Raw genomic sequence first — 72,089 nt, 5'->3', positions numbered from 1 at the left:
ACAAGCGGGACTCCGTACAAACTGGCCCTTCAGGCGGATTCACATCTACGCAACACTGAGAGCCAGTTGATCATAGCCAAAACCAGAAGTTGAGAGGTCAGGTATTGAAACCAAGATCAAGATTGGTCTACTGCGAAGACAACAGTCAACAAATGGGGACGAACAAAACTACTTTTGAGGTCACCATATTATGATAGATGTCAGGAAGGAGACAGGTCTCAGTGGCTCAGGTGCCAAATGGCATCCGCGCTATCTGGAGGACGGTGCAAACCAAAAGAAGCCCTTAAGAAGGCGGAGGACAGATCAAAGCCTTCCACGTCAAAGCCAAAAAAAGCGAGAAGCAGCGGAAATCAGTCCACAAGACGGAAATGCTCGCAACAGATTAAGCCCGAGCCCAAGATAGGGGAAATCTCGGGACGATCAGGTGTGAAGGCCGGAGTCAAGAGACTAGCCGTTAGTTACTCTACTTCGGGAAAAACTATTCGACTGGCCATACTACCCAAGGTATTTCCATAGTGAATACTCACTCGTGAGGAGGAAATAACTGAGGAATCAAGATGTGTGACGGATGGTATAAGGAGCTCTTGTTCACTGAAATACCTTTTTTGATCAGGTCTTATACTGGTAGACCGCGCAAAGGAGGATACGGCCGTTAGGCTGTCAGGATGGAAGGAAACGGAATTGAGGATGATATACTAGGAGCACACATGATGAACACATTCAAAACATGGATCTCCACACGTGGTTATAAAGAGGTTTTAGAAGCAAGGGGGAGGGCAAAGGCAAACTCCTCTCAATCGAGGTAATTGATCGAACCCTGGACACAACTGAAGGGCGTAATTACCTCATCAATTACAGATTTCGTAGCATATCTGTGCACGTGCAGAGGAAGGATACTTGGAAGGGTACATCACAAAATAGATGCCAATCGTGTGATTAAAAAGCCAAATTAATATTTCCTATGTGAATGTTCCACCTATTAATGCATCAGACATTTAATTCTTAGTGTTGATGTAATGCGTGTCGACGACAATGGACTACTACGGTCTGAGTGTTCAGAGGTAGTGTTTCTCCCCGCCGCATACATACAAACACAAAGTTCGGGAAATTGATGATTTAGTGGAAGGTTTCGTCCGGGGCAAAATACACTGCATTATATTTTATAGTTGCTACGGAAGACCATGTTGGACAATAAATGAGTTCCTCACAAACCTAGACAATTTAGCAATGTAGCTTTAGATACGATACGACCAAGTGGGGTAGTAAAAGCAGAGTTCGTTGGTTATTTGAAATCTTTCCGCCTCAGGAAACAGGGATTGCGAATTAGGATGAGTCAAACACGTATCGTAAAGCCAGTATAGGTTGACGAAGCTTTAACCAGCTATTCTTTTTCTATTGTGCCCCTGGTTATAGTGTACTTATTAACTTTAGTATCACAAGCTAGCCTATAACCGTTAAGAATTGTTCTCACAGGTGCCTTGACCCACTTTGCACAAGTGCCGGACACTATTCCAGAACGTGTATAGGGGTTTCAACACACTTCACACAGAACCTGCAGACAGTGTTCGTAGATCTCCCTAGTTTGCCAAGGCCTATCACCTCTCTTGTTGGCAGTGACCAGTAAGAATTCTTACTATGATTCGGAGGTTCTTCTTGGTGAGGGTTAAACAGTTCTTTGCACGCTTGGGTTCATATCCCGCATGAGCACCCTAGACTGCTCCATTTCTGGTAGACTCGCCCAGTATAGTTCCAACAGCCGATCTTTTTCATTTTTGAATGTGATAGCCATGAACCTGTTCCAGATTCCACATAAAAGTTGTGGCCCGTGTACAGGCGTCCCTGCCCCCTTCTTGGCTAGTTCATCCGCTGCTTCATTGCCTTCCAACCTAATATCACCTGGGACTCAGAGTATGACCATATTGAGCGATTCGAGCGTTTTCAGTCTCTCAAAGCATTCCCAAGCCAGTTTAGAGTTCACCTGGTTATACCTAAGTGTCTTGATCAATGCGTGGCGGCAGTCAAAATAGCAATGTTGTGCCCCCTGCAGTTCCTTTCGAGGTTAAATGGGGAACATCTGTTTATGGCCTCTATTTTTGCCTGGAATATGCTAGTGTGCTTACAAATTGGCTCCAAATACATTTTACTTGATGTCCCCGCACCCGCTTTCTTTGCCGTGAGAGATCCGTCAGTATACCAACTAGTCAGTTGCTGGTCTAAGCCGTGTATTACAGTCACGCTCTCCTACTTTGCCTTGGAAGTAAAATCTCGTTGGCATGTTATCACTTGATATCAATAATTGGGGGTTCTTTCTGCCCAGATTACCATCCCATAGATAATCATTGGCCTTTCAACTGCAATGTATATCCAAAGTAGTATCATCCGGGCGCAACCCCATTTTTTCCTGCTATGGACATACAAGCCATCAGAGCCTTTATAGCCTTTTGACGAGTGTTTGCGACATGCGTCTTTCAGGGTAATTTTTAGTCTAGCGTAATTTATCAATACTTAACCTCTGTTTCTCGGTCATGTAACCTTATGGCTCACAGGTGATCAAGCTTACGTTCCCAGTGAATGGTACTATGATGGTCTTGGCTGGGTTGATACACAGCCCCGCCTTCCTACACCTGCACTAGTAACCCTTAATCCAGTTTGGATTCTATCAAATAAGGTATCCTTATATTTGTCGCTACAGGTTTAAACAATGTCGTCCACGAAACTCTGGACCTGCATTGCAGTATTTGGTGGTTCGCCCTGGAATTCATCCACTATCACACTTCACATAAGCGGTGATAGTACCCCGACCTGTGGATAACCTTGATTAGTATTTATGATAATAGAATTTGTACTTGTCGGTATTTCTATTTGCCAACTCTCTAACGTTTTGCACATCCAGAATGCTAGGGTGTTTCCCACTCTCCTCCAAATCAGGGCATCTTGTATCTCTGTATGCACTGTGCTATCGAGTGTTCCTTCGATATATAAGGACGCACACAATTCTATTTACTTTGTTTCTAGTATTGCCCGCAATATATCCGTAAGCTGATTCAGAGCAGTTTCGGTTAACTGTCCCGCCCGGTAAGCGAGTTGACACTGATGTAGGGGGTTACGCAGTAATTTAGTTCTAAGTAGTTGTCTATGACCTTCATCGCTGTTTTGAGTACGAGCGACGTTAAGCAAATTGATCTGAAAAATTTAGGGTGAAGAGTCTTTTGTTGCTTTCGGAATAAAGACCACTTTTGCCCGCCTCCATATATATCCCAGGGCTATGCAGCCCCTTATTACCTTCGGATTAGTACTGGGGAGATGCTACCTACTTCCGGAGATTTCAGTGGTTTCCCACTGCCAAGCTTACCATAGTTTTCGAACATACTTTCTTTCCAAGTTTGCAGTTTTCCTTTTTTTTTCCTTTTATTCGTTTTGGGATGTCAGGCAAAATGTTGTCGCCTTCTGCCGTGTGGTAGGGTTCCGAGGAATGAGTTCTGAGATGCAGTTATACTCTGTTCTCTTCATTCCCGGTCCTTCTTCAGCCAGAGGATATTTCCCCACCTTTAGCAAGAGCTTTGTAAAGCCTGGTTGCTTCTGTGGTTTGTTCGATTCCTGCACAGGATTCCCTGAAGCTGTTCCGTTTTCCTTCCCTGATAGCAACAAGCAGTCAGTGCATTTTTGTACCTCGGCTAGAGTTCTCATTTTGGCCAGGTTTCTATTCCACTAGGGTACAACCCTTGATGATTTAACTGGATTAGCAGGACCGCTGGCCTCATACGCGTCACGACTTGACGACTTTTTTTTAGGCTTTTGACCACCGTTTTTAGTTTCACTTCGCTCCTGATGTCCCCACCCCTTGAAGGTCAAGCCATATTGTTTCCCATTTCAAGAAAATAATCACCCCTTCGTTTCGAGAAAGTACTCACCCTTTCGTTTGGTGTCGTTGCTAACCCAGACTTCATAATAGGCACCATGTGCGCTCTAAGAATATCATGTCGACAGTTCTGCGCATTCCGAACCTGACAATTTTAAGACTATAGTCCTAAGCCACTTCGCAGTGTTCTCCGTCGGGCAGTCCATGATCTGGCCGAAAGCATATCCCAGTGAACACAAGCTTCGCAGTCCATCCCTTGCCCATCTCCCTGACGACAAGGTCTTCGATAGTTTCTGTGCCTCGCGAGGGAGTATTTGTGCCGAAAACGTTTTTGGCAGTATGGCCCGTTCAATGCCCTTGACCTCACTAGCATAGCTAATGGCGGGTTTTCTGACTCCTGTCTTCGCCCTTTACCTATCTGAAATTTCTCCCTTCTTGGGTTCATATTTAAGTTTTTTGGCAGCATTCCCCTCATGTGGGCGAATCTCCGCTGCTTTCCGCTTTCTTTCGTCCGATGAAGATAGCTTACCTCGGTCCAAAGCCTTCCAAAAGGCATGTTCTGGTTTCAGGTGTTAATTCAGATAACGCAGATATAATTTATCATCTGCCCCACTGAGCTTATCTCCTTCCTGACGCCTGATATACTGCCATCAGACGTACTTTTGCTTGTCCCTGCTTTTTGAGAAGTGGTGTTTGTTGGTTGTAGTCCTAGCAGTATACCAATGTTGGCCTTAGCTTCAAAGCTTGACGCTACAACTTCTCTCTTTTTGCGTGAAATCGCTTGGTTATCAGTGTTTCGGAGAGGTATCTCCGCGTTTTTGGTCATTATGTGTGCAGTACTGAATCGCGCTTGTTTGGTTGTAGTTCTCTTTGTTTTTGTTTTCGTGTACTCATTTGATTCTCACGAGTATGGGGACTAGGAAGTCCGCCATGCTATAACCCTCCGTAGCACCGTAAGGTCAAATTCACTCACTGAGGTGACCAGATATCACTGGCACTCCGTTCGAATACAGTCAGTTATCTCCAACTGCAGACTATCCAATAGGCACGGTTTACATGGCACTCTGGATTGGGAGAGGCGTTTTTCGACTCGCCAGTCTAGATCCATGGCGTTTTGTTAATAGTAGGGTCACCTCGTACAGGGTGTGGCTATGGAGAGACACATATCACCCCCGAAGAGCGACAAATCACTCTCAGAGAGACATTGGTGGACCCCAGAAATAAATATTCCGCGTCAGCCCATCCTGCAGTGCACTGCTTCACCCTTTCGCCACAATATATTAAAAGACGACACCGATGAAAGTGCAAAGTAAAACCGTGTGCCAGCATGAGTGGTATGGGAAGGATTGGTGCTGGGTCTACTGTTGTGGAATATCGCTTTCGATGGAGTCTCAGTGATTGGTTTCGCCGACGGTTTTGACGTGGTTGTAGGGGTAAACACATCCATGAGATTGAGACAGCCGCAATCCGGAGGGCCAAAGTTTGACTTGAAATTGTTGGACCAGTGATACCAGGTCAAAGCCATTCTAGTAAGAATTCTTTAGGAATACATCGAAATACATACAATTTGCATGCCAGAAGACAAGAAGCATAGAGGCAGTCAGAAAGCTGGGAGTGATACTCGTTAATCGAGATTGAAGGTACATGTGATATATGCATAGAAAAAGGAATTACTATGACTGACAGCACTCTCCCAAATGCTACCAAATTTCAATGGACCTAGATAAGTCAGCAGAGTATTATTATCTCGAGTCATAAGCTCAGTCTTTGCCAATGCCGGTCCTCATTAGCGACCATGGCAATCGGAAAAATCCTGCCCCGGCCATACTGGATATAGACCCTGAGTGTAGTTAGTGGCTTTCAAAGGAATAGCCGCCGATACTTCGTTAGTTATAGCTGGTTTGTTCGCGGTAGATATGTCACAGAAGTGTCAGAAACGAAAACCGAAGACAATGTGAAAATAATGAAAACTGAGGAAGGACAGTCACCAATGGTTTAATTAAAGATTCAACGGAACAGCTCAATGAAACGTCGATGGACGCATAAGCTAATTATAATCATCCATAGTTGAGATAATTATTGGCATGGGGACTGCGGGGGGGGGGATTATATGACTGTATCTAATATTCGGTTGGATTTACCTCAGAGATAGGTATGCTTCCGATTTGAACTCTTGGATATTAACGTTGATAAAGGTCGACTAAATCCCATACACAACTAGCCGTCGGACGGCATGGAACATGTTGATTGCCGAAACATAACTTTGACAATGCTCCACATTCCAGTCTAGTAAAGAAAACTGTTTTCTCTTGAAAATATGTTGTTACATTCTCTATTACTATTATATTTTATGGAGTGTACCACATAATGTGGTATATAGAGGAGCAAAGGTCTTCCTTGTCAACTCCGTGTAAATGAAACTCTCCTAGTTTTCTGAGCCGAATTCCGGCTTTCTAACTATCTTTCGACTATTCTAATTACCAATACATAATATGCATATAATTGAGGTCAACCCTGAACAAGAATAATCGAAGTCGACCGGCAGATAAGCCACCGCGAAAAACGTTATCGAAAGCAAATCCTCTGGTCTTTTCGTAGTTCTTGTTGGAGAAACATAAGAGCGATTATGTGACAATTGTTTGCCGCGGGACCAATTCGTAAAACCCCACAACTGATTTAATCCGATAAAGCGCAGGGACCAAGTACAGGACCTAAATTCACAATCCTATCATACAAATGCATACATGAACGCTTGCAGCCCAGCGTATACTCGTATATAGTAAGTATAGTGTGATGCAAGCGAGCGGAATTCGTGGTAAAACCCTACGCTTAAATTGGATTCTTATACACAGGTTCGCTGCAGGACTATAGCAAAAAAAAGTTTTTACAATTTTTCGTCAGAGAAGAGTGGAAAGCTCTTAGGATCAAGACGGAATTATTGCATGTCACAACGTAGTGCAGGAAGTGAATTTAATCGTAAAGGATCAAGAACATTTGGAAAAGAGCTTCGGCTTTGAACGATAGTTTATGTTATTAGTATAATATAATAAAGCAGAGCACTCATCGTCATCTTTAAAATCGGTTCACTGTCTACCTGTCTGTGTACCCATGTGTCTGTCCTCTTTCTTGATGTCGGAATGTGGAAAGCTTCTGGAGATACCGTTGGATACTGCCAAAACCCCTCCTTCTCCTTCGACTCTCCCTTCGGGACTTCCCTATATATTACGTCGCTGACTTCCTCATTATGGATACCTTCTCAACTGCAGCCCGTATCCTCTTTGTTTTCAACATACGATTTATCATGTTTGCCGGAGCGAAATGCTCTCCTATTCTAGCTTCTAATGCGCCTCTTTGAACCACGAAATCTACTTCGCCTTGGGGTCGCTTAATCTATCTCCGAATATCCTTTATGACTCTATAGGACCGCCGGCCTTTCTTTGACTTGTTCTATCATTTCTGGATCTCGGTAATAGTTTCACGCCGTCCGAACTGCCAAAGATGGTGAGAAAGTTCTCCGATGAGATGCACCCGATCATAAATGCGTTGTCGTTTTCTCGCCAGAATAGCATTTAGGATCATCCCAGCTATCACACATGCCACTTCTTCGGATATTGTTCGATAGGCGCAACATGTTCGCAGTGCAATTAAGCAATATGCCGACCATCAAGGATGCAATGACTCGGGCTCGACCACCTATATTCTGTAACATTCTCCCCAGTAGTATTCAGGTGTTAAATGCCCTAGTTGCTAGGCCCTCCACATAAAACGTGAAATTTTGCCTCTAGCGATCATTACGCCTATACATTTGAGCGCAATCTGGGAATTTATTGTCTATGTACTATCTTTGTTCTTTATAGACGTACTCTTTCTTCACTTAGTGGTATTATTTCCGTCTCTGGACGCTCAGCGTTCGGTAAGCAGGTCGCGAGCTCGCTCGCGGTCTACCGCCTGAAAAGGGCGATCAGGTAGCAGGTCGTCAGGTCAGCCTACGGACCGAAGCATTTGTTGGTACCATCATAGATTCAGCGAAAAAGCTACCAGATGTACGCTCCCGTGTAAGTTCGCGCCTACCGCAAAAAAACTAGGTTCGCGGGGGCCCTGGCGACGGCCACCCAGAACGCAGCGCCACGTCGCCTAACGATTTTTGATTCCCTCAGCAGGCGCAACTACCTCGTAGCTACTGGTGCGGAAGTTTCGGTTCTTCGCGTACCCCGGCACCATCGACTATTTCCGCAAGCATTGAAACTGGCGGCAAATTCCTCTCGAAACAACACCTACGGATTAATTCGTCGGCCCAAATGGCATCGCACCCAAGTAACAATCTTTTCGTACTTTTAGAAGACATTACCGACTCTCGTGTTCAGGCACTTCTTCAAAAGTACAACAAGATTACTACCGAGTATAGTCTCTCAAAACCAGGGAAGAACAATGTGCAGCAGCACATCAACACCACTGGTTCTCCGATCTTCTCGAAGGTGCGTCCTCTGTTGGTCTTTCCCAATGCATATGGTCTCTAAGCCAAACGGCGAATGGCGCCCCTGTGGGGATTACAGAAGGCTACATGCACACTGTTCCAGAGCGATATCATCTCGGATTTAGCCAAGGCATATCAAGGCCTGTAGCTCCAGAAGACGGCAACATGCACACCCTTTGGACTCTTCGAGTTCACCCGGATGACTTTCATATTGTGCAATGCGGCGCAAACCTTTCAAAGATTCATTCACTCAGTCCAGCGAAACCCTGACTTCTGTTTCATATATTTGGATGATGTTTTGGTCGCTTCTTCCACTGAGTCTGAGCGCTTAGCCCATTTCGAGCGCATTTTCCAACGTCTCCTTGAGGCCGGGTTAGTTCTAAGCGTTGAGAAATGCAAGTTCCTTCAAACACAGGTGAGATTTCCGCTGAATGAAATAAAGCCCGTCCCAGACAAGGTGCAAGCTTCCCGCGTCCGAAGACAGTGAAGGAGTTGAGGAGGTTCTTGGGCACGCTAAACTTGCTGCCCAAGACCGTCCAACACCAGGCCGTTTTGAACGCGTACTTGTCTGGCCCCAAAACAAAGGACACACGAGAGATCCCGTGGTCTGAAAAGGCTGTCCCCACATTTGATTTGTTGATACCTCTGACATCACAGTAGGTGCTGCTCTTCACCAAAAGGTGAATCAAGTCTGGCAGCCGTTAAGCTTCTTCTTCAGACAGTTAAACCCCGCTCAACGGAACTACAGCACCTACGATCGAGAATTGCTCGCGCGTACTTGAGCATTAAATACTTTCGCTTCTCCCTAGAAGGCAGACCGTTCACAGTGTTCACGGACAATAAGCCTCTCACGTATACTTTGAAACAAAAGCCCGACAAAGTGTCCCCTCGTCAGCTTGGGCACTTGAGCTTTATAATTCAGTTCACGTCCGACATACAGCACGCGCCCGGCAAGGACAACATAGTTGCTGACGCTTTATCACGTATCTCCGAAGTAAACATCCCCGTCTCACTCGACTTCTCGGCCATCACCAAGGTGCAGGAGGATGACGCAATGCTTCACAGCCTCAAATCTAACCCCAAGTACAAATTTCGGAGTGACTTATCTTCGGCTCAAACCTCTCTGTTTGGTGCGAACACTCGGAAAAGGGGTCCCGGCCATGCATTCCGGCCACCTTTCACAAGGAAGTGTTCCACGCAGTTCACAACTTAACACATCCAGACATTACGGCGCAGGAATTTGCTGCCAGCCCCGCGTAGCTGGTATACGGGGAGTACTCAAGACTCCCAAGTGATCCGGTCTTCGACAAGAGATGGGGTCTCACAGATTCGGGATTGCTGCGGCTACTGAGAGACAATCCCCACCGTCTGAAAACTACACCTCCCACCCAACACACATCCGCACCTGCCTGCGCGTCCAAGGAGCTGGACACGTACATGGTCTGGAGGGATGGCGTCCGGAAGACGCTGCAGCCCCCATACGAAGACCCGTACCGTATTCTCGAGCGGAGAGAGCATCTCTTCCAGCGGTGAAAACTTCTCTTTTGTTACCAACCGTGGACCTGGACGGACGCATTTGTTTAATTTAGCGACCTATCATTATTGAAAGTGTATATCAACCCATTTGTAAAATACTTGAAAATATATATTTCATTTTTATTGGAGAAATTGAGTTTCGTATTTTCACATACCATTCACTGGACGAGGAAACAAACTTCGTTTGAGAAAATCGTTTGGAGTTGCGATCACGTTCACTAATCCTCGCCTGCGTTTTCTTCTCAGTTCGTGCTCTCAAAGTCCCGCTGTATTTTCAGCGCAACGCTACACGGAAAAGGAAAAAGTCTCAAATCATCTGAGGAGCTGGGCCCCCAAAGGAGGATTACTCTTCAAAGTCGCAGTATCCTACTTGGCTTCGGCCCACAATGTCCATTTGTATCGTTGAAATTTCCGCCCAAGTTGGAAAAAGTGAGAATTCTGAGGATCTTCGTTCCATTGTAGAGTAACGTGGGTACATTTCAGGAACCAATCATAGTCGTTATTCGATAGTCAAAGGTCTTGGGGTTGAGGTCAGCGCCTATGCGAAGCGTTGTTGACGCTTTGGTAGCAATAAAGTTTGAAAATTTGCAGGTTGTTGGCCAACAAATTTCTATACCTTTTAGTGGCTTCTTACAACAAGCAGGGAAGACTTTGAGTATATAGAGCTGATAAGGGCGTCATAGTAGCAAGTCTGGGGGAAGCTCCAATGTTACCAAGAAGGTAATAGTGAACGGAACTGACTTGATGCCAATTCGAGTGATCGAATCTATGCAACCCGGACACCGCAAACCAATTAAGGTGCTAAATGGAAAACAGACGAATGCTCTGCGGGATGAGATGAGATCTTCCATGGATGAGAACATGGGAATTGCGGTACCTCCAAGTACAGCTTTTCTCAGAAAAATCAATCACGAGGGGATCGAGTCTCTGCCGATACGGTGTGGGGGAACCCCGTCATACGCGGACTGCCGCATACGCTTCTAACTGTTTTCCATAAGACAATAGACTTAGTTTATGTCGAAAAACATAAAGATTGGTCAAATCAACCTGCAACATGCCAAAGCTCCCCCTTACCTGTTGGCAGCAAGAATGACAAACCAGCAGGATTTCCCCAATATATTTCTGGTGCAAGAACCGTGGGTTCGATTTAACAGAATCTGTGGCATTGGATCAGTAAAGGGGGCTAGGATCTTCTACGACGAAAGATCCATAAGACCGAGAGCTTGCGTCCTGATGTCAAGACGGTTAGAGGCAACTATACTGAGACAATATTGTTCCCAGGACTTAGCTACGGTCACCATACAATACCAGATAAGTGGCGAGAGAAAAAACATCATAGTTGCCTCCGCTTATTTACCCTATGATTCTTTTTATCCTCCACCGACGCAAGAGCTTAGGGATCTGGTGGCGTATGCAGAATCAAGTGGTCTCGAACTCTTAATAGGTTGCGATGCGAATGCTCAACATATTTGTTGGGGCAGTGGCAAATGCAATCCAAGAGGGGAGTAGCTATTTGATTTCATCACTTCAGCTGGTCTTATGACTGCAAACGTAGGGTGCGCCCCTACGTTCGTGGGACCGAGAAGAAGCGAAGTAATTGACCTAACAATCTGTACCCCAAAATTGTTAGAGTTGATTACACACTGGCGAGTGCTAGACGAGGTCTCACTGTCAGATCACCGATATCTAGAATTCAATCTGACTATTGCGGGCGAACAGTCTGCAGTACAAAGACGGAACCCTAGGAAAACGGATTGGGCAAAGTTCAATGAACTTCTTGGCAATAAAGTACAGTTCCCTCGGCGACTAAGGACTCTTTTGGTGCTGGAAGATGAACTGAAAACTCTGACCTGCACACTTTTAGAGTGATATGAAGAGGCTTGTCCTATTTCCCGAGGCCAAAGCGGTAAAACGGTTCCTTGGTGGAACCGAAAACTGCAAAAACTCAGGAAATCAACCAGGCGACTTCTAAATCGCGCTTGCAAAAGTAACAAGAACGAAGACTGGTTAAATTTCAGGAACTCACAACGTGAATATAAGAGGCTCGTTAGGTGTTCGAAACGAGACTCCTTTAGAGCGTACTTTGAGGAACTGGAAGGCGAAAGAGAGATTTCAAGGCTGTGCAGAGTCCTCAAAAGGGATGAGTCAGCCAAGTTGGATTCTCTTAGAAAACCCGACGGTACTTTCACGAGCTCCAGACTGGACTCAGTACAGACCCTACTGAAAGTACACCACCCGGGAGAACGGGTGAGAGAAGTGGTAATGGAAGAGTTGACGGTTCTTGCAACCCCTTCAAGACGCAAGCGTTGCAAGGGGAACTGGAACACTGCGAAAGCGGTTGTTACCCATGAAAAGGTAAGAGTTGCCATACTGTCCTTTGAACATTTCAAAGCACCTGGCATAGATGTCGTCTATCCGGCAATGCTAAAGGAGGGTATGGAGCATTTAAAGCGACCTCTAAAAAATATTTTTCGAGGATTTCTTGCTCTGGGCTACGTGAATTCTTCTTGGCAACAGGTTAAGGTACTTTTCATACCGAAACCTGGGAAAGATGACTATTCTAATCCAAAGAACTTCAGACAGATCAGCTTGACTTCATTCTTGCTGAAAGGTTTGGAGAGACTGGTGGAGCGTCGCATTCGTGGAAACGCACTTAGGTCACACCCAATTAGAGAAAACCAACATGCTTACCAACGTGGAAAGTCCTGTGAGTTTGCTCTTCATTCTTTGGTCACAAAGATAAAGGATGCAACTTTGAATGGTGAGTACGCCATGGGGGTGTTCGTGGACATTGAAGGGGCTTTTGACTGTGCGCCTTTTCAAAAACTTTGTGATGCCGCCAGAGCACATGGTGTTGATGATGCTTTAATTAAGTGGATCCATGCTATGCTAACGCAAAGATTGCTGTGCGCTGAGGTAGGGGTCGATCGCTACCTGACTACGGAAGCAACGAAGGGCTGCCCCCAAGGAGGTGTGCTTTCACCACTTCTGTGGAGTATGCTGATCGACTCACTGCTATGTGAACTGCAAAATTTGCCAATACACGCTCAAGCTTATGCTGATGACGTGGCTGTAGTTGCTGTTGATCGGGATCTTGGAACGGTGTGTAGGAATATGCAACGTGCCGTTGATTTGATAGACAGCTGGTGCCTTAGACATGGTCTGTCAGTTAATCCAAATAAAACCACAATGGTTTTATTCACAAAAAGGAGAAAACTGGATAGACTTTGCCTCCCTGTGATGAGGGATACTACCCTTCAACTCTCCGAAGAAGTGAAATATCTGGGAGTCACTTTAGATAAAAAACTTCTCTGGAACAAACATGTAGAAGTAAAGATGAAACGAGCTCTCACAGCTTATGGGCTGTGCAGACGGAGCTTTGCCTCGACATGGGGACTCAAGCCTCATGTGGTAATGTGGATATACGTTGCCATCATTAGGCCGATGTTCGTATATACATCCGTAGTGTGGCGGGTTAAGGTGAGACAAAAAGGGTTTTCACCGTAAACTAGCCGGACTGCAAGGAACTGTTTGTCTGGGTATCACTGGTGCCATGAACACGACATCCGGCGCAGCTCTGAGGGCACTACTCAATTTACAGCCCCTAGATATATTTATTCAAAGCACTGCAATGAGAGCAGCTCATAAGCTAATTCGATTAGATCTATGGGAAAACAACGGATGTGGGGGGCACAGGGCATTGGAAGAGTTACTGGGAGGACTGAATCCAGTTCTTACAATGCCTTCCGATGTCCCCATACATCTGTTTGGTAGAAGATATGAAGTTACCCTGAAGCGTAGAGAGGACTGGGAAGATCCAGAGAAATGCGTAGCGGGATATACGGAAGTCTTCTACACCGATGGCTCAAAAACAAAAAACAGAAGAGGGTTCTGGAGCCGGAGTCTGCCTCTCGAATAAAAACGAGAAGTGGGCTTTTCCTTTGGGACAATATGCAACGGTTTTTCAAGCCGAAGTTTATGCGATCCTAAGGGTGGCAAACTGGGTGATTGACCAGCGGTTGAAGGGCAGGCGCATCGCAATCTGCAGTGACAGTCAAGCTGCACTGAGGGCATTGAGCAGTCCTTTGATCACCTCGAAAATCGTTCAGGAATGCAGAAACCGTTTGAACTCTATGTCTAGATTCAATACGGTGGAACTACTCTGGGTACCTGGTCACTGTGGCATAGAGGGAAATGAAATCTCGGACGCTTTAGCGAAAGAGGGGTCAATCTCCCCTAAGCCGGAGTATCAGTAGCATTGGCTAAATCTGTTTTCAAAAACTGGGAACAAGTTTTCCATAATGATAGGTGGCAGAGCCTAAATCCTGCTCGACACACCAAACTTTCCTGCCAGAACCGAACATACGTACCGCAAAGTTTATCCTGTCGAAAAGCAGGAGGACTTGCAGGTGTATTGTGGGCATTCTGACAGGCCATAATTCACTAGCTGGGCATATGTTCAGAATAGGAATTACCGAAGATGATACGTGTCCCTCCTGTAATGAGGAAGCGGAATCCACGGAGCATTTCCTATGTGAATGCCCCGCCTGTGGACGCATCAGGCATCAGATCTTTAGTGCCGATGTTCTCCAATTGCGACGGGTAGCATCACATCCACTAACGGAAATCCTGCGATACGTTAACGAATCCGGAATATTGCGTTAGACGGGGGAGGCGAGTACAATGGGCCAACACGGCCTGAGTGCTCAGAAGCAGTAGCTTCTCCCCCACCATACACACACAAACTGATTTTGTAGTTTGCCGTAGATTAACTATATCGTTCCTTTTGATTGCCAACTTGTTTATTTTCTCGTGACATACTTCATCATCAACAAAAATGGAATATTGATGAGTTTGGTCATTTTACCGAGAAGTAATCTCCAATGTAGCTCGGCATTGTAGAATTACATGTTAATCGATATTCCAGATAAATTCCTTGCCCTCCTAAAAATCGTTCCAAGATTTCCTACGCTACCATTTCTCCATATCCGCCATCTCTGTCACGTTTGAATATCACATTTCCACAAAAGTAATCATGGACTCTCCCGGAATACCTGCTATTGACGCGTAAAAACAATCCTCTTAAATAACCAGAAGACTTTCAGAAGCTTGCCGAGAATACATAATAATGAATTATTTCGGAGATTATATTTCTTAATCCAGCTAGTACGCTGTCTTCTGGCGCAGTTGAAAATCATATCATAAATAACAGGTATGAATTCGGAATGGCTTGATTAATCATTTCGTGTGACAAACTGAGCTTGAAATTTACATCACTGGTTCACATTAAAATATTTCTTCATTTTTAAAGCGCAAGGACCGAAACAAAAACGCAAACCACCTTTTGTAAATAAGATCTGCCAGGAGGATGTCAAGAATCTTCGTCCTTATCACATACAATTAAGATTTCCCTGCTTTCTTTCAGGGCGGTTTAAAGCAGATTATAAACATCTTGTTCGACTGGTGTGGGTTCTCTGCTCATAATTTATGTACATATTATGAGCGTATCTCATCTCTCATTGTGGCAGGATGATGTCGAAGACATTGTAGCTTACACTCTCCCTAGCCTTGCATTGATGACTCTGCTCTCTGAGATGCGTGGGGTGGGATGTTTGCTTCCCTCAGCTCATCTTTGATTAATATGTTTACTAGCAGCCCTCTCGGCTAAGGCAATATTTCTTTGAGATTTCTGCCATTTCGATGTAGTCAAAACGCAAGAAGCTAACACAATACACGACGTCTGGCCTGCCCGACCTCAAGAGTACGAAGAATTTATTTTATTTGTAACATCTGCGGCTACATAAAGCCACTCATTTAAATGATTTATCCTGAGGCTTCAATTGGTTGGCGCTGAATAAGTATTTGCCTAAGACCGAATCGTACAATTCAAAAAGAGAGCGCGATGCCAGAGGAAGGATACCGCGAGTAAATTAAACAAATGTTTGAATAATCTTTTGATTAAGTTAACTAATTAAATCATTTGATGGATGATTGGATGCCAAATTCGAGGATGATGAATTAACTAAAAGCAATTTTTTGGAACTTTTCAAGGCCAATGTTTTGTTTTGGATATGAGAATCCAGGCAAAAGTGGCATCTTCTGTAAAGGTGCATATAAACAAACAAGTCGTCAATCAAAACCTTGACCTAAGCTTTTGTTATGTGGCAAACATTTTTTTACACTTTACGCTTTGCGACAAGTAAAACATTTCATTCGCCTTGTCCAGGGACAACCTGATGAGAAAATGCATTTAATAATATGCAGCATTTCTTCATTTTATTACTCCTGAGCTTTCCCAATTTACTGCTTTCATTTTCCTAATTCCTATACCGACATTCATTTATATCCAAAACTTAAATGATTAATTTTATTTTATTTAAAGGAAATAATTAAATTTTAATAATAATTCCCTAATGCATATTGCCAGCTGAACGTTGACAGTCAGCGTGTGTTGACGGTATTTTTAGTGAAACGATTAATGGATTAAAACGCAACACCGTGTCCGCCGCTGGTAGTGGTTTTTATTTTGACATATTTCGGGAAGAACTTGCTCCCTTCTACAATGCCGGGTATTTCTGGTTGATGAACTTATCTACTATTGGATATTCTACTTAACTGTAATAGTACAATATTTTAGAAACGTAAATAAGGGCGTGTGGCAGTTACCCATACCGGAATTTAATCTAGTATTTGCAGGTTATCTGCTAATCCACGGGTTTTCGTACGCAGACCCCCCCTTCACATTGTCAATACCATATGTTTGACCGCCATGGATTTGGTAGCCTTTCTATTATTTTTCCTCGCTGTTTCTGCTCACCTTGGATGTTCTGCCAATCTTGTGGTCAACAATCTCTCAAGTTTGTTCGACGTAAATTTTTGGACTTTCGTAGCAAAATAGTCTATATATTCCACTCATTTTCGGTATTTGTCATAGGGGGCCAAAGGGTGGTAGATATCCCAGGGCGAAACGTGGATTGGTACCCACGATGGAGCATAAACGTGAGAAACGCCTGCTGAACCAAAACCAGCAGCTCTACTACCAAACCCTATTTCACCTCCACGTGGTGACCGCTGGAAGGGCTTTCTTAACGAAAAGCTGCAGACGGAGAAGGATAAAGGCGAGTGTTCCGTGTCTAAAAACGGGACAAATTGTACCAATTAGTCCTCCAGGTTGGGAGTTGGGTAGGGCCAATAACCCTACATGGAAAATAATTTGTTACGAAGCCATAACAGGACTGGACTGATAATACGAATCCGGAAACGACAGTGGAATAATGGACTATGCGAATTTTCTCATGGAATCTTCGTTCCTTGTTTAGAGATGCAGCTGTCAAGCAGCTAGCTATTACCCTGTCCCAAGATAGGGCTGATTAATAGCACTGCAGGGGATGCGCTGGGCAGGGACCGGTTTCCTGGAGAAAAGTCACTACACCGTATATTACAGTGGCGATCGAGTAAACCACGTGCTCGGAGTAGGTTTCTTAGTCAGTCAAAAAATGAAACCTGCTTTTATCGGCTTTGAAAACATAAACGAACGACTATGCACTCTGCGCTTGCGGGGCAAATTTAGAAATATAAGTCTCATTAACAATCATGCCTCTACAAAGGAGACTGCAGAGTCGCAGAAGGTATCCTTGTGAACACTGAACGAACCCTCGAAGCCTGTCCCCGATATGATATCAAAATCATACTTGGGAATTTTGATATCCAAGTAGGGACGGAGCCCGTATTCAGGCGATACGTTGGCTCCCATAGCTTAAATCAAAATTCAGATGATAATGGACCGCGGATTATTCAATTAGTAGTGTCACACGAAATGATTGTTGGAAGTACCTGATTTGCGCGAAAATTGGTCCACCAACAAACGTGGGCCTCTCCAGATGGGACTACTTTCAACTAAATTGACCACGTGCCGCCACCTCTCAGCCTTAATGAATGTCAGAACATATAAGAGGAACAATATAGACTCGGATCACTATCTCGTTGGCATGGTACTTCGAGCTTGAACAACAACACCACCTAGAATCCCCTCTGATAATCAGGTGAGAGTTAACACTGAAATCATCAGCAACACAGCCCTCCGCAACACCTATAATGGGGAAATGGATGCCGCAATAACCACCGTCGACAGAGATCCTGAAGATGAAGCATCAACAAATGATCTTTACAATGACCTGAAGAACGTTATCATAAATACGGCCACAAATATACTTGGCCCCAGCCGCAAGAAAAGTCGGAACGGCTGGTTTGACGATGAATGTAAGCTAGCAACGGAACGGAAGAATGCTGCATACCGAGTAATGTTGCATTCTCAAAGGGCGCGGGCACGCACGGAGATTTATCATGAACTCCGTCGAGCAGAGAAATGACTGGGAGACCTACAGGTCTGTGGACTCGAAAAGTACAGGAAGCAGCCGCACCAGGCGCAGAGGTTTTACGAACGAGTCAGCAGGATGAAGCTTTACACATCTCGATGCTCATCCTGCCGAGACAAAGAGAGAAATATGATTTCCGATAAAATGGGTATATTGAAGCGATGGGTTGAGCACTTTGATGAACTACTGGTCAACCAGAACATCGGGGAGTTGGAGGTCCTATCAACTGAAGACGACGGACAAATATTGCCACCACCAAGTACAGAAGAAACAGTCTGTGCAATTTATCCGCTTAAAATTCATAAGTCGTCAGATGCCGATGGAATTACAGCCGAATTGGTTAAATATGGAGGCAACTATTTACACCAAGCGGTTCATCAACTTGTACTCAAGGCGTGAGAGAGCTAATCGATAGCCGACGACTGGCAAAGAGGCATTACCTGTCCCATACATAAAAAGGGAGATATCAGGCAGTGGAGCAATTATAGTGGTATCACGTTACTGAGTACCATCTGTAAGATATTCTCCGCTACCTTTCTCTTGGTCGGATGGCCCTATACGCCCAAAACATCATTGGCCATACCAAAGAGGCTTCACTCCAGACAAATCTGCAACAGATCAAATTTTCTCTCTGCGGCAAGCGATGGAAAAACTGTTGGAATATGGAAATCAGTTGCACCATCTTTTCATCGACTTTAAAATCGCCTATGATAACCATAACCAGGGTAAAACTGTACGCGGCCATGAGATATTTCGGTATCCAGCCGAAATTGATAAGACTCCCTAGGTTAACTCTGACGAATGTGCGAGGCCAAATAAAAGCAGCAGAATTACTTTCAAGACCACTCAACATCAACAACGATCTAAGACAAGGGGATGCCCTATCTTGCGTCCTCTTTAACCAGACCCTCGAGAAATTGATCCGTGATGCTAAGGTAAACGCTAGGGGTACGATTCTCTACTCTACTGGCCTACGTTGAGGATATCGGCATCATGGCAACAACCACTCGGGACGTACAAACTGCCTTCTTCCAGATCGAGCAGGCGACGCGAGACCTTGTGCTCCACATCAATGAAGGTAAGACAAAATATATGGTGGCAACGTTGTCAGCCTCAAAACCAACCAACTGACAACATCTAACCCGACTTGTCAAACGGGAAGAGTAAACATAGGAGACTACAATTTTGAGACCGTTGATAATTTTTCCTATCTAGGGTCGAAAATTACAACCGATAACAGCTAAGACGATGAAATTCGCGCAAGTCCTTGGCAGCCAACATAACCTATTTAGCTTACAAAACCTGTTTCGCTCGGAACGTCTCACCATAGGGTCAAAGCTCTTACTGTACAAGACAATGATCTTGCCAGTCCTTATGTATCCTGCGGTGACGCGGGTTTTTAGCAAGAAAGATTGTGAAATGTTGGCCGCGTTCGGGAGAAGAATCCTCCAAAGAATTTTTAGCCCCCAGCATGAGAATGGACTATATACTATATATGCAATAAATAACGACAAAATCTATGAGCGATACCGTGACCATCATGTAGTTTATAAAATCCGGCTCCGCGGATCACTTAATCTGTTTGGATGAGGATGATCTTACTCTAAAAGTCTATAAGGGCAATATATATGGTAGAGAAAGAAAACGAAGCAGTTCCTGCCTGACATAGAGCGATGGTGTCGGTCAGAACGCGAGGCAGCTTTTAGAGATATCTAATTGGTGGATCTCGACCCAAAATCGGGATGTTTGGAGTTCCTTATTAAGGCAGACCTAGACCGGATATCGGTTGTTGCGCCATTGGTGATAAAGGATCGGTCCTAACACCCTGCCCAGTCGTTTCAATGTAACTATAGAGAATTTGGTGGAAGTTTTTTGGAAGGCTTGAGGCTGTTTTGTACTTGACGCAATTTACGTTACGTTTAGGATTATACCAAGACATATTTTATTTTGTTCGAGGGCTGTTTTGATTTTGTTTACTATCTCATGTACCTGCTTTATGGTGGAGTGTTTCTTTCAATATCCAAACTGGTGTTCTGAAATAATGTTTCTGCCTGTTATTATTGGCATTAGCTTATCTAGCAGGAACCTTACGAAGATCTTGGAAAGGACTGGAGGAGACTAATTGGCCTGTACGATTTCACTTTTATTTTGTCTTTCCCTGGTTTCGGGGTAGTTATTATCGTCGTCTTGCCAGTTCCCCGGATAGTAGCTATTTCCCCTTTCCCCTTTCCTTCCCTTTTTGATTAACCTGCGAGTTTTGAAGTCATGCTCGAGGGCTTTGTTGGTTTTCACTTCTTGAAGCTTCCTGCTAGCAGGGGTTTGTTGAATCAACATATTCCCTTCCTACTTTTCGTTCCCATTTGTGAAAATAATTTCCTGACTCCAAGGCTCCGTAATGTGAAACAGTGGAGAGATTACCCCTAAGTAATGAGTCTAATCTTTGAATTTAAAATCTGTGATGAAGGGGAGGTGTTTTGTTGGTAATTCCATAGCTTACCGTTATGAGAGTCATACACTTTATCCAAAACAATACCTGAAAGCAAAAAAAGCAATACTGCGAACGATGCTACGATAAATTTGGATTTAAACACAATTGTAAACGCCATTTCCGTCGCTTGACAAATATTTTTTATTTTACATATAGCAGCATTTCGGAATTGGATTTAAAGCACTTTTTGATGAGGCAATGGTAAACTAAGCCATTGTCGAAGTGAAGGTTACACTAATCATGCAATTCACCCTTGATTGAGAGTGGTCTGTACGTAAGTCGCCTTAATTGATGATAACCCAACTAGTCTCACTGAGCCTGGTCACTTCAAACTCAGTTGTCTTGCCTTTGGAAAGTCAACGTCTTTTGAATTACATACATACATCCCGATTCATTTGATCTAACTTTGCGAATTGGACGAAAGTATATAATATCGAATTATGAGAAGGAAAAATCAAACTAAAATTGGCTTCCTCAAGTTAAGAGATTGAGCTGACACTATACATCCTCATTTGTATTTCCGCGAAAACAACATCCAACTAACTCATTCGTTGGACATATTTTTCGCATTTGGCTTTTCCATTACTAAAAGTAGTTAACACCAGTTCACATATTGTTAGAGAACAATTCGAGAATGGCTGCCTGAAATTCTGGATAATTGACAGGTCAGAAAAAAAATTGGCTCTGAATTCGGAAAGCATTCAGAAACTGTTCCATTCATTTAGGTTCGATGAAAGGAAAGAGGGAAGTAAACCTCTCCCCTCACAAAATTGTATTTGTTCAAATAGTGCTGCACGTTCAGATTTAAAATAAATAATCACCTTCCTTTGTTTATTGAGTTAGTTTTTCCGGAAAATTTTTGTTGTGGATGGGAAAAACTTTGTTGTCGCTTTTAATTTGAATTTTATCTATGGAAGCTGTCATCCTGATCTGATACTTTATTCACAATAAATCTAGAAAATGCCAAAACCAAAAGATTTTGTCTAAAAAGGAAACATCTGCTCAACCGGTTGATAAAATCGAACTAATAGACATCCTTCGACCCATGAAGAAAGGCGACTCAATGATATTATTAAGCTGCGGCGAGCATTTTCCGACCCGGACAATAAAATTTATTCGAGTGTTAAGGGACAAACAAACAGAATTGGACGCTAGATAAGATAACCCATTTCTTCTCAATAAGGATAGTAGTCTCAAACTACGTCAAAGCTCACTTACAATTCCTACCAGAAGACTTTTAAATTATCTACTCGAAAATGCAAATGAAAAGGGCGCAGGATTGGATCCTAAACTCTGATATACGCATATACTCCAGCCGAGATTCCGTTCGGCAGACGGGTTCAGCGGATTAAATTAGAATGGATTGGGGCTATATAAATCAGCTTCAGAATTTTCAACTGGTGTCCGAAAATTTGTTTGAAAAGATTGAAAACTTTTTCCTTCTGTTCATGCTTGGAGAATTCATGGTATTCTACGGGCTCTTAAATACCCATTGCGTGGATAGGAAAATTCCTGTGGAAAAATTCTTGAAAGAAGCGAAAAAAGGATTTCGAGCCGTTATTTGATTCTCGTAAACGAAGACGATTGAAATGCTTTCAAAGAAACGAGGGAGTAAATTGGAAATGTTCAGTTGATGAAAAAAATGAAGGACAACCTAAATTTTAAGGGTTTTGTAAAGTATGACTCAGATTCGGCCCACGATGTAAGAATACTATTTTTACATCAAAGTATTCATAATATTTTTTCCAGAGGGTCAGAAATAATATTAGATCATCAAAGCTTTATATAGAAGATGATATCTGCCTACAAAACGAGGATGCTTGCACCCTTTTTTAAGAATTGAAAGGTAAAACCGTAAGAAAGGTTTTTTCTAAACTCCTTGTTGAAGTGAAACGATAAATGACGATGAATTTATAGAAAATATATTTTTTAAAAAATATATAATTTCGGGTTTGAAGAGGCAGCGATATTGAAAAAGACAAAGTTCCAAGCGACTTATTTATGCTCAGGATTCATATTAACCTCTTCATCCGAGAAAAAATTAAAAGAATGCTAACCGGAACGTAAGTTGATACGAAACGTTTTTCTATGGAGTCAGAGGCATCCACCTCTCTGATCCTCAATACTGCTCCAAACTATTAAGTCAAACTAATATACATGGTGTCCGGATAGCTGAGTGGCTGTGGTAGGAAAGGTCGCGGTTCGCGAAATTTGTATCGTGCTTTGACGTGGGATACCAGTCGGATCAGCTGCAAATGAGTATCTGAGTGAAGTCAACGTAATAATTTCGGGCGAGCACAATGCTGACCACATTGCCTCCTAAAGGGTACTATAATCTTGGAGTGTACCGTTACGATCTTCAATGAAGTGCTTTAACACATTTCAAAACCCTGATCCAACTGGATTGTTGAATCAACAATTATTATTATAATATACATGGGAGATAGTGGGAACTCGCAAGAGCCCTTCGGAAAAGGCGGATTGATATTTGCGCTCTGCTAGAAACCCGACATTGAAGGCTACAAATTTCTCTATTATGATAGCCCACGCACTCAATATGGTGTTGGCATTGCCATCTCAGAGGGTTTCCGTCATGCCATTAAAGAAGTCGAGCGATTTGATGATCGGCTGATAAAGCTCACCATTATATCAGCTGATCCCACGATCCACTTTTTCACCGCGTGCACACCACAGACAGATCGACCTGATACCGAAAACGATGCTTTCTGGCAACTTCTCGATGAAAATACTTGTCACGTGCCTGCTGACGACTATATTATCATTGCCATCATGGTTATTGGGTTGTTGGGTGAATAGGCAGACGGTAACAGGTGCCATGGGGGAAAGGGATTCGGAGAGCGCAATGAGGGTGGCGAGCGTATAATCGATTTTGCGGACACCTATGACTTTGTACTTATGAATACATGCTTCATCAAGCGATTGTCTCATCTTCCTACATTTTATAGTGGGAACAGTAAAACGCAAATCTACTATATTCTCATAAGGCGCCGACATTTTACCACCGTCACTGATTGCAAAGCCGTTCCCTATGAGACCATCGCACCTCAACATCGGACGTTGATTGCCATCCTGCGAATTAAGCCACCGAACAGCGTGAGGAACACACTGGCCCGCGGCGCATTAAATGATGGCGATTTGGTGAGAAGAAAGAAGAAATGATCTCTGATAGATGGGGAGAATACTTCGAGCAGATTTCAACTGAAGAATTTGCTTATCCTCCACTTCATTGCCACATTTGGACCAGTTCCACCTGTCATCGCAACTGAAGTGAGGAGGCAATAAAACGAATGAAATCGGGGAAAGACACAGGACCTGACGACATTCCATCTGAGCTCTGAAAAGCGAGGGACCCAACACTGTGACTCTGTGAATTCTTTAATCGGTTTATTCAGGAAGGTAGAACACCATCTGACTGGCAGAAAAGTACCACTATTCCAATATGGAAAAGCAAAGGTAGTCCCGCAGAAGGTTCAAATTACCGTCCAATCCGGTTACTTTTCAATCCCAATGAGATTTCTGAACGCATTCTTGACAACATTATTGGCGAAATTGTTGAAATTACCGTGAATGAAGCCGGATTTGTTAAAAACTGTGGAATTATTGACGCAGTACACTATGTGCGGTTACTCATGGAGAAACACAGTCAGAAGCATTGCCCTCTTTACATAGCATTTCTGGATATGGAGGAAGCGTTTGACCATGTGCCGCACGAACTCATCTGGTATGCTTTAGGGCAACACTTAGTGCTAGAAGAACTCGTGTGCTGGGTTCAATTGCTCTACCACGATTCGAAAAGTAAAGTTCGAAGTATGGCGGGTGTATCAAAACCACTTCGTGTCTCTGTTGGAGTTCATCAAGGAAGTGTCCTCTCACCATTCCTCTTTGTTCTTGTTATGGACACCGTCACATGGGACATCCGACGTCCAGCGCCCTACTCACTGCTTTATGCAGATGATGTTTTCCTAGCATCTAATAGCAAAAATTAAACCGAGCAACCTGTTCAAAAATGGAATGATGTCCTGAATCTAAACAAAACTGAATTTTTCACGACCGATCCCCATGAAACAGGCACGATCACTGTCAGCGGCAGTGATCTGCCCAGAACTGAGCGATTTAACTACCTCGGATCAACCCTCTCCGCCAATGGAGAACTGCGTTACAAAATTTCTTCACGCATTAACGCCACCAGCATGCGCTGAGTAAACATTTCCAGAAGTATTCAAAGCACCGTCGTAAAACACGTGCCTGAGAGAGGGGGCACCCCACATAGCACACTGAATTATCTAAACATGAAATTGCATTCCCTAGTACAAAAACCAATTCCGCGTTGAATAGCAAATGGGTTAACCTTTAATCGCCATGGAACCAAAATACGTGGATGGCTCAGAAGAGATTTGGTAGCATCAATCAGGTTGAAAAGAACAGGCCAATAATTACATACGAACTTAAGCTGGCCATCCACTCGAGGAAGAGAAAACGCTCCCAGAGACTCTGTTCAGATGTCGATGTAAACTTTCCAAAACCAACTGTATGTGCGTCTTAAACCGCGTACCTACGTAAGGCATTTTCGCGTCCGCGATCAACACTATTCATCCTGGACAAGGACGCAAATATGGTCTTCCTTATGCGGCACACCAAGATCGTTCAGCATACATCTTGCCACCGGGCTATACGTAGGAGTGAAGTATTGTATGAAACTCTGTTGAAGCACGATTTACTTTGTATGCGTGTCCCGAAAATGTTCATGCGTTTGGAATCTCCAGCGGCATCAGTGATATTAACATTACGTGTGCAAATGTTCAGCAAAGGCCTTTATTCCACCATGATAATTGTTGGATGGATGATGCAGTATTAATGTGAATGTATACCATATGGTTCTCATTCACCCATTGAAACCTTCGCGTCATCGTTCGCGCTTGTCTGAAATGCCGGAAAGCTCCGTCACAACTTGCCCAGGTGCTCGCACTCGCCCTCTACTCTTCTGTGTCAAGCGCCCTTGGCGCGATCCACTCGTCGACCATCTTAGGGGAGTGGACTCCACTGCATGGCATTGCCCACAATGCTATTGTCACACCTCCTTAATGTGTGACCTCTCCACTTCCGCCCTCCGACCACCGTGAGTTTGAGCGTGAGACCTGTGCTCTAACCAAGTTTTTAGTTTGAGATAGTGGCAGCCATCATACTCTAATTATACGATGCAGACAGAAGTTGACGGAGGCTTGGAGCCTTTGAGTAACCGTGGAGTTCTCTTTGCATGTGCTGCTTCCATGTATAGTAACACAGAGAGAACAGTCTCTGCTTGATCTTTGTGTTGAGGTTACTCCATTTCTAGATTTTAACCAGGGCAGCAAAACGTTGGACAACATCCAGTTAGATGCCACCGTCAGCAAAAACCATGCTTCCTAGATACACAAATTGCTCGATGCGCTCGATGCTCTACCAATCAATAATATTCGGGAGAGTGTGATGACCCGTCAGACAGAGAAACTTGGTTTTGTTGGTGTTTGTCTTCAGTCCGACTCAAATTGTTTCTCTTTCCAAATCCAGAACCATTTGCCCAAGGCCCATGACCCGATGGGAGAGCAATCAAAGGTCATCATTGTAGTCGAGGTGTTTGAGGAAAGATGTCACCATCCATTGAATTCCTCCACGTCCTCCGGATAAGGCAGCATGAAGAACGTCTCCGATAATAAGAAGAAATAATATCGGTGACAAAATACAACCATGGTAAACTTTGCTTTGGCCCCCATAATATTCTGATATATTAGCTCGGTGCAGCACGTGACATTTGTGTCATCATATGTCGCTCTAATAATAACTACTAGTTGCTTCAAAATGTTGCTTCTGCATAGAGAATGCCTGATTCCCTGTCCACGCTATAGACAACTTTCTCGAAATCGATGCAGGAGGATCCGGAGCGGAAATCAACCTGCTTTCTGTCGATCAAGCTTTCGACATGTTTTTTGATGCTTTCCGTGATCATTTTAGTTATTATCATTACGACGGCAGGGCGTATGCAGATACCGCTATAATTGTCAGATTCAAAACGGGAGGCCTCCTTTGGAATCTTAACGATCATTCGCTTCCTTCACTCTCTGGGAAGGGTTTCGGATTTCCAAAATTTCTATACAAGTAGAAGCAGCAGATCAATAGTGACTGCAGGTGCAGAGATAAGTAACTTTACAGAGAGACCGTCAAGCCAGTGCATTGACGACCGAAATTATTTCTTTCCTTATTGGAGGGATAGTCCGTATCTGCGTGTTGCGGTGGCTAGGCATTTCATCCACAAGAGGAGAAACGCTGGATGTGATGCTGTTAGGAACCGTGACACTTCCCCCTCTCTCATATCGTGGATGAGAAGTCGACCGTTGACGCCCTTCACAGGATTATTGGAAGACTTGCGACTTGCTTCTGAAAGTGTTGCTTTCTGAGATATTTGCCGCTTTCCTGACCAGCATAATAGCAAATTCTGTCTTGGTTTGTGTGGTCGACAACTTGCATTCTACATTGCAAGCTGGCTTGACCCGTGACTATCTGCCAATGACCATTCTCTTATGGAGTGTTCTCGTTTTGAGATGTCCACGAACTTCAACTGCTGTTACTCTCTTACAAGGTCCACCCACTCACAGTACAGGTCCTTGTCGTCTACAAGCACGTTTCAGTTGCGTTCTGGCTAAAAGGCTCATTCTATCATTTGTTGCTATACTTATCTGCCGTAAGGCTGGTGTAGCAATCTTTAATGCGTATCTGGTTTACCATATTACTTCCAGATATTCATATTGTAGAGTGTAATTGCACAGTAGGTGACTGAGACTACTATGCATGTGTGCAAACGTCCCTCTCATCTGGACATAGTAAAAGAGTCCAGTGTTGAGGAACAGCTACATCTCACTGGAGGGAGCCCGATGTTAAGGGATTAAATGGAGTTACCAAAAAGCCAACAAACAACATAAGGAGGAAACTAAAAGAAGTCCCTTGAACACTTAAAAGGTTCAAGCAGATTCCAAGAGGATCCACAGACGTCATCTGAATAAGATTTTGGAAAATCTTAAGAGTTCAGGTGCCCAACTGCTTACAGAAGGGCTGCCTTACATCGTCTGTAAGGCCCACGACTCTAGATAAATTAGGGTGGAGGAGTAGACACCCCAGTAGGGCATCAGCCTCTCTGCGCCTGATCACTTCATGATTATAGTCTCCACGTCATGAGTGGAAACCAATGTTAGAACTTCAGAGAAGAGCCAGCACCGAGGATCCAACCCATAACATACAGAAACCTATAACATGGTTCTCAGCTACTTCTCAACAAGAAGAAAACCGTAAGATTGCCGTTTAGGCAAAATTAGTAAGAAAAACAGGCATATGGCTAGTGTGACCAGGATCTATCATGCTACAATGATGAAGGTCATTGCCATGAGGAAAGTTAAAAAGGAGAAATTGTACTCTCAGTATTATATTGGAGTACCCCAGGGGGAACATGTCCCAACTAACAACTCAACAAGATGCTCTCATCAACCGTAATGGGTAAAAAACATCATACACCTATGTCCTGGTAAAAAATATATACAAATACCCGGACTCCGACTTGGAGATGGACAGACAACCCCACAAGACAATTCACAAAGAAAGGAAAACTATACCAATGAAAAAGGCATAGTAAAAACTACTTCGGACATAAGTAATACAATTATGATGAAGAGCAGAAAAATGGCAGATTATCAATAACAGATTGATGATCAACCAAAATTAAAATGCAAGAAGAGTAATGGTGGTAGAGAGTACTCTATCTTGCTAAAAAACGTGTGGGATAAAAAGACAAATACCAAAGTTGGTGTTTCAGGGAATAGCCAGGTAATCATATCTACCACACAATACAGCAGTCCAGCCCCCAATGGTCGTCGATATTCTGATGTAGGTTAACCAGTATATCTACCACTCCAACCAGAAAATGGCTCTTCCACTGTTGAGCGGCAGCTGGATAATGCAAGCAGTTGATGTTGAACTTAGGGGGGTCATAACTTTCCAATCTTGCGCAGGCGAACCTAAGCGACCATCAGATTGGGATTCCTTTCGGGACCGATATTAGTGCCTCTCTTGTTAAGCACATCCAGAAGACAACTCTTGAATCGACTGCTGATCGATCTGATTGTCCGTACAGTGTCGGCCAGTTGAAACCCAACTGACATAATGGCAAGCTCTAAGCTTGTACAATGTGCCACCAATGACGAGGCAGTTGAAGCCCTCACACCATTATCGTTACTGTCGCCAAGACTGTGCTTTCGCATCACACGTGCAAGCATAGTATTCAGAACCCACCCTGGTATTCGCAAAATTAAGCTCTCCTACAAACGGGGTATGCTACGTTATAAGAAGTGGTTAAGGCGGTCGAAGGAAGAAGACAGGGGGCGTTTCGCCGGTGAGCAGAGCGATAACCCTTGCTAAAGGACTTTCCAGCTATACAAAGGAAACAAAATTACAAAATTGGCGTCATTAAGGCGAACTGAGAGCCTATGTTTGTCTCTTTTCTTTCAAGATCACAGTCTTTGGTATTTTCTGGCGATCGCGCCATGTCCTCATATAATGTGTCTGTATGATTGTTGCTGTGCTTTCTAGAAGACCGCTGGAGTTATTATGCCCCGAAGTGACTAGAGTAAGACAAGAGTAATCCCCGGTCGGGCGTATTTATTCTCCTAGCTTTTGGCAGGGCAATGTAATGACTTTGCTATTCACGTTATTGAATGCTCCGCCTTTATCTGGGAAGGCTGCTAAGACATATTGCTTATAATGTAGGGGCTGTTCTACCGTGATAATTACCTGTGAAGGATTTCTGGGGATTCGCATTTAAGGAAGGCGTGCGGAGACTTGGAAAAGGATATCCTTTCAATGAAAATCCCTTAGTGAATGTCCGGGGCACGCTCTACGGTCATCAACAAGAAAAAAGCTGAAGTGATTGGACGAAAGTTCTCCGCGGATTCATAGTCGTGTAGGCCGGCTTACAGTATGAAAACCACGCCAAGCGTGAGCAAATCTGTCCATAACTTTTTCAGAACAGGCTTGGCTTCTATAATTCTTGGCCAGAATGTTACTAAAACTCGCAAACCTGGCGGAACTTTCAATGTCCTGACAATAGTTCAACCAAGACAGCTTCCTGGCAGTTGTTGTAAATTCTCCTCATGATAGACATTCGAAATTCCTCTTCTCAATAATAATCTTATATTTGCGTTCAATACTTAAAAGTCGGAGAGTGCTACACAAGGCGTACCTGTTGTCACTCCGGATCCGTAGGAGCGATAATCATTTGTTTAGATCCCGCACGGGGAGTTCATTATCTTCGTCACCTTGACCAGCCCCGGACGTATCGGAGAAAGTGATCTAGCCCCAGTGGTCCCCAAGGGTAAGATATCACAATTAAGGAATAACGATTATTATCTAAGGTAAACTGAAACGCTAATTATGCAACCGAAGTGGTTGTGGTTACTTCCGGACATAGCAACAGTAATTATTTGCTTGGTCCCTGCACAGGGAGCTTAATATCTTCGTCACACTGACAAACCTTAAGGAAGGTCGGCCTGACACCAGGCGTGGCCAGCAATCGCTGAGAAAAGAACCACGGTTTTCCGTTACCAAAAGGTGGTATCAAGATCAGAAGGGGTCTGCAATAGAAGGCATTCTGCTTGGCTAAGGAGTATGCGAGCAGACAAAAAGTGAGGCAACGATCGGAGGAGGACCTCCTAGCATAGAAAAGGTAGCAGGAGATGAAGAAGTCGGAGCACTGATGAAGGAGGAAGGAAGGAGCAGTAAGTCCACCCCGGAAGTTATTATGGATAATTCCCCGTAATAGCATCAGAATAATAGAATCTACCTCAAAAAATGCTCATGTTTTAAATAGTTGAGAACGAAGTTGGGCTGGATCGGATTAACAACAGGAGGCTGACTTTGAAGGCATGTAGCGAGGGGAAGAAGATACAAGAAGTAATTTTTTGGCAAATCTGGCAAAATGCGGCAGTATAACTCAATCTTGATGGCCAACTTGTATCTGTTGTGGCATTCTTTGTACGGCTACCAGTATTTGTGCCTACAGCAGCTTTTGAAAATCTGCTGGTTAGCTTCTTGGAATTGAACTGATCCTCATTTCACCAAGATGGCAATTTCTTTTTCGCTGTATTTTGCAGAGCACCGCACTTGAAAGCCGGGTTCTAATGCTTTTCGTGGAACCTGACCTTCCAGTTCGTTTGGTGCGCCAATGTTAATATTGCGAGCATCAGATAACTTGATCTTGATGACTCGACCAAATTTCCTCCAGACGATCCTCCTGTAGTCTTTCAAAAGGTAAGGGCTACTACAGCAGGGTTTAGACTGAAAAGTATCCAACTGTGATCTGAGAATTATCCTTGGTCAGGCACTCTGTTATTTTCTAACCGGGAAATCGTATTGTCAGTTAACAGGGTCGCATCGAGGACCTCTTCCCAACCGTCGCAGTTCTCCGAGCTGGGTATACATTGGTAAACTGCATCTCTGGCACATTGATAAGTTTGCGCCAACAGTAATGTAAAAGAGAGGCTCACCTCTTTCGTGATTGACGGACGAACTACACTAAAACGTTTGAAGTGTTATCGACAGACTAGGCTGTTGTATAAAATAGTACCGATTGGTTCATCACGAACGAAGACCAGATTAGCTGCGAGAGCTTTGAGCGCTGCAGATTTGCCTGCACTACCATCAGGATGATTTGCTTGCTTAGGGGAATCATCAACGTCGAAATGTGGATTTCCAAATCCTTCAGGAAGTCGTTGTCGGCGTCGACTGTATTCTGGTGGTTGTGGGGTTCCATGGAGTGGGATACTTTGAGTATTGCGTTCCTGAGTCAGAACCCCAATGTTGTTCGGTTTTTCCATTGTCTCTATTCACTCCCCATTTATGCGGAGTTGAAAACGTTGGCTACTCACCTAGGATTCCCCATGGGGATCCTGGGGTTTGGAGATACAGGGATTTAAAGATTTTATCTTTATTCATCCTGATTTTCGCAACCAAATGTTATTCACCGACTATCTGGGTATTACGTGGTATAGGACAATCGGAATCGAGAACGAGTGCGGGAGGTGGAACTTCACCGGATGTGTTATTGTTAAAAACTGTGGTGAAGTGCACCTTCAAGTCTTCAGGTACTCGTTATAGTGACTGAATGCTCATAGTTCCTAAACTTTACTGAGTACAGTTGCGCAGTCCGGAAAGAAAGAAAAGAGCTCCACCATTTAACCATAGTTAAGCGGAGAATGTCCAGTTTGTATTCTTGTCATTTACGCTGAAGCTAGAGAAACGGGGCATTGTGGACATGCTCCAAGACGCGAACGTATATTCCAAAAACCAGCTCATGTGTCGATACGATATCCGAAGATTGTTGCCGGTGAACATATTCTTATTCGCGGCTTGGGTAACTTTTCGATAGAAAGAAGATTTGCAGGGAATAGTTTTGCATGCAGGGAATACTTCGAGCGATTTCTTAATACCCACCTCACAGAGGAGTCACTGTCGCAGTGGGCTAAAAATAAAATAAATTAATAGCGAATGCTATTAAAGGGGTCATCCTGTGTGTCGGATCCGTGGAATCAAATTTTTGTTTTTGCATCAATTGTATCTAGATATAGTGTAGAATATATGGGTAAAGTGATTTTTTCATGTTCGGAATCGTTCGGAAATTATAGTGTTAAACACGTAATAAGTTACATGCCACATTTATGTCGATTACCGTAATAAAGCGCGTATTGATCGATCCGAATGAATTCGCTAAAATCATAAGAATTGAAGCCAAGGCTCTACTTCTGTTTCTTGAAGAAACATAAGGTTTATGGACTAGGTACAGCAGATTAATGGTCAGTTAAGATGTTATGGCTAAAAATCACATGCGACTTTTTAAATGCGTTTTTATCCAAGCTGCATATTAAAAATCGGCTGCCACCATAGCCCAAAATCTACCCAACGAAGTTCTTTGAAATTTTCACGACTTATTCAGAACATATTTCTACGGTCCGGAAACTAGGATAATTACGATTCATTCTTTATTTTTTTATTTATAAAAGAAGAGTTGGTAAAACAGTAAAATTCACAAAAAATTTAGCTTTTAATATTTTCTAATAATCCTAGTTTGCAGAGTGTAGTTAAGTCTGATTGTTAAAATGCCGTTTACATTTTTTCTTTAAGATGATCCAGCGCCCTCTAGTGTGGCAGCAGAAAAATACCTTCTTGGAGATGGGTGTATAAATTGCTCTGTATTTCAGTGATGAACTGTCCTTTCGGGCTACAAAAATTACTAAGCATGCCCAAAATATGAATAAATATATGGTGAAAAATTCGTATTTGTATCTTTATCCAGTTCTGCACAAAAAATTTCTAAAAAAAATGCGAAGAAAACGGCCTCCACACGGGATGACCCCCTTAAGAAGGCCCCAGCTACTCTGGGTATTATACGGCTATTCAGACTATAGCGACTCGCCCCTCTTTCTTTCTCAAACGGTCTTGGGACTATCTTTCGCGGAGCTTGTAGCCTATAATAGTCAATCTTCCTTCAAAATCTTCACTTAAACTTCAAAGGATCGCTGGACACAAACAAAATTATTATGTTGCTAATATATTAATCGAAGGTGTTCAAGACCGAATCACTCATTCATCTGTGATTAAATAAGTCACATAGATATCAACTCGATGATTTCCGGTTGAGTTCATTTCTCAAGCTGCCAATCATCCGATTTCCACTCATGCATGTAATGTCCTTAAATAATTCCTTGTGAGTTACAGATTTGAAACGTACGTGACCCCTGGGCAGTGATGATAGGATGCCACTTCCAGAGCAACAACATTTTAACGAATTTAAAAATGTTTCCCTGGGCAATCGGTCAATCTACAGCTTGCCGGAACTCTTGCCTAACCAAAATACATATCTGCTGTTTTCCCTATCATCGCTCGCATATTTCAACTCTGCAAGACACATTCGATGATTGGTGCGAGAATGCTTCCTGTTTTTTTCCTTCAAGGCAGACTCGGATCCATTTATAGCAGGCAAGAACGAAAGAACGAATATCCACGGGAAAAAAGTGTGTTCTTTTTGCATTCATCTAGACTTCCATCTCTGTGAGGAATGTTCCTACATAGACATCTATCCTTTTTCATGAAACATTCATAAAACTGAGTCTCCCACTCCGGTGCTTCTACCTTCGAGTCAGTAGAGTAGGAGAGTGACTGATACCTACGAGAAAGTTGAAAGCGTTCAAAATGTAGAAATATGTCCCGCTACATTTCTAGGGAACTCTGTGTCCAGTATCTGGTCGATCCGTCGAGCCAATTGCTAGGACAACATTGGAATAGTCGACAGGACAAGCAACATATCTACAGACTGCTTAGAATTAGAAAGATAGGGAGTGGAGATCAGCACTTCTTCCATCATGACTCCAGGATATGGCAAGGTTTCATTAGGAATTCGTTTCTTCACAAAAAGCAAATACAGGAAAATGTAAATAAATTTTATAAATTTCAAACACGTACGCATTCACATGGATCTGCCTAAAAGTAAAAGCCTAGCCTCCACTCTTCCTCTACAGATTCCCGACGAAAAGAAGATTAAACTTGCCAACATTTCGTCAGTTGCAAAAAGTTATCCAGCAACAGTATACATGCACAATGGATAGCTGGATCCAACCTGGATATTCTCCCAGAAAAAACTTGCCAGATTTCTACTTATTGCTGAGCAAGGACGAGGAATTTCACGTACCCTTGGCAAAAAATTAGGAATATGTACATTGACTGCGTTTGCTTGTTTCTTCCTCGAGCGCAACAGAATACACTAATACATATCCTTGGAGCGTGCCTCCAGCCAAACAGGTCTTTCAAATTTCATGGTGTGCCTTTTTGATAAATCACTTGACACGAGAATTATTTTGTCACTTGGTAATTAGGTAGTGATGCTCAGAGGCATCTTTTTCGCCTTTTCTATCTTTCAAGGATGCTCGTGATTTTCTAGACAGATATTGCTTTTGTGTGATATGAATTCTGTGCGGCAAAGACAACATATTTGACGTTGCCGTTTTGAACTTGGAGAAGTGAAAACGAAATCCTTGAGACAGTTTTTGCCAAATGTTGAAGCTTCATACCAGCATTAATTATTGAAAGTTGAATGCTCCTATTCAGACGAAAACACATTATACCACGATATATGCATCAATGTATGCATTCTTCTATTAATAATTTAGTATAAGTCTACGCAGATTCTATAGCAGGCACCCAAAGATCTCTGAGCACGAGAAATTAGGATATATCATAATACTATCGAAAGGGAGAGATTTCTTCGGGTCAGAATCCTACAAATGTGAATGCGAAGATACAGCATTTGCAGACTGTCTGTTGACTAATTGATTGCTGAGGATTTGAAGAAAAAAGCCCAATTAGAATTGCTAATGACAAGGAGGATAATAATTTTCTGATTTCACAATCTAAAGGGTTTGAGGAATAGCTTACTAGTTGTCTGGAGTATATTAAAACAGGGTAACAATGAAAAAAAAGCACGCTTTTCTGTTTGCCCTGCTCATTCAATTAAGATATATTATCATTCCAAACATAGCTTTTAATCACTTCAACATTTTCCGAAAAAAAAACAATGTCCCCTACTTTCTCTAAACATTAGCAAGTCGGAAACCGGAAACTCGGCGCTTCAGGTATAAAAGGTTTTGTCGTTCTTATGTGTCCAAAAATATTTGGTTACACGATGGTGCCATTGATGTATAACTCAGAGTTCGTATTTGATGTGGTACTGACACTTTATCTCCTAGGGAGTAGTTATCTGATGTATAAGAGGCAACAGGCAACCCTACTATTAGTAGGGCTTCGACCAAACTTTCCAGAATCCTGCTTCTTATTGGAATGAACGTAATTTTTCGAGAGACAATAATATATAATTAGTAAATTTATTTGAAAAGATACTAAACGGGGAGTAAAACATTTTATTTGATACCCCAGGTGGCTATATTCGGTGAAAAAAATGTACACCATTTTAGGTGTATGAGGACCCCCTTAAATTAAACATGCCAGAATGAAATTCGCCGCATAAGTGAAAGTATATAGTTCCAAACTGTCTATCAAATTTCTTATCAATAGGTGCACCGGTTCCACAGAAAATTGTAAATGACAGACAGACAGAGAGACTCCCGTTCGAACTATTGAAGAAAAACAAGGATCACGGCGACCTACTGAAAAACATCGAGTATTCACTCGGCGAACGAAGACAGTGATGCTATGTCTGTGGCGCCAGCTATCAAAGTACTGTTTGCGAGTAAAGTCCACATCGGATGGGTGGGTGCAGGTTATGCGAACAAATTCCACTAAAAAAGTCCCTAAAATGCATTGGGTTCGGACTTATGGCGAAGGACTGTACAAGCACCGCCGATAGAATCAAACTGTGTTGAAAATGTGGAGGCGAAAATCACTTGGCGAAGGACTACGCTAAGAACTTGCACTGTCTTCTATAAGTAGAGATCAAGAGATTGGAACCACATAACGATTAGTACTAGATGCTCAACCTACAGAATATTTTTAAGTACCTTACATAAATGAGAGTCATCCAGCTGAATTTAAACCACTGCCAAGCCGCTCGCGATCTGCTAACAAACAAAGTGTCTGAAAAGAAAGTCGACGTTGCTATTGTCCATGAACAATACAAGAGCCAACAAGGTGAATGTAAAACGGACGTAAGTTGCATTGTAGGCTTGCGGTAATCAAGCTTTGCAGCAGGCAATAAAGCATCGCGAGCACAATTTTATGAAGGTTAAGATCGATGAAAGTACTTCTATATGCTAGATAGATTAGCAAGAGATACGAAAGAGCACAATCCCAACATTGTTGCCGGCGAATCGAACCCTTGGGCAGTGGAATGAGGAAGTCGCCAAACGGACCCCAAACGGAGGCGAAGTTCACTCTGACGCTTTCCGTCTCTGGTTGATTTTGTTGAAAATTGCTTCCCTTATTAAGAATCGGACTTACGCAGTAACTCAATCCCTACATTTTGGTGCCTCCACTGTGGGCACGTGGTTTTTGTGTAGTGTAGGCAGGATCTGTGGAAAGTAATTGGATCAGCATTGTCGCATTTGTGATCAAAAAGCAATTCTAAGCTGCAATTGGGACTTATCGTGTTGTAGTTCGATTATCGTCGGTGTGTGCATTGATTTTTTGGTAGCTCTCGAAATAAGCAGCATATTGACGCAGGAGTGTGGCACAGCGATGGCACATCTGCTTGTCAATTCCCGATGCGGCTGCAGGAATAGACCGTATCGAGTTGAAAAAGATGCTCTTCATGCGCGCATTAGCAGCGTTTGATTACGGCGCACATGACTTTTCAATCAGAGGCGTTGGACGTAAAGGAGATAATATATATAGCTGCTTCGCCGAGCATTGGAGGCTTTAACAACGCTCTCAGTGATGCCCAAATTGGAGGGCCGAACACGTCTATGCGCCTAGATATTAAATTGGATCCATTGGCGATTCCTCCATTTGGAGGGAAACTACAGAACTAACTAACATTTGAGTACACATTTACCACCCTTGTATATGACCATGGTTTGCCAGCTCAGCAAGCTGCGTCAAATCATAAGTGTTGACGTTGTGCCACTGGTTGATGGTCTACACATCGGGGCTTTCGGTCGGCCAGTGGGACGCCTTGTCGGTTGTGGTTAAATTGCCGAACTCGACGCAGCCGCATGGGGGATGGCGGGATATTCAACTGATATCCCAACATTGCAGTAACTGCTGTAGTTTATAGAGATGCATCCCATATTCCGCCTCTGGCTGTCTTACGACATGCAGGACTGGCAGTAAAACTCAAACTTTTGCTTTAACTGCGGGGCCAACCGTCTAAGGAATATTCAGTAGGTAGCTCCAGGGCGCGGGTGAAGCGATATCACACGATGTTCTGCCGCACCCCATCTCCTGTACAACAGGCGTCATTACAGAAACCAGCATCGCCATCGTGGCAGCAGATCATATCTACTAGTCCTATTAAGCGGATTCTGTCACCATGAGAAGAGCCTTCGATTTCCTCTTCAGAAGAGGACTGCGGAGTAATTTTATTGGCAATGGCGCGAATCTACGCGATTGGCAGGTTTGGGTAGCAACATCTGACTCGATCATTATGCCACTCTGGCTCAAGATTGGCACGCCAACTACCGAGAAGATACACTGATTTAAATATGGTAGGCTTTGGAGCGGCACCTCCGGTTCGCTCATTTGGCTTAGTCAACGTGCCTTTGCAATCACTTTATTCGAGCACGGTGCTACTGGCGACGATTACTCCGGCATTCCCGGTAGCGCAGCTAGATCAAGGGCTTCCATTGGCGGATACAACATTCAGAATATCGGCAGGAGTTGACACCTTCTCGGAGCAGATGTTTGGGGTCGCGTTGTTGAATCTGAACTACGCAACGGTCAACCTTGCAAACCCTGTGCACATGCAACTCGATTTGGCTGGGTGGTATTGGACCCAGCTTCGGCAATGACATCAATCACTACAGGCAGTAACTTACTGTTGATTTTAACGACGCTTGTTCAACGCTTTTAGCATCGGGAGGAGCTTTTTGATGCTGCAATCAGGAGGAAGAACATCCTCGCATCTTTGCAGACACTCATTCTCGCACCAAGGATGGCAGCGCAGTCGTCCAGATCCCGTTTCGAGCGGAAGTGCCAAACTGGGACGACTCCCGCCAGACAACATTGAGGCCATTTTACAACCTGGAGCGAGGTTTGGCTTCTAACCCTGAATATGTGGACTTAAGGCGCATGCTGCATATTGTTCCGCTTCCCACACCACTCTGTGCAGCAAAACTTCCGAGTTGTTTTCGACGCCTCGATGTCGACGTCCAATGGCAATCCCTTTAACGACGTGCTCCACATTATCCTCCAAATTAGACATTTTCGAGTGGCACTATCTGCAGACATCGAGAAGATGTTCAGACAGGTTTGGGTGGCGCCTGAACATCATGACTATCAGCGAATCGTTTGTAGGAAACACCAGCGCGACCCTGTTGAGCATTACTAGCTGGCGGCCGTTGTATAGGGAATGCCTCGAGTCCATACAATGAGGTACTGCGCCTTACAGCATTACGCTCTGGACAATATGCAGCGCGTAGCAGAGGCCAACCGAATAGCGGCCGTGCGAGATGCCATCCATTCATCATTCTACGTCGACGATATTTTGCTGAACCTTTATGATGAACAGCAGACTATACAAATGTCTCATGATATCGATGGCATCTTCTCAGCACTGCGTAAATGGAACGAGCTCGTCATGGCGGTGGCAGTTATAGAAGTGCTCGTCTTGTTTATCGAGCTAGTAATTCGCTAATTTTTGGCATTGGTGCTTGGCATACGATGAGATCCAGCTTCCAACGGGCTCCTTCCCGAAAGGATCTCCCACCTTCAATATTACTTCCAGCTAGCGAGGTGGCTAAGCTTTTTGATCCTGTTGGCCTTGTGGCCTCATAATCGGGCGGGGCAAGGTCATCATTCAATCTATTTGGGCAGTTGGTGTGGATTGAGATGTTTCTCAGCCATTGCTGGAAATGAAATTGCTTAAGTATGTAACCTGTTCAGCCTAATAAGGAACTACTTCCGCGGAGGGAACTTCCTATATAACGCAATGCGTCGCTAAACCGTATGAAGCGTTTATGTCTAGGAAACCTAGAAGATTCTTCAATAGAAGACCCAACTAGAATAAAAAACTGGCTAACCTTCGATCTACTTGCATCAAAACCGGTAGAATGAGTCAGAGAGCGGTAGGCAGGATTCATCAGGGGCAAAAATCGCATGCCTATAAGGAGATGACAAAAGCCTTAAGCTATTTATCCTGCGAAGCAAGAACAGTTCTGGAGGCTGACATAAATCCATAGAAAAAAGTCAGTAGAATCGTGATGGAATGATTTAGAGATATTCATCTCTGCAGATCATGGGTTCTACTTGCCTGTTAATCAATCAAATCATCTAGAGCCCGCGGTAAACAGAGACGAGCTGCGGGAGATCAGTGTTAGAATAGGAGGCAATAGAGCTATACAATATATGAAATAAAGCTCCTACAAACATTATGGAGAAACTACTAAAGCGGGTAATCTTCAATAGGATGCTTGCGATCGTCGGGAGCCAAAGTAATCTTTCCAATCGATAATATGGGTTTCACAAAGCCTGATCAACTATTGCTAGGCTATCAGATTGATTACTATCCTGGTGGGAAATCAAACTCACGCAAAAGATAGTACTAGCAAATATTGCGTGGTATGTTTTCCCCGAGAATGCTATGCAGCATAATCTTCAACGATAGGAATAATCTTCCGATTCCGGAGGAGACCACGGTGGTGGGTTATGCCGACGGCGTAGCACAGGTTGTGGTCGTAAAGCAACTCGAAAGTCCTGAGTTGAACTCATGCTAAGTAATTAGTGCTATTAGTGCTTGGCTAGAGAGCGGTGGACTGGCAGCTGCTGAGGAGAAAGCGGAAGCGGGCTTCATCATCAAGTGACGTGAGAAAAGTAGAATTGAAGTGAAGTCATTATTTTCAAGACATTAAACCTTTGGCGATGATAATAGACGCGAAGCTCGTTTTAAAGCAACACCTGTAGGAAGAAGAATAGAGGAGATTCTAAGGAAATGCTACATAGATAGAGACTGGTACCAGAAAACCTGATGCGGATGATGCTAGCATCTCAGGAGAATTGGCATGCGATCAATTCTATGAGTGCTCAAGTTTTGACTTTTTCGTCCATTGTAAAATGATATATGATTGGTTTCTCGACGAAGGCATCGCGAGCTTCTAACTTGAACAAGATTTTCAACGATGTGAACTGAACATTCGGGCTAAGGGAAGTAAGTATAGTAATATTGAGACACTAGAGAGTATACCTCTCCATCTTGCGGCAAAGTCCTTTTATACTCCGGAAAGCGGTGTGTGTGGCTGCAGATGCGAATCCAGTGCCAGAACCATTGGCAGCAGCTAACGTAAAGCGTGTTCTTCTAACCTGGGAGCTGGTTCCGGTCCTGGTTAAGGAACATCACAACCATATCTATATCCTAATGGAGATTCTCGATATAGTCGATTAGGGAGCTTTCTGCGAGCAATTACACGCAGTTCAGAGAGGTTTTTTAAAGGTGACATTGTGATCGTGATGGGAGATCTGAACGCCAAGGTGGGCACTAATAACATCTTGCTCGGCCATGTGATGGGAAAACATGGTCTTGCATCGTAACGATAATGAAGGGAGGTTATTGGATTTTTGTAGCTTCTACTGTGTCGTCGTTGGTGATACATTACTCGAACACAGAGCTTGTCATAGGGTCAGTTGGGTTTGAACTCACTGGTGCCGTACGGGCAATTAGACTGATAATATCAGATTTAGGAACTGTCTTCTGGATGGTTGCCTACCCTCGCTTGAATTTTGCGTCCCCCACTTCCTGCAGTGTTAGTGAGTTTCAACCCCCAAAGTTCAACATCGTGGGCTTTAATGAACCTGATGTTGATCGACAGTGGCTATCTTGTCGATAGAATGGCAAATATCATATGTAACGCTGCTGGGAATATTAATAATTTTCGGGTGTCACCGGTCGTCCATTTCTTTCATCGTCCGTCAGGTTCTGGCTCCGATACTGTGGAAAGTGCCGTTAAGTTTAACGTAGTGTCTGGTCGTGACGAAAATAAATTTGTTATTGTATTGATAAAGAAAGTAAAGGCTGCCGCAAATAACTGCCACTTTGTCACCAAATACCGCATCACGAAAGAACTTGTGTGTGCTCGCAAATCTTCCGGTGGTCCTACGTGGGATGGTAATGGTCAACTCCTCATCAATGGTGATGATGTGCGGCGAAGGACATGGAAAGAACATTTCACCAACGTTCATAACCGCATGACATGGGGCGAAGTTTTACCGCTTTTCCAAACAGAGAAATTATCTTCGCCACAAATGCACAAATGGTTCCTGTCTGCTCTGTATCCTCCTACATTGTCCACAGGTGTTTAGATTTTGCTTTTCATCCATTTCGAGGAGGCTTTCCATAGTACGAAAGGGAGTATATCTGTAGCGCTTTACTCTGCAGGAACATTCCGGACAAACTTAGTATCAAACCGACATATAATGGCGCAAATGAAGGTAACATTTCAGAGGATTTGAGGTACGAAGTGGATTCTGCTAAGGTTTGATTTTGTCACCCGATATTATTTCCTATTTTTGTCGGTGAAGTTTTTTATGATACTTTGTTCCGAGGACTTAGACCAGACCATAACATCCCTAAGCAAATTGGCCACTCTGATGGTATCTGCTTGCTCACTCACCGGATTATGGAATTTGGCCAAATAGCTTCGGATTTGAGAAAAGAGGCAGGTGGAGTTGGACTGAAGGTTACCGCTAATAAAACCGAGGCCTGAAAGGTCATCGCACTAGCGCTATCAGCTTTAATGGGAGAGCATCGAATGCGTTCATCAATTTGTATATAGTGTCTAGGAAGCATGGTTTCCACCAAGGGTCAACGGATGTTGCCCGACGAATTAACAGCTCTAGATCCGCTTTCGCTGCGTTATCCAAAATTCTGAACTGCAGTTATCTCATCACCAAGAAAAGTTGAGACTGTTCTGCGCTAGTGCTCTTTCCGTATTGCTATTTGCAAATAGCACATGGAAACAAGGTGACAAAATTACAAAGACTTGGAGACAATTTCGAACAAAGGTACATTAAAGAAGGGTGACAAGAACTAAGGACTAAATGTCAATAACATATTTATCTTTGGCAGCGTGATATATTAGGGTAGGACCGTATGATGAACTGAGTCTCTTTGAGGCCAATTTAAGCAGCCATTTTGTTTCAAAGAAAAAGTGGGCTGCAGATTTTTATTTATGAAACACCATGGTAATCAAAGACCAAACTGGTTGGCAAAGAGTGTGCTACACTGATAAAAGAAAATACTAAAATTGACCATGAAGGTACACTCAGAAGTAATGATGTTCCACTCAAGTGTCCCGATGACGCGCGTCTGTACTTATGCTTCTGTACTGTAACAGGCTCAAGAATGCCGCGGGGAGAGGTCTTTTCGAACACTGTCCATTGGTTAACCTAGTACCAATCACACTTAAAGCTAAAACCCAAGTAAAAATATGCTCGAATAGGCAATCAATTCCCTTAAAAGATCAAAACCGAAGGCGCGGTTGATAAGTATAGGTGGTGGGTTCAAATCGCTTTAAGTCATAAGCGAAGTTTCATTTCACTCATTGCTTCATCCCGACGAACAATTCAACTTTATAAGGTGTGGTGCGAAAATGACTCTTCATGACTCTTGTTTCAAAGGAAAAGACATCTAACCCAAAGTCTGGAAAGCCAAGTCGTTAAAAATGGCGCCCAAAGTGGGGTCCATTCATTAAGTTCAAGGCGTACATTCGATTGGTTCGTTAAGATGATTAGTGGGTTTTGTGTCGAATGGTCACCAGATGGCTTCTTTCTTGGTATCAGGTCGATTTATTTGTGGTTGATGAGCAATAAAAAAATTAATTGGGGCGGTCACCTGAAATAATAGCGGACTTCATCAACCGATTATCAAATCAAATGATATGGACGTCCTAGTATTTTTCTGGGGTTCGCTGAAAGGTATGATCTTTTCTAGTATGCATTTCCTTGTTTGGTCCATCGAAAGTCCCACCACCAAAAGGGATCAGGTAACGTTTACCGTACTGGGGTAAGTCCAACTATATTTTATTTATTTCCTTCCGTGATTTCATCAATTTATTTTTATTTTATTGAGGCTTGTAGTTCCCTCAAACCCTCCTCTTTTATATGAGCTTGGTAAATAACACCGAGTCCATCAAAGATAGATCGTTGTCGTAAATTCCAAAGATGGCATCCTCTAATCAACCTCATCGGGGTCCATCATTACAAATTTAACTCTCATATAAATAACGTAGCAGAAGCAATGATTCATGAAGCTTAACATCTGCTTGGACATGGAGATATTATTCACTCTACCAAGGAGGGAATTGGAGCCGAAACCAGTAACCTTCCCTACGAAAGCCGGCTTATAAAAGTATAAAGTATGGAGGAAAATTAGCCCTTCGACTTTGGTGGCCACTAGAGCTTTCCGACTCTTCTCAAATTTCATACCGAGCTTCAATTATACAATTATTGTTCGAATGGATATCAATCAAATATCCGCCGCAATATTTATCCAATTTTTAGCCACAGAATGAACTAGAAAATTCCGGCTGCAAAATTCAGAAAAAAAAACCGGAATACCTGGAATTATTAATTTGAGACCTTTCCATTTGCACCCTCCAATCATAAATTCAGCCTTAAAGCCAGAATGAATTTCCCGCAGCAACAATGTTCCTCCCGAGGCACGAAACATTAATGCAGAGGCAAATCTTTTTTACCAGAAAAATACACGAAGTGATTTCGTTCAAACAGGAGCGGGGCATATCCTTCCTCTACTAACCGAACAACGCCTAGGATAACTAGGGCAGCTACTGACCCAACATCATTTAAATTGTGATGCTTAGGGTGGACCCGGCTACGAGAAAAAATGTTGTTTTCCAATGGAAATGCGCACGCTTGTCTCGTTGTGGAATGTGACATCATCATTTTCAGGGGCGGGAAAGTTACCAAGAGAGGTTCCTGCGCAATCGGCAGACTTCCAGTGGCGAGGCTTCAGGTATGATGTCACCACTACTGAATGTAAATTGATGGGAAATAGAGAGACGATAAGCTCGTCAGCATCGGCGAAGGAGTGGTACTTGGTATTTACATACTTCATGACACAAATGGCTTACAATTTTCGATTACATGCCGGATTTGATCAATGTATTCGAGGGAAATAGGTCGCTTTTGCGTTCCTTACACATTTTAATGAACGCTGATGAACGACTGGGGCAAAAAATTAAAATAGGATTAAGTTTTTGTGTTCCAAGCCAACACTGATTATTTCGCCAATCCCCGTGGGGTTCACCTTTTGAACATATGGTGGGTGGCTAGATGCTTGGATTAAGGAGTGTGTCAACTTTAGGAGATAGGCAAATGTCAAATAGATGCAGTTCAGTAAGTTTCAACGCCATGTACAGGATCGAATTTCAGGAAATGTTCAAAGCTTTTCAGGAATTATAAGTAGAATTGCTGATCTGATAGGTCACAAGGAAATTGTTGCTGTTATCTCTATACGCGCAATCTTGAAAGATGTCGTGATTAGATACCCACATATACATATATTTCCTTAAACCTAAGATTCGCTGTTTGAATGCGGAAAATGTTTGAACTCGGAAAATTTCGAAATGTCGGAAAAGTGCAGACCACGCTGTTTAGAAGAAAATAGAATTAATTTGCAGTGTTCTTTAGGCTCTTGAAGGGGAATTAAAGGCGCGCCTTGCCAATATTTGAATTACCCTTCAACTCTGTTATTGCAGATCCTATATCCCGGAAATACGTGAAAATATTTTGCTGCTAGTGATAAGATAAAAATATCAACTTTCTGCTAGTAGTTACAATGCTATTAAATAAAAAATGTAGTAACCTGCTCATATGCTTCCAGTTAGTTGGGGTCTAGATGAAGATTGCCCCATTTGTCATTTGTTTTAGAGAAGCAAATCCTCTTCTACTTCCTGATGCCGGCCACTTTCCACACGATATTATAGGATTACATAAATTTCAGCTTTCCCCGAAAGTAAGGAAAGATACGAACTAGGCAGAGTCAACGCTTGGTCAAGCTTGGTTGTTAGTGAGTTACAATTTCTGACGTCATATTGAAAGGATTCTATCAATTCTTAACTACTAGTCGTATCCTGCTTTTCGCATTTTTGCTTACTTCAGAGACATCGTTTCCCCCGATATCTCGCTTATCCAAGCGACATATTTATTTTATTCTATCTTGTTGGAGTGTAAACTTATCTGATTTTAAGGCGATTGCCGTTGATCGCTCTGGCAATAAGCTTCAACTACCTCCATGATTTTTCGACAAAACCTAGACTCTTCCTCTAATGTTGTACTTCACGTAGTTCATGGGCGCCCCGGTCATCCTTGAACAGTTCGTTCTATTGCGTGGCATGATCCGCAATTGAATTCGCACTCTATCTTAATATGTGATCTATCCATTGTCACTTCTGCTTCCTAATCCATATGTCCGCGGTTATCTCGTCCATATGTCGGCCAAGCTATTCGTTATTAATAGCCTTGGATAACATGATGGTGATCAAAAGGTAGTATAGGTCCGAAGGGGAAACGTGGATTGGTACCCACGATGGAGCATAAAACCTGGGAGAACCTGCTGAATCAACACCAACTGTACTATTAAACCCTTTCTCCACCTCCACGTTTTGACCGGTGGGAGCTCTTTCTTAATGAAAAGCTGCAGGCGGAGAAGGATGAAGGGGAGTCTCCCGCGACTGAAAACGGGACAAATTGTACCAACTGGTCCTCCAGGTTGGAGGTTGGGTAAGGCTAACAGCCTTACATGGAAAAACACCTTCTACGAACCCACAACAAGAGCCTCAGACTGAACTGAAAACACAACGACGAACCCGTCAACGACAACGGAATAACGATCTGCGTATTTTCTCATGGAACGTGCGCTCCCTGCACAGAGACCGAGCTGCCAAGCAGCTAGCCGATACCCTGTAACAATATAGGGCTGATGTAACAAAATAACAAAAAAATAGTGGTGTATAGGCATGTATGTATGCTCGAAATAGACATGCCTATACAAAACTATTTTCGCAGCAGAAGGAGGTAACCACTAGACGAATAAGTATCCCATATTCCTACCTATTTAACAACATCAGGAATTGACAAAAAAATACCAACTGGACGTCGTAGGTTCGAGTCAATCGTCCACCTTGCGGAATTTACTGGGAAGCGTCAAGGATCCTTTGGCAGCGGAGGAAAAAGGCGGGATTTACCAAATAACGTGCAGTGACTGTAGTAAAACATTTATAGGACAGACGAAGCGCCTGCTAACGACTAGATTTAATGAACACATCAAGGAAGCGGTAAGTGGTGTTCGGAAAAAAAGCCGTGTATAAGATCATCAGTGGCAGCGCACATAGTCGAGGAAGCCCATACCATTCAACGCGAAAATCTTGAACTCTTCCGGTATACAAACCGAACGACAACCTTGGACCCTTGGGAAAGTCTAGAAATTCTGAGTGAAGAGGCGACGCGGTTATTAAACACAGATTCCGGTAATTGCCCTTCAAAATTAATAAGACTTGCCGCGGTAATTAATAGATAATTAGGTTAATAATTTAATGCTTTTTTTGTTAAAAAGTAATTTAGGTGGTTAGTGTTTTTAGTATTAATAGGACCCTAGAATCGCAATTGTTTTCAATAGCTTTGTGCTGATGAACGGAGTAAGTTTCTCCCGAAATATATATATATAAACATAATAAAATAAAATTGCACTTTGGAGTAAGCTACTGGTCTATCAATTTTAGACTTAACTACATATAGAGGATAATATATAACCTCTTAACGAGTCAATGCTTGACGACTGGCAAAAAGGCATAGTCTATGTCACATAAAAAGGGAGAGCGATTATAGAGGTATCATGTTGCTGAGTACCACGTATAAGATGTTCTTCCCTATTTTGCTAGGCCGGATAGCCCCATATGCCCAGAACATCATTGGCCCATGCCAAAGAGACTTCCCTCCAGGCAAATTGCAACATATCAGATCAGAGCTACAACTGAATGAAAAGTGGGTCACACTAGGAACGCATGGTACAGAACAGTGGAGGAAAAATGCAAGTTTCTCGGAAAAACCTAAAACACAACAATGGCGCATGAGTATATATTTGTTATTGCTCAGTTTTAGCTTTTTTCGTTCTCTGCTAATATTTATCCTTGTCCTCCTTCCCGTCCTTCCTGCTTCCACACCAACCAACCAACCGTGTGACTTTGAGAACCGACGCTTGGTGTTTTTCTTTCTTAATGCTCTTATATAAAGCTCTGTATGAGAGCCCTGATATTTTGAAGGAAACTTCATCTCTCCTTGACAAATTCACGCAGTTCATTTATGCGTCCACCCAGCGGAAAAAAAAGATGTTACAATTTGCTGCCTTCCACGTTCACCTTTTCAAATAATATTGTTGTTATCGACCTAGGGATTGTGCGTTCTCCTTTCTGTATCTGACGACGAATTTCGTCCGGTGATCGAAAACGTTGTCCTCGGACTTCTCAAGATTCGACCACTTGCACTTTGCTGTGTGTACTGCCACCTATAAAACCACATAAAGATATTTTGACAATCAGTGCAGCTTGTGGCCCCGCCGCGTAGCAATGTTGCGGTCACATCTTAATGGGACGCCCTTTACGTTGGGTACCGACTCCCTATATCCCGCTTGCACACAGTTAAAGGACATTCTACCTTTTCTATTGATAGTTGGAATTTGCTTCCCAAAGAAATCGGTGTTAATTCAACAAATACCTTCTCTTTGATGCTTCGTCATTAGACCACCTTTTAGTGTAGTATACCGTGTTAACCACACCTATGTGCCATCGTTCGTGATTACCTCAAATGCCCTTCAGCTTCCATCACGACTGCCCTAAATTCTCGCGCTACTTCTCTACTATTCTGCGTTCCTCCTCCAAGTGAAATAGCGTCAGGCTAGTGTACTCCGATGACACAACGCAGACAGAAATTAACGAACAATTTGAGCTTTTAGGTAACAGTGGAGTTCACTTTTAATGCGTTGTTCCCATTAAGTAACTCCGCCTCGGACGCCATCTTGTCATGGTGGGGGAGCCTGCGGTAGTTTAATACTACGGTAAGGGCGTCCGCAACCACAGGAAGATGGAAACAATGGATTGTAACTCTCCAAGTAGTAAAAAGTCACAGATTCCGAATCCACCCGCGGCTTTGAGAAATCAGATCGTGACCGAGGTATGGATTTTGATGGCCCCACCAGATTCATATCCCTTCACGACCTGTGGAACACAGGCTCTCCCATTCAGCAGAAAACCTGCACCTAGTTTATACGCCGTGATCAAGCAGAAAAGATAGTAAATAAACTCCCTTGATTAGACGTGATATTGTTCCCTAACTCTTCCAAAATGAAAGCGTCGGGAGTCGACGATCACACCCTAAGATCCACACTGGACACAACAGACTCTTCAGTCAGCATCACTGGTCACATAAGACTTCACTTATGTCTGCAAGCATAATGGTTAATCAAATTAACCTGCAGCTGGCCACAGCCTCTTTCTATCTCTTCACAGGAAGGGGACTAGGATTTTCTTCGATGAGAAATCCTCGAGACCGAGAGTTTGCGTGCTGATGTCAAATCTGTAGAGGCATCCATGCTATTCCCAGGACTTTCTTTCGGTCAGCTTACCATGCCAGATTAATGGTAAGAAGAGAAGCGTCATAATTACCTCTGCTTACTTATCCTATCATTTTTTGTGTCTGGCGACGCCGATGACCGCAAACGTATGGTGCGTTCCTACGATCGTGGGGCCAAGAAGAAGTGAAGTAATTGAGATAACAATCTGCACTCTGAAGTCGTTACAGTTGATTAGAAGAGGTTTGTCCTATTTCCCGAAGACAACACGGCAAAACGATTACGTGGTGGAAAAAACAACGGCAAGACTCAGGAAATCAACCAGCCTACTTCTAAATCGTGCTTGTAAAAGCAATAAGAATGAAGATTGGATAAACTTTTGGAACTCACAGAGTAAATATAAGAGACTCGTAAAACGTTCGAAACGAGACTCCTTTAGAGCATACTGTGAGGAACTCGAAGGTGAAAGGGAGATTTCCAGGCTGTGCAGTGTCCTTAATAAGAAAGAGTCGGTCAAGCTGGACTCTCTTAGAAAACCGGATGGTACTTTCACGAATTGCAGAGTTATGCCTATGCAGAGGCTCTTGGAAGTATACCACCCTCGAGAACAGGTTTCAGAAGTAGCAGGAATTGAACTGCCGGTCCAGCAAACTTTTCAATACGAAGGCGCTGTAAGGGGAATAGGAACCCTGCTAGAGCGGTGGTTACCAATGAAAAGGCGAGTGCTGCTATATTATGATTTGACCACTTCAAAGTACCTGGCATGGATGGCATCTATCCACCGATGGTAGAAAGTGAAGGTAGGCCGTTCCAAAGCCTGGAAAATATGATTATTCAAATCCAGGAATGTCAGGAGAGACTGATTGAGCGTCGGATTTGCGACAAGGCGTTAAAGTCGCATCCCCTAAATGAAAACCAACATGCTTACCAACGTGGAAAGCCCTGTATATCTGCTCTACACTCTTTGGTTTCATAGGTAGAGGACGCAACACTGAACAGCGAATACGCGGTGGGGGTGATCGTAGACATCGAAGGGGAATTTGAAAGCTCTGTGATACTGCCAGAAGGCACGGTGTCAACAAAACTTGAAAATAGTGGATCTACGCAATGCTAACGCAGAGATTGCTGTGTGCTGAAGTGGGTGTTGATCGCTACCTAACAATGAAAGCGACGAAAAGGTGCCCTCGAGGAGGTAGCTATCGCCACTTTTGTGGAGTATGCTGATCAACTCACTGCTATTCGAACCGCACAATCTGCCAATACACGCTCACAATTACCAGGATACTGTGGCTGGGCTAGATGTTGGTCGAGACCTCGGAACGGTGTGCAGAAATACACAACGCGGCGTTGATCTGAATGACAGTTGGTACCTTAGGCATGGACTTTTAGTAAATCCAAATAAAACCACATTTACATATTATTTACAGAAAGGAGGAAACTGAATGGCCTTTGTTTTCCAGAGATGAGAGGGTATAACCCTTCAGCCCTAAGAAGAAGTGAAATAACTGGGAGTTATTCTAGACAAGAAGCTTGTTTTGAATAAACATGTAGAGGTAAACATGAATCGAGCTCTCACCGCTTATGGGCTATGTAAGCGGAACCGGTTCCATGAGCCCGACATCCAACTCTGAATGCATTACTCAATTTGCAGTCCTTGGATTTGTTTATTTAAAACGCTTCAATTAGAGCAGCTCCTAGACTAATTTGGTTGTATATATGGGGAGACAGTGGACTTGGGGGGCATAGAGCATAGAAAGAGTTACTGGGAGAACTGAATTCAGCTTCCGCGATGCCTTCTGATTCCCGGATATCCATACATCTGTTTCGGAGAAGCCGAGAAGTTATCTTGAAACGAAGAGAAACGGAGATGCGTACCTCTCAAATAAAAACGAGAAGTGAGCTTTTCTCTTGGGACAATATACACCGGTCTTTCAACCTGAAGTGTATGCGATCCTAGGGACTGCATTGATTGACGTGCGGTTGAAGGACAGTTGCATCGGAGCCAGTAGCGATAGTCGAGCTGGTTTGCGGGCGTTGAGCGTAGAAGGAAAGGGAACCTCGGATGCCTCAGCAACTTCCTTCCTTCTTTCCAGAACCAGAAATTGGGGTGTCACTGGCAATTGCTAATACTACTATCAAAAACGAGGAACAAACTTTCAATAATGACAGGTGGATGAACCTTAATGCTGCTAAACGCACCAAATTTTTGCTATCAGAATTAAACAAACATACGTCGAAACATATGTCGAAAAGCGGGAAGACTTGAGGGAGTGTTATGGAAATTCTGACTAACCACAATTGACAAGCTGGTAATATGTTCAGAATGGGAATTCTCCAAAGTGGTACGTGTTCATCCTGTAATTAGGAAGCGGAACACACGGAACATTTTTTATGTGAGTGCCCCACCTATGGACAGATAATAAAAGTACGATGACTGGTCAGACTGAGAACCTTGGTTTTATTGACAGCAAGAAGAACGACACCGATAACAAGAAGAAATAATATCGCTGACAGGATGCAACCCTGCCGGACTCCGATTTGAAATTTTAAATCTTCCGAGATTTTACCTCGATGCAACAAGCGACATTTTGCGCCATCATTTGTTGCTCTGACAGTGAATACATATTAGCTTTTCCAGAATTTTCTTTCTGCGTAGAGCATTCCAGATACACTCCATATTCACACTATCGAAAACTTTCCCGAAATCGATGAAGCGAGCGAAGATCTAAACTCTGCGCACTGTTTTAAGGCACAGGATAGGTCAATGCACAACAATCCAGAGCGGAAACATGCCTACTCTCTGTCGATCAAGCTTTCGAAATTTTATTTTAGCTATTATCTTTGAGACAGCAACGAGCACGCGGATACCTTCACTCAAAACGGGTCGCCTTCTTGAGATCTTCACTATTATTAACCTCTTCCACCCTGCATTCTCAAAATCTCCGTATGGGTGGAAACAGCAGGTCTGCAGTAACTGCAGGTGCAGCGATAAATAGCTCTCGCAATTTCATCCAAAAGAGGGCGAGCCTGAACGGATGTGATATGGTTAACAACCATGATGGAGTGTCCTTTCCGCCTCTTCAGTTGTTCATAATTGTGGATGAGAAGTCGACCATTGGCGTCCTTCACAGGACCGTTCATCGATCCACAGCAAGATAGGGCCCCACTGTCGAGCGACAGCTAGGCCATACAATTGATCGATGTTGAACTTAGGGTGCCGTACCTCCCCAACCCTGCAAAAAGTAGCGGACATAACACGCAAGCGAACGTAAGCGACCATTAGATGGTGATCCTTTTCGAGATGGATGACTGCACCTTCAGTACGCACATCTAGGAGACAACACCTAGGTCTACTGTTAATCGCGAAGTAGACGATCTGATTCCTCGCACGTTGTGGTCAGTTGAAACACAACTGGCCTTATGACATAGCGGTGGAAATTGCAGAAGCATTCAAATTATCCATCAAGATAACAATATCATCTTTAGGAAGTCTTCCCCGAACTGCTTTTAGTTGCTCCTCGGAGGCATCCTTCTCCATTATATCCGAAGTCTCCGTTGGTGCATAGCGTTGTACAATTATAATGCTTCTTAACCTGGGCCAGAATCTTGCAGTTACAAATCTGTCAAAAACCGGCTTCCAGGTCAAGACAGCGCGCCATGCGGTAGCCGTCAGAAGCAAGCCGTCACCTTGGTTTTCCAGAGTACAAAAACACGTTGCCATTCATGGCAAGATGGAAATGAGTACTCCCGAGAGTCCCACCATCTTACTTCCAGAAACCAATCATAGTGCTTTTTCGATAGTCAAAGAAGGTCTTTGGCGTAAAGGCATTTCCTATTCGAGGTATTTTTCACGTTTAAGTGTAATAAGTGTAAGTCGAATTTCAGGAAAATGAAGACTTGCATCGAATCCATCCCTTAACATGCACCTCCTTTTCTTATTTTAACAGTTTTGGTCATAAATGCCTACCTAATATCAGGAATATTACCTTGAAAGTATTTCCCCAGGCGTCCGTGGCATTGCTGTAATGTAAAATGACTTCGGAAAAGTCGATTGCATCGTACGTTATACAGTACATATCTGAACACCAAATCTTTACACTGAGGGAAGATGAACACAGAACGTTTGATGGAGTCCATAGCCAAGGGTAGAGAATCGGATGGACCTGTAAGCTGCCCCAGTCTCCTCTAAACCTGTGTCTTTAGTTCAGGATAGTGGAAGCAGTAGGCAAAGTATGCCCGATTTTATCGTTTTTTAAGAAAATATCTGGTGACCATTTCATTGTTTTTAGATGCGATGTAATTTGTACATACCCACGAAACTTCAAATGTATTCTTCTGAAATACATTTTTATGCATAAAGGTATGCATCTTAGTATGCATGTATGGAAGTCTTCTCACCATAGCAACCTAGGATTCAAATGGCCCTTTTAAAGGAATCGTTATAGATACCACTAAAAAGTGTACTCAAAAAGCGATCAGTGCACTCACCCACTCGAGCTCCACTGTATTCGGGCTTTTGTAGATAAGAGCTGGGTTGTGATATGGCAGCTACGTACGTAATACAGACACATTTTCATATTTCAGCATATTTTTCGTCTTCCTTCGCTCCGTTTTTAGACTATACCATCTTCAGGATATTTTTGATCACGTCTTGATGGATTTTCGAAAGTTCGCCGGAAAAGTAATATATCTTGTGTCATCTGGTAAGTATCCCATTAAATTCTTGTTTATATTATAAATAGTGATACGACTCTAAGGCTCCACTCGACGTGGTACCCACCATTTCCGCCTTTTATTCCCCGAACAAGGACAGCGTAGAGACTGCTCCTACTTTCTGTTCTGGATTTTTTGAAATTTCACAGCACAATATGTGGATGACATAGAGGTCAACAAATTTTCAAAAGAATTTACTTTGGCCGAAGAAAATAATTTTATGCATAGCAGGTTTGACTGTATTTGTCAGAATTTCCAGGAAATTTCACAAGCATGATATGAAGTTGTGGAAAATTCTGTGAGAAATTGAATGTTATGGTAGCATTTGGTTGCTTTGATGTCGCTTTTGAAGTCCTTTGCTTTATGAATAGGACGAAAAAGTGCTGACAGCTCCGAAGAGATGAATTTTCACACTTTGAGATGCTGGTTCTACGTAAAATGAACTGTTCTTTTTCCTTGTGTGATTATACATAGCTTCATCAAGTTTTATGTTTCAGTGAAGGGAATTGTAATTTCATCACCGGAATAGCCCATAAAATTTCCTGAAGCGTATTTACCAGAACCTTGACAGATTCGTTTCGTTTTTTAATCAGCTTAGTGGTAAGACCACTAAGCTGTCGTATGGAAAGTTTAGGTTTAAATTTCACTATGGCAGTGGAATTGGTATCATGACTTCACGTGGGATACCAGGTGACTCAGCTCTGAATGAGTACCTCAGATAAAACGGAGTAATAACCACGCGCGAGCGAATCGCCGATCATATGGCATGCAACGCTTTACTGAAATTCAGTAATTGAAAATATGTTTCCACTTCCGCAACTATATGCAAGTAAAATCTCGCACGCTTTGGAGGTTCAAAGTGGAATCCGCCAGGGTTTCATCCTGTCACCGATATTATTGCGCTGGCATGGAATCGGATGTCGGATTTCGCCGTACTGTTTAAAATCTAGGATCCAGTTGAGACTATTCTGTGCTTGTGTTCTTCTTGTATCCCAAACGAAGAACTTAGTGGGCGCACAGGCCTGCCACTCGTACGCACTATGATCGGAAGACGCAATTGACAGTGAATAGGTCATACATTAGGGAGGGGCGAAAATTGCATTGCGGGTTAGGCCATGCAATGTGAAACCGACTCACCCAAAATGGCTGCCGAGTAGGCGCAGAATTGTAGAGGATGAGTGCGTCTTGGAAAGTCGCGGTGGCATCTCAGGTAATCGCGAACGATGGCGCGTAGGTGTGGTTGAGTGGCCATACCCCACTAAGAGGTGAAGGGCAACCATATAGTTATACAAATCACTCGTGTTATTTCAAATGCAAACAAACGTTTCAACAGTTTCAGCTCCATTTTTCAAATGCCTACCTAAGTAAAGAAAGTCATCACTTTGCTATTGGGAATTAGTTAATTTCCGATCTTCGCGTTGAAGACAAAATCGTCACATCTTCTTCGCAGAAAGTATGCCGAGCGGTCGTTGTGTGGTGAAATTTTAAAAACTTTGATCCAGGCTAGCTCCGGGGGGTTCAGAATGCAATGAACAAATACATATACGATTCCTTTTCACTCCTTCATGGAGTATAGAGTATGTGTGCATTCTCTTCTTTCTTAGTATTATTTTTTGCCTAATTCTATTTGCTATTAGCGATACAAGTATAAATATATATAAACATGGTTGCCATTTGCCCCTTTTTTTGGAGTAGGGTAGGTGAATGTGTTCACACACAGAGTGAACGCCGTCGGAATACCAACTAAACACTTCCCTGTCATCAGAGAACTAGCCTGGAACCGTTTGACACATTAGTTCGGGCTAGCCCTCCCGCTCTCCCGGCTTTGGGAACCTTCAAGTCAGGGAATTCCTTTCACCAACGGGAGGGAAGGGGAGGAAGGGAGTTGTTGTTAGTTCAGGGATCCCCTTACCGTCCGATCCCTCCGCCGGTCGGGTTCAATATCTTCGTTGTAAGAAGAGCCCGAACATAATGCGCAATACGATTCCAGCTGCCAACGCTCTTCAGCATCTCTCTGACAATGTTGTCTGGAGAAAGCTCCCCTGTGTCTGCATAACGCTGTTGGCGAAGGCCGTGCCGAACACACAATCAGGAGATGACGTCTTCCCAATCTTGTGCAGCTAAGACTGAAAACCTCCATGCTCACTTAGAAGTTGGGCAAGGAAGCAATCAATCCCACCGTGCGTTCTGTTCAACCACGGGTCTAATTTGTCGATGAGCCGCGCAGTCCATCTGCCCCTTGGCTCATTTTGCCAAGAAAGTTGCCACTCCGTAAGGGTGCGTTGGCATTCTTCACGGACAACCACCTCTCTTAAGTTTTCGCCCTTATGGCGGTAGATAGCTTCTCGCTCCTTCCCAAGCAGGGCAACTGGGATCACTCCCGTGATCACCTTCCCAGCCGGTTCCGAGACCGTGCGATAAGCAGACGCCAATCGCAAAGCTCCCCGCCTCTGCACTTGAGCGAGGCGTTTACGATGCATCTCCTTGTCAAGAGCATCAGCCCATACTTCCGCACCATAGCGCAGAATTGACTGCGTTGCTCCCATAAGGAGACGTCTCCTAGTTGATACAGGGCGCCCGACATTCGCCATTAGCCGACTCAAGGCCGCGACTCCAGCTGCAGCTCTGTCCGCTGCGGCTTTAATTTGCTCGAAGAAGCTCATCTTCGAGTCGAGCATTAAACCAAGGTATTTAACTGCTGGTTTTGACTCTATAGTCAACTCGCCGATCGATATGAGACGCAGGGCCGGGATTCTCCTTCTGGTCAAGATGACTACTTCGGTTTTTTCCAGCGCAAGATTGAAACCGTGAGCAGTCATCCATCCGTTTACCCGTTGCATCAGTATGCCAAGTCTGCTTTGCGCCTCTTCAGCAGTGCGTCCGACAACAAGTGCCGCAACGTCATCTGCATAACCGACTAGGCTATCAAAGGAAGCGTTCCAGAGGTCCAGCCCTAGGATGGATCCCTGTGCTACTCCCGACGTGATTTCCATGCTCCTTTGGCCCTCTAGCGTCTCATAGAGTAGGGGCGGTCTTTCAGATAATCCTCAATATTCTCAAAAGATAGCTTGGCATGTGAAAGGAGTTCTCTAGTGTGCCTAGCATATCTGTCTATCTTACGGAATTGAAGGCATTTCTGACATCAAGCTTTATGAGGAGCACTATCAGTCGAGATCGGCGCTGTGTGCCTCGACTCGATTAACTGCATCTACGACCTCCGTAATAGCATCCACTGTAGATTTCCCTGTTCTGAACCCGAACTGACTTGCGGATAAGTCCCCGGCAGCACGGGCCGCTTCAGCGAGTCTACTCCTGATGAGCTTTTCAAGCACTTTTCCGGCCGTGGTAAGCTTACATAGCGGTCGGTATGCAGACGGGAGCTCCGGGTCTCCTTTACCATTAATGATTAACGTAAGTCTGGCCACTTTCCAGCGACAAGGAAAAATATCCTCCTTCAAGCAGCCGTTGAACAATTCAAGGAGCAATTCTGGCCGTTGGCGGAACACCAGTTTGTAAACTTCCATCGGGATGGCATCAGGACCTGGTGCCTTCCTGTTTTGCATAGTGAGAACCGCCATTTACCCCTTAAGAGGCCATAGCATGTTCACCACACATTCGTGCTATCGTTGGTGGCATGGCAAAGTGTGTTTTAGTTCCCTACATGACTCCATGAGCAATACCACCGAGGTTGAAATCCCGGCGAAGTTGCGATGATCAATTTAGCTCTGAACTTTGGTTATGCTGGTGTTTATTTTCTGTATAACTCTATTTGCTTCCCCCTACAAATGCAAACCAATTTGGTTGTAATCCAGGTGTATGTGTGTATGTATGAGATGTGGTCGGGACAAAGCAATCAAACCCCAGTGGCCATTGTATTCAATTCTTCTTGTCTAACAGAATATTCTGGATTCGTTTAGGTATCACAGGATTTCCGCTAGTGAATGCGATACTACCCGCTGCAGATAGAGTACATCAGCACCAAAAATCAGATATCTAATGCGTCCATAGGCACTCATATTAAAACCTTCCATGGATCTCGCTTCCTCATTACAGGATGGACATGTATCATCTTGGAGAATTCCTATTTTGAACATATACCCAGCTAGCGAATTACGGTAAGTCAGAATGCCCACAATACAATACAAATAAACTTTGTAGTTCGTTTGTTTGGTTCTGACAGGAAATGTTTGGTATGTTTAGAAGCATGAAGGCACTGCCACCTGCCATTATTGGAAGCTTGTTCCCAGCTTTTAATAGTAGCATCAGCCAATGATACTGACACTCCAATTCCTGGTTCCAGTCTGAGGATCGGGAAAACTGAACTCAATTTTGCGAAAACATTAGAGAACTCATTTTCCTCAGCACCACAAAGACCGGATACCCAGAGTGGTTCCACCGTATTAAAACTAGAAACATCGGTTTCTACATTCCTGAACGGTTTTTGAATTAATCAAAGGATTCAGCCGTTCAATAATCCAGGCATACACTTCAATATAAAAGACCGTTGCATATCGTCCCTAGGAAAAACCCACTTTTTGTTTTTATCCGAGAGGTAGACTCCCACTCTAGAACTCCGCACTGTTTTTAAGCTACCGATGTAGAAATTGTCAATATATCCTGACACCCATTGCTCTAGTTCGTTGCAGTTTTCTCTTTGTTTTAAGATAGCTCCATATCTTCTACCAAACAGATGTATGGGGATCCGAGAATCAGAAGGCATTGCCAAAACTGCAATCCATTCATTGTTTCTTCATAGATCTTATCAAAGGATTCTATGAGCTGCTCTCATGGCAATCTTCTGAATAAACAAATCCACAAGGGCTGCAAATTGAGTAATATATTCAGAGCTGCGCCGGATGTCGTTCTCACGCACCGGTAACACCCAGCCACACAGTCCTTTGCAGTGTGGCTAGTTTATAGCGAAAACTCTTTTGCTTCACCTTAGCCCACCACACTGCGGATGCATAAGCGAACATCGGCCTAATGATAGCAACACATATCCACATTACTACCTGAGATCTTGGTCCCTTAATCTTCTGCCAAGAAGTAGGCACGTATCCTAGAGCTAGGTATCCTCGGAAAATATTCCTTAGAAGTTGCTCTAAGTGCTCTCTATATCCTCTTTAGATGCCATCCATGTCATGATTTGAAGTGTTCATAGGATTAAATGGTAGCTCTCACCTTTCCATTTGTGGCAATAGCTTTTGCAGTGGCCAAATTCTCATTGCAACATCTTTGCGTAGAAAGGTTTGCTGAAACCACCATTTCTTTCCCTTCCACCTCTGATACCTGCAATAGTCAGACTAAATTATTAGTAACGGTCATCCAAGAGTGAGACTTATCTAGTACGCGTGTATACAATATCAGATCTCTTAGTTCTTAGGTCGGCAGAGAACACAAAGAACCATAGCCTATGTAAACAGAGGCAGCTATGATGTTTCCCCGCTTGCCATTAACCTGGTACTGTAAGTCTGGGAACAGAATTGACTCAGCATGGGTGCCTTTGACTGATTTGATATCAGAACGTGACGTTTTGGTCTCGAGGATCTCTCATCGAAGGAGATCCTAGTCATTTACTGATCCAATACAACAAATTCTTTTAAAATGAACCCATGGCTCTTGTGCAATCCTGCAATTTGCAAGGCTTGCTGCCAGGAGATAGGAAGAGGCGTTGGCATGCTGCAAGTTAATTTGATTAACCGTTGTGACCGTTATAACCGTTAGACATGAGGGAAGTGTTATGTGAAAGTCGATGATAACCAAAGAATCTACTGCGTCCAGTATGGATCTTAGCGTGTAATGAGCTTATTCTCACCTTCGGATAAAAGTTCAGCTTTCTTGCGTCCGATTTCTCTGAATATTACCACACTTGGTGGTGTAGCAACGCCCATGTCCTCATTCCCAAGTAATTTCGTTTTCTTTCGCAGTGCCTTCCGTAGCCGCCGGCTGGGAGCCCTCCCAGGCTCACGGTGTCCGGGTTGCATAGACACGTTTCCGAAAGAGGTAGTTCTAACATTCAAGTCCGTAGTCCCCTCTCCTTTGCGACTGAAGTTTCCTTCTGTTTTCCTTTTCCGCTTTATGAAGAAGTAAGGAACAGTGTCAGTGAAAAGCCTACCGTAGTCATGTTTCCAGTTCCTCTTATTAGGGAAGTTTATGTGCTATTCTTTCTGGTTGACCCCACCGTAGTCACTGGGTGTTGACATTTCCCTAAGTAGAGAGACTGTTTTCCATAGATAGATAGAAGAACAAGAATCTGTTAAGGCCTCCGTGTCTCAACGACCTGATTTCTCAAAGTTGCGGGTCTTAACGCTTGAAAAGTTACAATTCATTGCTTCCATCTTCATGTATTTTTGGACACCCTTAGTGTAACTACTACAGACTTACGAACCGCGGCAAGGTGGTATACGAGAGGGAGCTGTAATCCATAACTAGATGAGAGATAAAATAGATGTCATGAGCATAGTCGAGGTGTTTAGGAAAAGACTTTATATCCGTTGAAGTGCACCACGTCCTCCGTAAAAGGAAGAATCAAAAACGTTATAATCCGGACGGACTCCGCTTCAGGCATCTAAGTCCTCGAGATTTTACGTCGGTATAGGACTTTACATTTTGCGCGATCACATGTCGCTCTGATAATAGCTATGAGCTTCGCTGGGATGGTCCACATACATAGAGCACACCAGATACACTCGCTATTCACGCTGTCGATGGCCTTCTCGAAATCGATGAGGAGTTTGTGAAACAGGATCTGAAGTCAACATATTGTTCCAAAATGATCCTCATTGTGATGAAGAGATCAATGCAGGAAAATCCAGAACGGAAACCAGTTTGCTCTCGCTTGGTAGAGCCTTCCATGTGTTCCTTGAAGCCCTCCCGGAAAATTTTAGTTATTACCTTTATGACTTGCAACGAGCTTGAAAATAACCCTGCATTTGTTGGACTCAAGGCGGATGTCCTTCTTCTTAATAAAGATCACCCCTTCTTCTACTCTCCCGAAAAGGTCAGGAAACAGCGCAGCACAGTCTGCAGGAGTAGCGTCTATGGAGAGACCATCAAGCCTAAAAGCTCTACTTCGCTTGAGTGCATTGTGTGGCCCAAATGATTTCGCTTCTATTTGGAAGAACCGTGCGTAACTACATGTAAAGGCTATTGCGTTGAACTCGTCGGATTTCATATGGTATCGAAGCTCCAGCATATCAGGTACGCCTCCGCTCGTAGCGACCGATAGGTTGTTCAATCCTTTATGATCATCAATCCGCATCCACGGTTCTGCAGCCAGGCAGCGAACAAGGGGGGGGGGGGGGAATATTGTTTCTCCCACCCAATAATCAATATTCTCAGGATCATCATCTACGATCCGTAAGGTAGCAATTCTACTGTCGAACGACAGCAGAATCTTATAATCGGTCGAGGTCCAACTTGGATGGTCGTATCTCATCATCGTTGCAAGAAATCCTGGGCGCAGCACACAAGGAAGGGCTATCGCACATCAGATTATAATTACTTACAGATGATGATCTTTCGAGGCAGTTTTCAGTCTGACATCGTTTCCCAAGTAATGAGGGCATGCCTGGCGGTTGCCGTAAACACCAGCCCAACATTGGATTCATGTTTATTTTGAACATGCCTTCCGGAGTTTAGCGGCACAGTGCTCCATGAGAGAGAGGGGTACTCTCCAGGGTCCCACCATCTAACATTAGTTAACCCCAGAACCTTCAGCTTATCACGCTAGAATCCTTGTTGCAGGAAACGAGCATTCGAGGGTACCATTAACGAGGAGCATACACACATTGAAAAAAACCATATGATCGCCGAAGTTGTCGTTAGGAAAGGGATGAAAAACAGGTTGACTAGACTGATATGGAGAGCAACAGGAGATGTGCAAAAAGCAGAAGCAACCGCGCTTGTCGCGTAGGACACTGTAACAGCAGACATCATCCAGGTGGTTTCCAGGGCTCAAGAGAAAATGATGAAGAGGGGCAAGAGGCAACAACCCGCTACTCGAGTCAAAAATCCGTGAGGCTTAAGTTAGGTGGGGAAATTCTAGCCCAAGGCCGAGGACATGGCGCTCTCTGGATTTGGTTTTTAGGGGTAACGATTCTCAATGTAAATGTAACACCGAATGGGACGAAACTTAACTTTTCAAGACTCTGTTGGAGGTAATTTTGGGCAAGTGTGGGTGGATTCTGGTTAGATTCAAAACCAAGGCACTTAAATGAGGTATACTTCACTGAGGCTGCAAACGCAAACAGATTCTCAAAATAACGGTATTAGCCCCGTTTTAAATACCGCATCTATCCGAACTTTGTGGTGGCCAGACTACGAGGGAAGAATTTCTGATTTAACCTTCGCGTCGGAATAACTGGTGTCGCTGGTGCATTCTTGAAGTGAAAACCAGGAGATCTGTTATAAACTGGTATCTGCAAAAAAATGAGGCCCTGTTTACCTAAAGCCTAACAGATAGACCGTAGCCTACTGGTTTATTGCTATTTGTTTTCTTTATAAGAGTTTAAAGGGGCATTCCTTTTTGGAAAACGAAAAGGAGCTTTCCGTAAAACTTCGGTGAGAGACCTGTTGTTCGTTGCAACCAATCTTCTCGTTGAAAGGTGGTGACTCTTCCGCTGATCAGCAAAGGGAAAGGCGACCCTGAACTGCTGTCTTCATAATAACAAATTTGTATGCTTAAAACAGCGAGAAAGTCGTCGTAGAAAACTTGATGAAGTGATAAAATCCACAGTGCAAGCTGTTATGCAAGCTGTGGATACAGTTCATAAAGCTGAGGCACGGAGCCGCCTATCTCAACGGGTCGTGCTCTTCGTACTAATGGATGTCAGAAATTAATTCTCTAAAATGGAGCGACATTCTAGGCATGTTATACAATTCACTCCATGTGTAGAGCTGACTCTTATGGATGTTGAGGGATTATCTGAGAAACCGCTCGCTACTCTATTAGGTGCTAGAGGTTGAGAGGAGAATGGAGGTCATGTTGGGATACCGCGCGGATCCATCCTTAGGCCGAACTTGTGAAACGCTTCTTGCGCTAGTCTGTTAAGATTCGATATGATGCTGCGGTACTTGCTACTGGACGCAATGTTGAACAGATGCAGAGTCGACGTGGAATGTTAATACTTCGGGTAAACGGATGGACGACAGTTCATGATTTCAGTCTTGCACTTTAGAAAACCAAAGTAACCAAACTCACTGGAAAGAGAATCTTGTTAATCGGGGCAAAATTAACAGTTCAGTAACTTGAATTTAATTTCTCCCCCTCAGATACCTTCTTGTTGTGGTGGAGGAGCTTAGGGTAGTCCAAAAACTCATGAAGATGAAAAAAAAGATTGTAACTCTCCAAGTGGTGAGAAGTAATAGACTTCGAATCCACTCTATCAATCAGGTCGTGGTCGAGGCACGGATTTTGAAAGCCTCACTAGATTCATGATCCTCCACGGACAAATCTTTGGAAGACAGGCTCTTCACATCATGGAAAACCTACACTCGGTGTCTACGGCGTGGTCAGCCAAAAACAGCAGTACAGCAACTCCCTTAATGAGAGGAAATGGAAACCTGAGTACGATCGGCTTGTCGGTGAGACTGTCGCCCAACTCTTCCAAAATACGGGAGAGGAGGGCACTACAGAAGGAAACTTTAGCCGCAAAGGGGAAAGGACTACAGGTTTGTTTGTCAGAACTTTCTCCTCCGTGTGTACCAGGAAAAACGGAAGAGCGGGACACAATTGGTCAAACGCTGGTATGCGGAAACAGATGCATGCAGCGAACCGACGACAATGGAAAGCACTGAGAAAGAAGGCGAATGAGGATATGGAAGTTGCTACACCACCAACTGTGATGCTACCCAGAGAAATCGGACGCAAAAAGCGGAACTTAACCTAACAATCTGTACTTCAAAGTTGTTAGAGTTGATTAGAAACTGGCGAGTGCTCGATGATATCTCACTCTCAGATCACAGTTACTTAGAATTTAATCTGACTATTGCAGGTGAAAGGCTTGTAATACAAAGACCAAAGCCTAGGAAAACGGGTTGGACAAAGTTCAATGAATTTCTTGGCGGCAACGCTGAGCTCGTTAGGCTAATTCTATCTTTTAGTGATAGAAGATCAATACGAAACTCCAAACCACACATGTTTTAGAGTGCTTTGAAAAGCCTTGTCCTATTTTCCAAGGATACAGTGGTAAAATGGTTGCATGGTGGAACCGACGACCAGACGACTAAATTGTGCTTGCCAAAGCAATAAAGATGAAGACCGGAACTCACAGCATGAATATAAGAGGCTCGTAAAACGTTCGAAACTGGACTCTTATAGAGCATACTATGAGGACCTGGAAGGTGACAGAGAGACTTCGAGGCTGCGCATAGTCCTTAATAAGGATGAATCTGCCAAGTTGCACTCTCTTAGAAAACTGGATGGTACTTTCGCGGACTCCAGAATTGAGTCTATACACTCTCTTGGAAGTACACCACCAGGGAGAAAAGGTCTCAGAATTGGGGAGAAGAGAATTAGTGTTTCAACAAACCCTAAAACACGAAGGTGTTACAAGGGAAATTGGGGCACTGCGAGAGCGGTTGTTATTAATGAAAAGGTGAGAGCTGCTATACTATCATTTGAATACTTCAAAACACCTGGGAGCGATGCTAGAGGAGGGTATAGAGCACTTAGAACAACAATTCTAAGAAATAATTTTCGAGGATGTCTTGCTCTGGGCTACGTGCTTTCCATTTGGCAGAAGATGAACGTAGTCTTCATACCCAGGCCTGGGAAAGATGACTATTCAAATCCAAAGAATTTCAGACAAATCAGCTTAACATCATTTTCGCTGGAATGTCTGGATAGACTGGTTGAATGTCACATTCGAGTAAGCCGCTAAGGTCACACCCATTAAATGAGAACCAACATGTTTATCAACACGGAAAGTCCTGTGAGTCTGCTCTTCACTCTTTGGTTTCAAAGATGGAGGAAGCATTTCTGAGAGGCGAGTAAGCGATGGGGATGTTCCTGGACATTGAAGGGGCTTTTGACTATGTGCCTGTGTTGACGAAACTTGAATATGGTGGATCTACACTATGCTAACGTAGAGCTTGGCGTGTGCTGAAGTGGGTGTTGATCGCTACCTAACAACGGAAGCGACGAAAAGCTGCCCTGAAGGAGGGGTGCTATCGTCACTACCATGCGAACGGCAAAATCTGCCAATACACATTCAAGCTTATGCGGTTGTTGGTCGAGAAGTGTTTTTCTACAAACAATACACAATGCGGCGTTGATTTGATTGGCAGTAGGTGTCTCAGGCATGGTATTATTTACGAAAAGGAGGAAACCGAGGGGTACAATCCTTCAATTCTCCGAAGAAGTGAAATATCTGGGAGTTATTCTAGGCAAGAAACTTCTCTGGGAGAAATAAGTAGAGATAAAGATGAAAGATAAAAAAGAAGACGAGGCAGACCCTGCCTAAGATGGAACGATGGCTTGGGTCAGAACGCCAGACAGCTTTTAGGGATATCGAACTGGTGGACCTCGGCGCAAAACCGGGATGTCTGGAGTTCCTTATTAAGGCAGGCCTAGACCGGATACCGGTTGTTGCGCCGTTGATGATGATGAAAGATGAAACGAGCTCTCATAGCTTATGGGCTGTGTAGGGAAACATTTGTTTCGTCATGGGGACCAATGTTCGCTTATGCATCTGTATTGTGGTGGGTTAAGGTGAAACAAAAGAGTTTTCGCTGTAAACTAACCACACTGGAAAGAACTGTGTGTCTGGGTATCATCGGTGTTATGTGCACAACATCCGGTGTAGTTCTGAGTGCACCACTTCATTCGCAGTCCTTGGATTTCTTTGTTCAGAGAAGTACAATGTGAGCAGCTCATAGACTTATTTGATTAGATGGGATCTATGGAGAAACAATGGACGTAGAGGGCACAGAGGATTGGAAGAGTTACTGGGAGAACTGAATTCAGTTTTCGCAATGCCTTCTGTTTCTCGGATTCCTATACACCTGTTTGATAGAAGATATGTTATCTTGTTACGAAGAGAAAACTGAGACGAATCAGAAGAATGCGTGTCAGGATATACTGATGTCTTTTACACCGATGGGTCAAAAACGGAACATGGTTCTGGAGTCTGGCTCTCAAATAAAATGAGAAGTGGGCTTTTCCCTTGGAACAATATACAACGGTCTTTTAGGCTGAACTGGATGCGATCCTAAGGGCGGTAAACTGGATGATTGACGAGGGGTTGAATGGCAGGTGAATTGCAATCTTTAGCGATAGTCACTTCTAAAACCGTTCAGGAATGCAGAAATTGTTTGAGCTATATCTCTAGATTCAATACGGTAGAATTACTCTAGGTACCTGGTGATTGTGGTGTAGAGGGAAATGAAATGTCGGATGCTTTAGCAAAAGAGGGTTCAAATTCCACCATGCCCGGATCGGAACCTCCGATTGGGATGTAAGTAGCATTGGCTGATGCTGCTATCAAAAATTGGGAAGAAGCTTCCCATAATGATAGGTGGTTGTGCTTTAATGCTGCTTGACACACCAAACTTTTCCTGTCAGAACCAAACAAACATACTGCAAAGTTTATCCTGTTGAAAAGCTCACGAGATATGGGCGCCCGTGGAGGAAAGCAATGTACAATTGCGAACGAGTACTAAATGGGCTGCACGCCTCCTGGGCAACTTAGGTACGTGGCTGAATCGTTTGCATGGTGAGGCTGACCATTTCCTCACCCAAATCAGGGCAATAATCTCGGTCGAGCACAATGCTGACCACATTGCCTCCTGCAGGGTACTCTAATCGTCAAGTGTCGGCCTAGACCGGATACCGGTTGTTGCGCCGTTGATGATGATGTACCGATGTGCCGTTACGGTCTTGAATGAAGTGCTTTAACACATTCAAGGCTCTGATCCAATTGGATTATTGCGCAAACGATTATTATTATTAATTGTGTTTTTCTCGTGGAAAGTGGAGTGGGATCCGTCAACAACTTTATTTAAACCCAGGAGAGCTCTCCGGCGTTGTCAGGGATATACTGAGGAGTGCTGACAGATGGAGCTGCGCATTTCGTTCAGCTTTGTGTTATACCAAAGAACCGATAGTGGAACCAGATGAATTAACGGTTACCCTCCTCCTCAGCCCTGCAGTTATTGAAAGAAATTGTCTGACTTAAATGCTCGCTAAGGCAAGTAATGTGACAAACGGTTCCAGGCTAGTTCGCTGACGACGGATGGGGGTTTAGTTAGTAATGCGTCAGGGTGCAGTTGCGGGAGTCCAACACACCCACAAAAGAAAGGTTTTCTTCAACTCCGCCTTTAGAAAAAATGTTCAGATTCCCAAAAGTCGCGGAACGCCACAAGCGGGAGCTCAATCAATAGGCGATTTTAGGGGCTGGCAGGTAGAGAAGGCCTGTATGTTTGATGTAACGGCTCTCCTACCAAGCTAAACTAATTACCTTATAATGGAACAATATCTCATGTCCCACGTTACTGGAACGTTCCTACTTTAAAGCATCTGAATAATATTATGGTGTAGCCTAATTCCAGGTTGCTTAGTAAGCGCTACTTTGATCCAACCGTACTGTTACCAATTCCCATACGAAAATCAACTATAAAGTTGGTTTTCATATGACCCGTCGCCACGATGAAAATGCAACTTCACTTGCATGGTACGTTCACTACGGTTAAAGTTCGCCTGTGTTTTCCCATCTGTTCATTTTCCCGCATAGAAAAAGGACATAATAACAAGCAACCTGCAAATACGTCAAATTTACGAGATGTCCGGAGTCATGACATGACATTTATTTAAATTGATTTATGTAAGCAAGTACAATGTGCTCGTCACCGGCATGTATGCGTATACATATTATTGGCTGACCCTAAAATACATGAGATTTGGTTGATAGACATCATTCATTGATGAGGAATTAATGACAAACAAAGGACTGTGTTCTATTTTAAAAAAAAAATAATTTAGGAAGAACATGTGGATTGGATTCGTATTTTTATTGAGCTAGGACTAAGTCTGTTCGAAACATAACATTATCTGAAAAAAAACCCCTGCCCAAAAGACAGTATACTTCCCAACAGGCCGAAAGATGGGTGTCTCGCGCTAGGACTCATTCACTAGGTCAAATATTCATCAGGCACTTTCCCGAACCACTGAATGCAGTGCTAAGACACTGAGTGACTACTTTCAAGCCACGAGGTGGTCCTTAATTATCTGTACAGACCACCAGTCAGCAGTGACACTCCACAATTAATTACTTGTACCCACAGCCACATCAAGTTTCTCCGGAAACATAGTCAACTCAATGGTTTGCGGGAAGCACGATTTCAGTCTGTAGCCTGAGTCTGGACTTTATCATGTTATCCTTAAATTCTGTGCATATCCACTCACGCCAACATCAGATTTCATTGTGTTATGGCATTTCAAAGTCATATCGCCTCCAACATCAAATTCATTCAGGCCACGCTTGGCTGCGATAAAGGGCGTATGGGGAGTGCATCCGTGTATAAATGTGCCAAACGCGTGTCAAGTTTGAGTCCTTTGCATGTTTTCAGGATACAACCAATGCAATAATGTTCGATAAATTATTGTTTGTAGGCGCTATGAAGGAAAATCGCTGAATTTAGTTGAAGTACGAGAGCGAACGTGAATACGATTAAACCAGAGGAACGGAGTGCTTCGAGTTGGAGCTTTCAAGGGTTTTTGTCAGTTATGAGTTTTGAAGAAAATAACGGCTTACACATGAGCGTTTTCCAATAAAAGTATACGTAAAGCAAGATGGCATGTGGTGGCCTAAATTGTCAATATAGGACTTTAAATATTGTTCAAGGCTACATTGATAAATTACGGGATGAAGAGGCTCCTTCTATCGAGAGTACCTAACCAAGCTGAACCACTGAGTCAAAATGAATTGTGTATCCTTGATGCCACTTGAAAGTTAAGGGCTCCCGTTGATGAGCTGCATAAACTGTGTTGCAAGCATTACGAGACATACTTCCAATGTGATTACCACAATCTGGATGTCTCCAGGATGTAACGACTTAAGAGCCGGTATATAATGGATAAGTTTCCCCAGAATTTTTTCATGTCGAATAGTTGAGGTTGGAGATAATTTGTTGGAAAGGGTTATATAAAATTGGGACATAGAATCAGAATTCCAGGCAAACAAAAATATTAGTCTTCACACAGGTGGCATATGTGTGTGGAATCAATGTACGATTGTAATGATCTAACAGGAAATGTGATGGTGAAACGACCATCCTGAGTTTCCGAAGACGACCTGGAAGAAAGAGCTATCTCAAAAACCTCAAAATTGGGCCAAATTGGCCGTGAAGGTCCGCCCGCAAGTATTGAAGCCCCATCGAAGCACATGGTCGACATATGCTTACGCCTTTGTGCTAGCTAGGTTCGGGAATGTGGGGGTTGGTCCTTTGAGCGCTACGATCCTTTATGTGTCATTATACAAAATTCACATGGGACATTTTACCACTGTCACTGATTTCAAGGCCGTTCCCTATGAGACGATCGCAAGATCCACAAAGCGGCCTCTGCAACCCTCGGGGTAACCAAGTCGGGTAAGCAGTACATCAACCGAGATACATGGCTTTGGAATAATGATGTTGAAATTAAGGTCCTTGACAAGAAACGCCTCTGCCACAAATTTGTCGACGATAAAACACTGGCCAATTGGCAAATTTATAAGAATGCAAACCGGGAAGCAAAGAAAGCAATTGCTGTCACCCGAGCGGACCATCACAAAAACCTTTACGATAAACTGGACACTCGGGATGGTGATCAATGCCGACATTTGGAGCAGTTCCACCTGGCGGCGCAACTGGTGCTCAAAGGTGGCGTTGAGTAAGACGGGGCGGCAACCCTGTCGGCCAAACCAAAACCACGTGGCCGAGGAGAACCTCCATAGTAGTGGCACCGGGAGACGCTGTACCCACTTTAGCTTGCCAGCCGTGATGCAGTAGGCGAATGCTCCAAAGGCCTAATCAGGGCGATCAGACCCGAGTTTGCACGGGGACTCATCTGAAGCAGCAAATTGGTCACGAAACCTTACCAGGGGTATACTGGTACCATACTGGATCAGCCGTGGACTCTCATACTTCGGGTGAACTCCCATTGTATGTGAGTACAGCTCGGTTATTTACGGTAGGCCCCCTAGCGGGAGTTTCATGTGGGTTGTGGTTATGCTCAAGGGAGAAGAGACCTTCAAGCCTCGGCGTGGTGTTACGTTTCAACACGGGTGCCGTACTCCTTAGTTTGGTAGAGATTTAGGTATATCTTGCATCCACCAGTATGAATGCACATGGCTTAACTTGGTATAGACTGGTACCGTTGTTGCTTGTTCCAGCGGGGCTCTAATTGTGGTCACAAAATCAATCCGCGTCTTAAGAAGACTGTGGGACTGAACTGGACTGAAGTGGAGAAGGCAATAAAACGAATGAAATCGAAGAAAGCCACAGGACTTGAGGACATCGCATCTGAGCTCTGGAAAGCGAAGAGCTGGGACCCAACACTGTGGCTCAGTGAATTCTTCAATCGGGTTATTCAGGAAGGAAGAACACCATCTGGCTGACAAGAAAGAACCACTGTTCTAATATGGAAAAAGAATGTAGTCCAGCAGAAAGTTCAAATTACCGTCCGATCCACTTACTTTCCCATACCATGAAGATTTTTGAACGCATTCTTGATAATCGTATTCGCGAAATCGTTGAAATAACCGTGAATCAAGCCGGATTTGTCAAAAACTGCTCAACTACTGACGCAATACATGCTGCGCGGTTATTAATAGAGAAACACTGTTGGAAACATCGCCCTCTTTACATTGCATTTCTGGATCTAGAGAAAGCGTTTGACCGTGTCTGGTACGCTCTACGACAACACTTAGTGGCAGAAGAACTCGTGCGCTGGGTTTAATTGCTCTACCACGATCCGTAAAGTAAACTTCAAAGTGTGGCTGGTGTATCAAAACCACTTCGTGTCTCTGTTGATGTTCATCAAGGAAGCGCCCTCTCACCACTCTTCTTTGTTCTTATTATGGACACCATCACACGGGACATCCAACGTCAAACGCCCTACACACTGCTTTATGCAGATGATGTTTTCCTAACATCTAATAGCAAAAATGATCTCGAACAACATGTCCAAAAATGGAATGATCGCCTCATGCAATACGGTCGCAGATTGAATCTGAGCGTGGTGAAGATTACTGAGGAAATGAACCTCTTCGTCATCCGCTACTACTACGAAATAAAGGCGGAACGGGTACAGCAATTCGCGCACGTGATGGTCCAGCGAGTCGCAGATCAGTATCGTTTTATAACTCGCAGCGACACAATGCCAGCCATCATCAGGGAGCGTGTTTGACTTGAGGTTATCAGGTAAACTGCTGACCAAGGAACGATGGGGGCAGAGGCGACGGCATTAACAACCCTACTCCGCACTGCCGGCAACGGTTTCAGTATTCGCCGAAGCACTCTTCCCCACCGTCGAGCTGAGGTCTCCGCTAAGGTTCGGCACGAATTCCAAAGAGCGTGTATAGAATTCTCGGAAATGGATGCATAGGCCAGGTATTACCAGGCTCTATGCATCTCTAGCAACTCCGAGAATTCAATCAATGATGAATGCAACCTACGCGAGTAACCAGCGCAACTTTTTCAGATCACTTAACGAATCCCAATAGAGCGTCCAGACAGTAGTTTTCGGTGACGGAAGCGACAGAATATTGGGGTGGGCTTTGGTTGTTACCCGTCCACATGCTGGGTGGATCACTGCCGAAGGTACCCACCATGCCAATACGCCTGGCTTGAATTTTGCGAAATGAAAGTTCGATGAGCCATAAATACCTCGAAGAATTGGAGAGGCTCTGAATCGGGTGGAAAATCTGGTACAAAAAATTCACCAGTATACCCGGTCGGTTGCCATACAGCGTAAATGAGGTCATGAGTTACTCGGAGGAATTTCCACCCTTTCTCACTGCGAAGATTACCTACTTCATCCCTAAGAAGGACACGGTGCAGGACCCCGCAGACACGCAAGACTGATTACTTGCATACCAAAACTCTACAAATTCATAACCACCATTAGTGGAAGAGTCCATGCGCAACTCGAGACCAAACAACATTCTGTCCGAGGAGCAGAAGGGCTGCGAGCCGGTTCAAGAAGCTGCAAACAGCAACTCATTATCGACTCCGCAGTTGTATGACAAGCAACTAGAGGCCAAAGAAATCTCTTTAGTTTCTATATCGATTATACCAAGACTTTCGTCAGCATCTTTCTTATCTGGCTA

The sequence above is a fragment of the Hermetia illucens genome, chromosome 6 (genome assembly GCF_905115235.1).
Source record: "Hermetia illucens chromosome 6, iHerIll2.2.curated.20191125, whole genome shotgun sequence".
In the NCBI taxonomy this organism is placed as follows: Eukaryota; Metazoa; Arthropoda; class Insecta; order Diptera; family Stratiomyidae; genus Hermetia; species Hermetia illucens.
Note: the sequence above shows the minus strand (reverse complement) of the source record.